A 72,089-nucleotide genomic window follows, 5' to 3' on the forward strand; every position below is an offset into this window, starting at 1 on the left:
GGTAGGTTCCCTAAATAAGAATAGTGGTACCCTTTATTGGTAGGTAGAGCACCTCATCAACCCTTAACTGGTAGATGTGATGTCTCAACCTACACTGTCTACGTAGTTCTAAAATGCAAGGATTTCTTCTAAGGATCATAACTTCTGATGGTAGGTAAGTCCCCATCCTTAGGTTCACTCGGTGTTGAATCCTACTCCCAACTGAAAGTCACTAAACTGTTATACTGGACAGAATTCACTGAGATTGCTGAGTTTTCCTAAGTTTAGTAACTGACTAAGTTCTATTAAGTTCTGTAATGGACTGAGATTACTACTGATCATGACATAACTAATACTATTCTGCAACTGACACTGGCTCTAGGTAAACAGTTAAATTATCGGGTATTAAATACCCCAGGACTCGATAGGATGAAAAGTAAAGAAAAGCATAATCTTGAATAACATAACAATGTTCACTTGGTTATAATACATTCATAGAGTCATTCCATCAAACACTTGTAATGCATTAACTTGTACATGAATGGGGAATACATGTTAGCATGCTATAATGGCATTATTTCATTCTCATAGATAATTTATCAAATACATGGGAAGCATACTTGGTTCATCAAATCATAAACACTTAGGGTTAACATGGCTACAACAATCAACTTGTAAATTGAAGGGTTTATCATGAATATCATGTGATTTAACACATACTAGAACCACTTCTTGAAACTTGTAATCTAAATTATGGATTAAACTCAAACAACATCATGAACATGAATTTAATCTAATTCAAACATGAAAATCATAAATCATAAATATTGTACATTAAAAAAGGATTCTTGGGCTCCATGGAAGGTAAGGATCCATGAACGAACATCTAACATACCTTAATTAATGAGTCCTTGGAGAAATTCTTGGGATTGACCTTGATTCTTGAGAGCTAGGGTTTGATTTCTTAAGAGAGAATTATCTTTTGATTTTGGGGAAAAAGTGAATAATGAAGTGTTTTACAGGTTTTTAAGGCTTAAATTACACATCTGGGCAGAATAAAATTATGGGAAAAGACTGTTTTAACCCTGGGAGCAACTTAAATTTTTCATGAAATTTTCTCGATTTGGACCCCTAACGCGTTGCGCCACAATCGCGCTAGGCCTCTGGAAAATAACAACTGGGAAATTACATGGTGGCACGATCCGGTGGTATCGCATTGCCACTTTGTTTATGAACTAGAAGTTCACCGTGACGCGATGGGATTGCCTTGGCACACTAGAAATTGACAATTGTAAACTAGGTCTGTGGCGCGATGCGCCAACATTGCAGAGCAACACTAAAAACTGACAATTTCTATTTTAACAAACTCTACGATGCGCACTAGCCTGAATGATGATGTTTAACGACTGAAACTTAAAATCGCCATAACTTCTTATCCGGTTGTCGGATTTAGGCAAATTTTATATCATTAGAAAGTTAATTGAATTTCCTACGTAATGGCAGGTCAAATCTGAAAATTATTGAGATTTTCAAAAATTTTATTTAGGATAACCCATGTACTGAGGGTTAATCTAAGCTAGGAAAATATAGGGTATTACAATATCTCCCCATTGGGAACATTCATCCTCGAATGTGGCTAGTTAAGATGAAAGAGTACGGACAAACTAATTTTATTTACTGAATTAGACATGCACAACTGAAACATGGTTACGTGACTGGTCTGATAGACTAAACTTGCATTCTGAACACGCATGTCTGATGTATGAGAACATATCTGAATGGATTAATAAATACATGACTGCATATGCATGAATGAGAACATGGGGACATGACTAAGTATGAATCATGATACATAAACTAAACTGATTCCTTAGATACGTGTCATGACAGGGGAATGGTCACACGGATGAGATTGGAACTTGAGGGTCAACTATGAGGAACCATTACTTCAACTAGATTTGCTACGTGAAGAGAAAATGGAAGGTTTAGATCATGATAGCTCAGGGATTATAGTGTATCTCCCCCTTGGGATACTATGTCCTTCGAGAATGCTGACTTGGCTGAGATACTAAAGAAAAAGTATGAAATGATGCACGAGACACCTACAAACTAAATTGTAACTGAATATCTGGGATCTAAAACTAAGGCAAAAATATATAAATGGGAGATCTGTAACATACCAGTGACCACATCAGGAGAACCTTCTTGATCTTGTCTGAACTAAAGTGCGTAGAACCTGTTTAGGTATTGCCTACTGGTGGCACTAGAAGTAGCACCTTGTTGATTCGAGTGACCTGACTGAGATAAAGGACGACTATACCGACCCTGAGAATTTGACTAAGGACAATCTCTGAATCTGTGGCCTAGCTTGCCACACCCAAAACAAATATCACTGCTAGCTCTACACACACTCTTATGATTCTTACCACACTCTTCATAAAATGGATTAGTACGACCATTGCTTACACTATCCTGTGTCATCGGTACACTGGCTGAGGATAGAGATGGGACTGAAAACTTTACACAAAATTAGGAACGGTTACCACCTTCTGACTTAGGCTAACTAAAACTAAAGCTATCTATTCTAGCCCACTTATTCTCTCTCTTTTTTTTCTTAAGCTTCTGCTCCTCAATCTGTTAAGATGTACCATAAGCCTAGATATGTCTATCTCTTTAATCAACATCGCTATTTTGCGCTCCTTAACCATACTATCTGACAACCCAGATATGAACTTGCTCATTCTGAACCTATTACCTATTATGACATGGGGAGCATACCTGGCTAACTGAGTAAACTTAAGGGAATACTCTTTTATGTTCATACTACCTTGTCTGATATTGATAAACTCTCACACTTAAGCTTCTCTTAGCTTTAAGAAAAGAATTTGTCTAGGAAAAAAGTAGCAAACTCTTCCCACCCTATGGGCTCTATATCTACATCCTTGTCTATCTTTTACTGGTTAAACCACGTATGGGCTACATCTTGTAGATAATAGGTGGCTAACTCAGCACTCTCACTGGAAGTCACTCCCATGATATTTGTGACTTTTTGAACCTGGTCGAGGAACTCCTATGGATCCTCTTCTGACTTAGATCCCATAAAGGAAGGAGGATTCATTCAGGTGAAGTACCGAATTTTGGTTGCAGTAGTATTGGCCACTGGGTTGGCCAAAATAGAAGTTGGATGTTCATTCTGAGATACTACTAAATTGGCTAGAGTAGTGAATGCAGCTCTGAATTTTGCGTGAGAGATATGTTCGTCCAGGGATTTTCCTGAATGGGCTGAGGGGATGACTGGTTTTTGTTTCTTCTTTCATTAGTCCTTTTGAAAGGCATGTTTTGTAAATGAAAGAAAGAAATGGTTAGACTCAGAGATTAACTTGACTCGCATCACATAAATACTGAAAGAAGGGAAATTTTTCCTAAAAACATCTCATGTCCTACTATTCATAAGTGTGACGTGCTACGCACCCATGCACAAGACTCTACGCGATGCAGCTTTTCATACTTCCTAGGACTCTACGGAACCTTAGGCTCTAATACTAAGTTTGTAACACCCCGAGTCTGCACCCTAGATGCTACACGGTGCTTGAGACCTTGAAGGACCACAAGCTAACCCATGAATGATATCTTCTGTGAGAACTAAATAATAATACTAAAATAAATGTGGAATAATAGGCTGAAATACCATAAAGTTCAAAACATCTAAAATACTAATAAAATATAACATCTGCAAAACTAAATACTGTCTGAAAATCTAGTCTGAAAAGCCTCTAACTGAATCTATTTGAAAGTGGAGTTGATGGGACAATCCCCTAACTAACTCTATCTACTAAAATACTGCTAAGCTAAAGTACTAAATAAAAGCATATCCTCAATAGATGAGGACTCACTGCTAAATCTACTACTGCTAGAAGAATTTGGCTAAGCACGATCAGTAACCTGAGCATCCGAACCTATGATATGAAATATCATAGCGCAAGAAAGGTGTATGCGATTAGTACGTGGGAATGTATTGGTATGCTAAATAAGGTAAGGCTAAATGCATGGGTTCATATGCATGAATAATAACTAACTGAATGATATGCAAGAGTTAGATTAGCATACATGGAGGATCTGTAACTATTGAACATACTGTGTATATTGGGACTGACTATACTGGAACTAAATCTGATATCTGATAATTAAATATACTAATAATCTGAATTACTGATAACTGAATAACTGTATCTAACAGTCCTAATTCTATAGAACTAAACTGAGTTCTATTCTAAAAAATGATATTGAAACTAAAATTGTGAGAGATAATTATCTAATCGATATACCCAAAATCTGAATAGATAACTGAACTGGGGTCCAATCTGTAACCCCAATTGAAAGGGTGTCAGTATCGTTCCATGGGTAAAGACAAGCTGAAGAGTAACCCTCTACTGGTAAGTTCCCTAAACAAGAATGATGGTACCCTTTACTGGCAGGTAGAGAACCTCATTCTTAACTGCCAGGTGTGATGTCTCCACTACTCTGGCTACGTAGTTCTGGAATACAAGGATTGCTTGTAAGAATCACACTCTCTGCTGGTAGGTGAACCCCTATCCTTGGGTTCACTCAGTGTTGAATCCTACTCCAATTGAAAGACACTGAACTGTTATACTAGACTAAATTAGACTAAATTCACTGAGATTACAGAGTTTTCCTAGGTTCTGTAACTGACTGAGTTCTACTGAGTCATTTAATGGACTAAGAGTACTACTGATCATGACATGATTGATACTATTCTGTAACTAAAACTGGTTCTAGGTAAACAGTTAAATTATCGGGTATTAAATACCCCTAGGACTCGATAGCATGAAAAGTAAAGAAAAGCATAATCTTGAATAACATGACAATGTTCACTTGGTCATAATGCATTCATAGAGACATTCCATCAAACACTTGTAATGCATTAACTTGTACATGAATGGGTAATACATGTTAGCATGCTATAATGGCATTATTTCATTCTCATAGACAATTTATCAAACACATAGGAAGCATAGTTGGTTCATTAAATCATAAACACTTAGTAACATGGCTACAACAATCAACTCGCAAATTGAAGTGTTTATCATGAATATCATATGATTCAATGCATAATAAAATCAATTCTTGGAACTTAAAATCTAAATCATGGATTAAAACTCAAACAGCATCATGAACATGAATTCAATCTAATTCAAACATGGAAATCAAAAATCATAAATCTTGTACATTGAAAAAGGATTCTTGGGCTCTATGGAAGGTAAGGATCCATGAATAAACATCTAACATACCTTAATTGATGAGTCCTTGGAGAAATTCTTGGGATTGACCGTGATTCTTGAGATCTAGGGTTTGATTTCTTGAGAGAGAATTATCTTTTGATTTTGGAGAAAAATGAATAATGAAGGGTTTTACACATTTTTAGGGCTTAAATCCCACATCTGGGTAGAATATAATCATGGAAAAAAACTGTTTTAACCCTGTGTGCAACTTAAATTTTTCATGAAATTTTCCCGATTTGGACCCATGATGCGATGTGCCACTCTCACTCTAGGCCACTAGAAAATGACAACTGGGAAATTTCAAGGTGGCGCGATGCGGTGGTATCGCGTTGCCACTTTATTTGTGAACTGGAAGTGCACCGCGATGTAGTGGAATCGTGTTTGCATACTAGAAATTGACAATTGTGAATTGGTTCTATGGCGCGATGCGCCAACATCATAGAGCAAGACTGAAAACTGACAATTTCTATTTTAACATACTCCACGATGCGCTACTGGCCTGAATGATGATGTTTAATGACTGAAACTTAAAATTTCCATAACTTTTTACCCGGTTGTCGGATTTAGGTGAATTTTATATCATTGAAAAGATAATTGAATTTCCTATGTAATGGAAGGCTCAAATCTAAAAATTACTGAGTATTTCAGAAAATTTATTTAGGATTACCCATGTACTGAGGGTTAATCTAGGCTAGGGAAATACGGGGTATTACATGCAGACTGTAGGTTTTATGCCTTAAAGATTGGTATTGTTGATAAGGTCTTCCTTTGTATGTCACCCATGAAGTACGTGATAAGGTTTGGAAATAGGGGCAAGATTAGCCCCAGGTATATTAGATCTTTTAAGATTCTTTAGACAGTTGGGGAAGTTACTTGTGAGCTGGCCTTACCTCCAAAAGTTTTAGTCATTCATCCAGTTTTGTATGTTTTTACGCTTTAACACTATATTTTATATGAGTCTCATGTAATTTATTGGGACTCGATTTAGTGGATGAAAGGCTGAGCTTTGTTGAGGAGTTAGTGTCCATTTTATCCAAAGGTGTAAGATGATTGCATTCTAGAGACATTCATATAGTTAAGGCTCAGTGGAGACACCATCTAATTAAGGAGGCTACTTGGGAGGTCGAGTCCAATATGTGAAATTGTTAACCTTACCTCTTTACTGATTCAGGTATTCTTGTCTTTAGTTCAAGGGCCTACTATATTTTTTTGGGGTGGATACTGTAATGACCTTGGTTTGTGAATTTTCCATTTCTATGTGATTGTACCATTTTTTCTATTTCTATATTTACTATATGTTGATGTTGAGGTTTGGGGATGGTTGACACGATTCCTGAGGTGATCGATAACAAGTTATGTGAGTTTATGATTTTTAGAGGCTTGAGAAGTCATATATTTGACTTTGGTGAACACTCAATATTCTGAGTATTAGATGGTAAAATGGACTGTGCAATCAAATCCAAAATGTCAAATTTGGGTTAGTATCAGGATTGGTTCTATTTTGGGATAGTTATATCTCATTTCGACCCCTCATTTAGAAAATAGTGAAATAGGATTCTATGGTTTAATTTTGTGAAAACAATCATTTTTCAAAATTCGACCACATCATTGAGTCGAGAACGTTGAAATTAGCCTAATAAAATATATGGTTTATCCCGGTAGGATCCCGATCAAATTTCAAGGGTTCACTCGAAGCTTGGCAGGCTTGCACCAAAATCTACATCAGTTGATATCTAGTGCAACCGCTTTAGTGGTTCAAGAATGCTTATGTGGTAGATACTTTAGTGTCCAGGCATCACTTAAGCGACTAGTTAACTACTTAATCGACAATCGTCGTATATAAACCTTTTTTTTCTCGATTTTTCCTTCATTCTTTGACTCTAAGCTTCGAGAAAGATATTTTTTTAGGGTTTCACAGTTGATATTCACGTGGGTAACTTTAAAAACAATCTCTTATGATTTTTGTACTATTTCTTTTGATCAACATATCGCGAAACTATCACACAATATCACATATCCATCAAGAATTGTAAACATAATACATACTAACTATCTCAATTTTAAGCTCTTAAAATATATATTAAATGATTCTATAGTCTATTATTGACTTCTAATCGCATGTCAAACACACATACTCTTTAAACATATCAAGTGCCTTTTCATATCAGATATAGAGAAAGTTGAATTTGCTAACTCATGTTCTTTGGATCTCGTATTTATTTATAGTTATTCTCAATTATACACACAAGCTTGTAAACAATGTAATTTTTTTTATATCATTCTACACTTGATAGTAAATTTTACATATGATCTTATGCAAGAAACGAATCATAATAATCACACAAAAAATATAGTTCTTAAAATAAGCAAGCATTTGAAGACCATCACAAGTATATTATCTACCCTAATATTTGTGAGAATCAGTTCACAAAAATCAGAAAGAATATAAATTCATAAATAAATAATAAGTAGGTTTAAAGAAAATACAATCCGAATTTAGTTGTCACTTTCTCCTTTGTTGAGTTGTTTGTTGCTTTGTATACTTTCATTTTACAAGAAGTAGACATATTTAGGACTATATATCAAGTTCAAATCAAGAGGAATTCAACTAAATTTTCATTCCTAAAATAGTTTGGCTTCCAACTCCATGTTGTTAAAATCCCTAGCGAAGAAATGATTGATAATTTTTCTTTTTTTGACGATTCACAACGAGACCCTCTTTTAGAAGAAAATTTTTCTTTCACGATCCTTGTAAAAACTAATACAAGTACACCTGTTAATTATGTTCCCACAAACTTCTTGTTCTCCACTGATAAGTACAACAACACAAACAAAGTCAAATTCATTTTCAATCACTCCTATGATAATATCATGCCTTTATGTGATGTTTGGTGATGGGATAAATTTCCTCTCTTATATGAACAACTATTGACATGTGATATACTATAAGTAACAGATTGTTTCTGTATATTTCCAATTCAGACCCAACTTCTATCGGCAACCAAACTTCTATTGATTTTCTTACCAACTTCCCCCACATTCAACTAGTATACTCACACCGTGGAGTACTATTTTTTCTGTTATTCCAGAGAGATAAAATCTAAAGAGTCTGCAAAGTCAACTTTAATTTGATAACCACAATGCCAGCCCTCAATTTGATTGATAATAAATATCATTTTTAGATTGTTAGGAAAATATGTATCAAGAACACAAAATGATATTTTTAGATTGTTAGGAAATGTAAAGATGAAGGTTTGACAATATGAATAACAACATAGGATTTGAGGCTTGAAACACACATGAAACACTTTTCTAAAAATGATATTTGCTCCCTCTCTTCTGTAATATTGTCATGGGATTGTATGCAAATAAGTTTATTGAAAATTACAAAAGCCTATGAATTTTTGCACCAAGAAAATAGTAAAGAAATTTTCTACTGAAAAGCAAGAACTTGAACTTGATCTTTTGGGAAAGAAAAGAACTCTTTGGAAAATATTTTAAGGAATGTACTCTATGGAAAGTTTCTCTGTAAACACTTTTCGTAAAAGATATGTTAGAAATCAGAAGAGGTTGAGTTTATAAAGAATTGATAGAAATTAAAAAATGAAAGGACACAAACTTTTATCTAAAAGACATCTTTTCAAAGATATGACTTGTAATTATTTATTTAATTTAAATAAAATATCCAACATCTACTGCTATTGGGAAGAGGAGGAAATGTGGTTCCATTGCTATTTAGAAAATGAATATTGGTGAATTTGGCATGTGAAGTACCACTAATGGCTCCGCTTATCAGGTAAATCATTTTTTTTAATTTTCAAGAATATGTATCATTTTCATTTGCTTCGTTAGTTTTTTCTTGTTCTTTAGGAATTGATAACTTACTAAATGTGTTTTCTAGGAAAAATTATAACATTCTTTCAATCAAGCCAGTGGTAAATTTTTTCTGAAGATCATCACTGAATTAACTCTGTTTTCATTTGAATTATTTTTTTCTTTATAATTATAATTTGTATGTGGTAGATGTTCAGTTCTTCAATTTGATTCTTTGATTTTTGGTTAAATTATTTTTTCCTTTATTATTATAGGTTGTAAGTTATGGACGTTCAATTCTTTAACTTGATGCTTTGATTTTTGATTAATACAAAGTTGTCATCTTCGTTTAAATACCTAATGAAGTATTAAGGTATAACACTGTGGACTAAAAATAGTAAAAATATCATTCTTTTATCAAAAGGAAAAAAATAAAAAAAGGAAGACCAAGTAATAACACAATAACATAATTTTTGTTGCTAAAATACCTATTTCTCCTTTATTTTTCTTCTCATATTTGCTTTTATCTTTCGATTTAGATTATTATTTAATACCACTGAGCCCTTTTGTTATGCCTTAGCCTCTTTTTTTTTTATAATAAGGATATTGTTACATTAATAAAAAGCTTAAGAAACATCACATAAAGTTCGGGGGTGCCCTTAAAATATTTTGGGTTATGGTTAAATCAGTAGTATCAATATTACAAGCAATAGTTTTTCTAGGAAAAGAAGTTCCTAAAATACCTTCTTCAATATCTTTTACAATAAACATTAAAGGAACCGCCAAAATTTTTGCTTATCAGAAATATCCTTGCCAGCCACATCCTTTTCCACTAAGTCATTTACTCTATTCTGTTCCCTAAATATGTGTCTGAGAATTAGAGCCCCCAACTTCTGCATTAATAACCTGCATTCACAAATTAAATTATCATAAAGTGCATGACCTGTTGTTTCGTATGAAAAGCCTTCTCTGAGTCTGTGTTAATTTTCAGTAGAGTGTGGTTTCTTTCCTTGGGAATTCTTAGGCCTTCTATGATAGCAAGGAGCTTAGCTTAACTAAAGAAAACATGAACACAAGTTCTAGTGAAGCCTAAGATCTAGTTTCCCATGTGATCCCTGAGCACACCCCCAATTCCACCTTTACCATGCTATTTTTAATAGCTCCATTAGTGTTTATCTTAAGACTGTCTAGCTCAAGTGGCTCTCATTGTAGGTAGATAGTTGTGTAGTTTTTCTTCTTTTTTGGACCTTTTTCTACCACAAAGTGGAATTTGATTGCTTGGGCTATGGAATGATATATATGAATTAGAGTTGTTATGCAATTAAAAATATTATCATTCCTAAGGAGACATGTGTTCCAGAGACAAAAAGGCATTAGAGTTAACTAATCAAAATCAATTCAAGTGTTGATTTTTTTACCTTTTAGGGAATCTCAAGTGGTGATCTAGTTATTTGCATTCATATAGGAGGATCCAATATGTTGGATAGTACTATTGATCCTGGCGACATCATGCCAAAAGCTAATAGCTTTAAGACATGTAAATAAGATGTGGGTGATATCATTTTCAACTGTAGCATGTATTATAGAGATGGAACATGGGAGTGAAATTGAGACCAGTGTAATGGAGGTACTACCCAGTAGGGAATCTATGATAATGGAGAAGCCAAATAGAATTCTTGATTTTATTTGGGGCATTGATTTTCCAAATCCACTGGAATTTCTTTGTACCTTCTCCATTATTCAAGTTATGGGATTTAGTATAGAGTGATAGGCACTCCTAAGTGAGAAAGTTCCATTACTTTTGTCTTTTCAAATGATCTTATATTTATAATTGCTACTAGAAATAAAGAAAAATTATAGATGACAGCTTAAAGCTCTTGAGGGAACTGGAATGAGAGAGTATTGAGGTTTCAGTGATTTTTTGTGTGAAGGTTGTTAAGCTTGATTTTATATTCATCCTTATTGAGAGGACCCTAAATGTGTTGTCCAATAGAATCATGATTTGGTGTTTATATATCCTCAAAAAAGATGACTCTACTACCTTTCTAGACTACCCACCTTTGGTTGGCTCTATAGGTTTCCCATCCCTCTCTAATGCACTTCAAAGTCCTAGAAATTATTCTATCCTTGGGCTCTTCTTAACCTTTGTAGTATTTATCAAACAAGAGTTTGGACCTTATCGTATGGGAGATATGGTATATTATCTAGGCTATGCTAACATGGAGAGCTTTTCTTTTAGGTTCAAACTTTTGGATACTAAGACCACCTTTGCTCATGGGATTGGTAGTAGTTTACCAATTGATGAGGCGTAACTTTTTTTCATTATTGTGTCCCAGATGAAATTTCTTTGAATTTTATCTAAGACACTGTTGATTTTTTGGATGAGCCTGATATATTGTATCACATAGAAAGTAATACTCCCAAGTGTGTCTTTAGCAAGAACATTTCGATCAATCATTTTAAGCTTGACTATCTTCCAACCAGCTAGTCTAGTTTGCATTCTATTAATAATGAATTAGAAATCACTATCAGTAGTCTTAGAGTGTAAGATAGGAAAATCTATATATTTGCGGAAGGTGTTGCTTGAGTGGATATTAAGAAAAGAATAATAGACATTACTTAGCTCATTTCTGCAGTTAATAGAGAATAGGGCTCTAGATTTGTTGACATTGATCTTTTGGCCAGACATTTGGCAGAATTTCCTAAGGGTAAAGTTTATGGTATGACATTTTTGGTGCTGGATTTTGAGAAAAGAATTAGGTCATCTGCAAAGAATGGGTGAGAGATCAAAGGCCCAAGATTTGAGATACTAATAGGTTTCCAAATTCTGCTGGCAACACTGATATTAATGGCTCTAGAAAGCCTTTTCATACATAAAATAAAGATATATGGCGAGATAGGATCTCCTTGCTTAATTTCTATAGAAAGATAGAAGGGGTCAGTTTTTTAGCCATTCACTAGCATTGAGATAGTGCTACTTGAGATACAAGACATGATGAGATTGGCAATGCTAACAATAAAGTGAAAATAGACAATTGACAAGACTGACAAGAAAGGAAAATAGACCAAGGTGTTATTGATGAAAGACCATTCTAGTGTATCAAAGGTTTTTTTAAGGTCTATTTTAAGGATCATTTTATATCCTACTTACCTTTTATTTTCTTGAAATGAGTGATAAATTCTTGGACAATGATTGCATTGTCAAAGGCTCTCCTATTAGAGAGGAAGCTTTATTGGTTTGGGCTAATTATGGAAGAAAGATAAGGTTTGATTTTATTCACAATGATCTTGGTAATCACTTATAGGCAGTGTTTAAAGGTCCTATGGGTCTAACGTTATTGAGAGTAAAGGAATTTATACATGTAAGGATCAAACAAAAGAGGGTACCATTTATTTTAGGATTAATTTTGCTCTTCTCAAAGGTTTCTTTATGAAACTTAAGTGTTTTGTCATTGACAATATCCCAGTATGTTTCAAAGAACAATGAGAGAAGTCTATTAGGACTAGAAGCTTTGAGGGTTTGAAGGAATTGATTGCAACCAAGACCTTAGAGTCTCTAAGAGAGACACTTAAGAGATTAATGTTTTCCTGAATAAGAGAGGAAAAAGGTCATCCGGGTGACTAGTAGTTACAGTAGAAAATATTTTTTAGTCGTGTAGAAATGGGAAAAGAAACTAGTGATGAAGATTTTAATGTCTATTTGATAATCGATTCAGTTTCCAACCTCATCTTTGATGGAGAGAACTTTGTTTCTTCTCATTTTATTAAGGGTGAAGGTATGGAAAAATTTGGTGTTTGAGCCTCCTCCATTTATCCAGGTGATTTTGGATCTTATTTTTTAGAAATCATTTTCAAACTTGAGAAAAGTGTCATGCTCTTGAAGGGTCTGAATTTTCAAATTTTGGAGGAAAGATCTATAGGGGTATTTTGGGGATTTTTGAATTCTACCAATTTTGTCAAGGATTTTTTTCATTTTTTGAAAAAAATTATCAAAAGTGACTTTATTCCAAGTAGAGGCATCACTTTGGAGGAAGTGGATCGTACCGACGAGGGTGTTAAGTGGGGTAAAGGGGGAGAGAAAACCTTCTTGAAAGTGGGGTGTCCACACCACATGGGCTCCATTTTGAGAGAAGTGGTGTCATTATGAGGACCCTTTTTGCACATTTTTACAAGCATTGGGTAGTGATCAGAGTGGGTACGTGGAAAGTGAGTGATGCTAGTATCCGGATACATAAGTATCCAAGAGTCATTAGCAAGACGTTTGTCCAATCTTTCAAGGATAAGGTTTTGCTTGTTTTATACCTCTTGTTGTTGGACCTAGTATACTTGATACCTTTAAAGCTTAAATCTATGATACTATATTGATTTAAACATTGTCAAAAGAGATTAACTCTATTATTATGAATACAGTTACCCCCAAACTTCTTCTTAGTTTGAATAATCTCCTCTTAGTTTTCTTACCTTCAGTAAGTTAGACATGAAAAAGAAAACATTGAGGGATATTTGAATTTTTCCCCTTTCTTTTTGGAAAAATGAGGCCAAGTATCGGGATTAGAAAAAGAAAAAAGAATAAAAAGTACAAGGAAGAAATAGAGGAATTAACATAAAATATTAATGGAAAGGAATAGCTGAAAAAGAAAAAGGGAAGAATAAATTAGGTATAAACACGTAATTAAGAGATCATGTTTTACTTAAATTTGTTTCTTTCTTTGCATGTCAATTTAAGAAATATACAAAAAATAATTTTGCCTATATATATATATCAAGTATCTTGGCATTTCTCAAAACTAGAAATCAATTTATCTTTGTAACGTCTCTTCCCGCCGCTACATATAAGTCTTTTGTTTAAAATTTCATGGTAAAATTCTTCTTGAATTTGAAGTTATAAATTTCAGGTTAGGATAATTTTGGTTTATAGTCTAAGTCAAAATACTCCATTCTTGACTCCTTTAAGCTCGGTAATTGAGGAGAATTATGTGACTGGAGCTGATTTTAGCTGCGAGATGGATTCTTGAGTGCCTAAACATTGTTAGACCATAATTTCAGCTCAATTCTCTTTTATTTTCCCCAGTTCACTTTCTTAAATTCTCGAGTTCTTATTAGGACTACTTTTGTTATTGTTGAGCTCGAATTTGGCTATATTTTTTGTGGCAACTAATGTGTGAGATTTTTAGTTTGATTTATGACCCAGATATTTTATACACAACATGGTTATTGTTTCCCTTATCCATTTAAATCATTATTTTGATAGTGTGGCAACTTCGGAGGCCTGTCGAAAGGGGTAAGCTCCAGTTTAGAGGATTCAGCGAGCGTTCAATGCCATGCAGGTAGGCTAAGTTTACCCTTCTTTAGATTGAGATTAAGTATTTGTTTACTATTATGCTATAATTGGGCATGTAATTTTATCCCAGGCATTAGTTTAGTATTTTTACGCCTTATTTTACTAGTTAGAGGCCTTTTTGGCAGATTTCAAGCACATTCTCCCCTAGTATAGTGTACTATCATCCTTTGAGTCTAGGATTAGTGATATTAGTACCTAGAGATGGGAATGAGAAGCCTTAGATTAGAATCAACTAGGTTTCAGCCAATGTTTGCTTATTGGGACCTCGATGGGATCCACTACCTTTTTTAGCTAGTATACTTGCCATTAAGTTCCTTTAGGCTTAGTTATACTTTTAGCTTTTAGTTTACGTTGTTACCTTGAGTTGGGTTTGACTTAGACTTGATATTTGGCCTATTTTAGCTTTTTTCTCCTAGGTAGAGTAGTAACTAATCTTGCACCACACCTACTCGACCTATATTTGATACCCTACTTGCCTTAGTGTACTTATCCGCCTGAGAATAATATTCTTGACTATGATTTAGAGATAGGCTTAAAACCCTCTAGTTTCTTCATGTTAGATTGTTATGCCTATATTTTTGTAAATGTATTCTAGTTCCTATTAAGTTCGGCATATGCTTTATTTTTATTATTGTTATGAGTTATTCTACGATACTGACATGGATTATAGTTGTGGTTTGGTTACTATTTATGAGCTCCAATATGGATTTAGTATTAGTTTATGGATGAAGTTGGCTACTAATGAGATCACTTGTTTTTGGACACAGTATGATTACTATGAGTATCAGTTCAAGTCCAGCATCTAATCATGATTATGGTTGTAGATGTTTTGGTGTTACAGTTGTTATTAGAAGTTTGGAAGTGGTATAGAGTTCTGTTGCATTTTATTTAAGTGGATCTTATTACTATCCACTATTTACAATTCAAACCAGGTGTTTGGTCTCTCATTATTATCCATCATTTTTGGTTCAAACTCGATACATGTCTGGATATTTCATCATAAATTTAGGTAAAACATTTTACTTGGGATAGATTTAGTTACTTGATAATTATGCTTTCTATTTTAGTCTCTTATTGTCTGTACCCACCGACTTATAGAAGTTTGATAGGGTTAATTGATTTCCTGTGTGTGCCTTCTAGGCTTATTGAGGCCCAGTTATGTTGCATTTAGTGCATTTCTTTTATTTTGGAGTTATTTATTTACTTTATTGCTCTTACCTAGTTGAATAGATATTTACATTTCTACCTCTATTATTATTGACTTGGCTTACACACTCACATTATATTTATGCGTTTATTACATTTGAGCTTAGTCGTCTAGTGATGTCTACTGAGTACCCATTGCTTTGGTACTTATACTGCACTTCTATATCTTTTTCTTGATGTAGATTCGAGTAAGAGCCACTGGCTTTAACGTTATTCTTAGGTCTTACTGCTTATCCAGAGATGGGGTAAGCTTTCTAGATTTGAGGTTGATCCTCCTCAATCTATTTCAGTTATAATCTTTTGTATTCTGAGACTACTGCATATATATATATGGGATATTGTCTAGTACTATTGTTTTTGGTTGCAGTGGCTCTAGTATCGGCCTTACCAGGTCTTGTGAGGATATTTTTTATTTATTTTGTCCTCTCCCTGTCTTGTATAGCATGTTATGTATACGTATAAATTTCCCTGATTCTACTTATATTGTTGTTATATTGATTTCATTCTTTTCTTCCTTAATTTCCGCTCGTAAGCCCATTACTTATTGTTCTGGGCTATGGCTTGGCTTACCTAACGACGGGATAACACAGGTACCATCACGGTCTGAGAAATTAGGTCGTGATAGTTTGGTATAAGAGCTATGTTTCACTAATATTGTTGGTACAAGATCCAATAATTAGTATAGTCCCGCAGATTGGTATTAAGAAGCCCAAATCCTATCTTCGGGAGGCTACAGAACATTCTTAGGAAGATCTCAAGTTTTTGGCTCACTTTTGTGTGCGTGGTACGGCAGCTAAGGATCAAAACCTTAAGTGGGATGCTAGATTTCCAATTAGAGATAGAGGACGACTCTAACATTGAGGGCAGGCTAGAACTATAGAACCATCTTGAGATCAAGATATAGAGCCATAGTAAGATACTATTATTGATCCTGAGCTAGAGATAGACCAGAGATTTCATTGTTATAGCAGCAGGTGGTCAGCCTAGGCCCCACCTATGTTTATACATCTTCAATCCTCCATGATGTGTTGTTTCAATTATTAGGGTTAATTGCCAGTCCAACGATCAATGTTGTGTATATATATAAATTTCCCTACTTCTATTTATATTACTATTGTGATCCTATAAAATAAACAAACTTATACACACACAGTACCACTAACACTTGCAGATAATTTCACACAAGTTTATCAGTTGTAAGCTTCCTTTATTCACAACTCGACATCCCAATAATAGAATCACTTCCTTGATCCTAATTGATATCATAATTCTCAAGCAAGCCTCTAAATTAACTTCTATAATTTGAATCTACTAATACCTACCATCGATCCACCAATATCCCACAACATAGCCTTTGAGAAAATTATACTCAGATTATACTTAAATCTATAATAACCAAGAAAATCAAGTCTAACTCAGTGATATAATCTAAATAAGTCACAACATAGGATATACACACCTGATTCATCACTAAAGAACTGTCTACCTATGTGACAATATGAATAGATACAACAACAAACTCATGAATCACACTAAGATCCATACGAAATAAGTAAGAACATAGGAGAATGTTGAACTACAAGCAAACACTCATAAGTATCCACACTTGGATACCTATTAGACTATGGGATATTCATCCCCAAGAATTCCATGAACCTATTTTGTCCCTCAACAGACATAGAAAAAAACTCACTAAATGTGGGGCAATGCCTAGCAATATCTTATCAACACTAGGATGATCTTTAGCATTGGTCAGTTGTGTATCTGGAGTTTGAATCCCCAAAGTAGTACAAAAAATAAAAAGAGGAGACATCCTCTCGAGGAAACCCAATACTCATATCAATCAATCCTCAAACATAGATATAGATATAATCAGAGGTGGTGTTTATGCCGATCTCAACCAATCTATCTCGATAGGCCCATCATCATTGGTAACTCTAAAACCTGAGGAGTTAATCTCAACCTGACCTTTAGTTGGTCCAGATGTTTTAATCTTACCTATGTCCTTTTCACATACCAAAGGCATGAGCTTTGAATCTCTAGCCAAGGAGAAATGAGTGCTCACCATTTATGAGAGAGTGAATGAGAGGTCTTTGTATTATAAAAATCTATGAACATACGAAGCATAATGAAGAAATTAATTTCTCTTAAAGTAATGTAGCCTCTCAAAGATTGATAATGAGAGTTTCTACATCAATCTGCAAGACTATACTATATTTGGCTTATACTAATGAAACCAATAAACCTGGGGTTTTAATACCAATTTGTCATAACTCGAAACTGAGTATGTGATGGAACCTATCACACCCTCTAGTACAAGTAACCCTATCCAACCCAAATTTAATATCAAAGTAAATCAGATGCGAAAGAAGAATAGAATAATCACAAAATAATTAAAAATGATATAATAATTCAAGATACATCCCGTGACTTATTGTCACTAGTACAAGCCTCTAATACAGAATAATGATTTATCCAAAATATCTTAAATGTAAATAATTTATGATTTGGTACTCAAACCCATACCAGCACGGGTTTTAGAAGAAAACAAAAAGGAAAGAAAAAGGCTGAGTATGAAATGCACATACTAAACAAGCATCGTCAACAATCGACCTTACTCTAAAGTGATGGCAAGAACCACCACCTAACTATCCAAGTCACCCAAACAATCTACAACTAGCAAATACACCACCTCATCCTAATGGGGTATCTCAACACAACAGTCATAAAAATATCATTAAATAAGGTAGGTAAATTAGTCAGGTTTAGTCAACACTAGTAATTTTATGATCAACAAGTAAAAGAAGCCATTTTTAGGTAGACTCACTAGCAGTATATAAGACTCAATCAATTCTGGTCAACCAATAATCCATGATACAATAGTGAGAGTGTATAATTATGTGTATATAATACTATTTGACACTGTGAAATATCCTTATTTATAATTATTATTTTTAATGAATGGTTAATTGGTAATTATAACCAATTGTTAATATTAATTAAGGAATTAAAAGGGGACAAGCCAAAATCCTTCTTCAATTTCATGCTAAAAATGTTACAATTAGAATACTAGGGCTATATATTGCACCCTTTATTCTTGGAATAGATCAGCAAGCAGTGTGGAAAAAAATATAGGTTGGAGAACGCAAAAGTGGGATTAAAGCTTCTCGGTTATTAAGGTATGAACTTTTCCATTGTTCTTTAGCATGGAAATTAAAATACACGTACTATAGTTCAGTGTTTGTACATGATATTACTGTAACAAGCTAGAATAGAAATAATTAGGGCTTATGATTGGTCTATAGTGAAGTGTTTTGCTATTACAGTAGTGATTATCCAAAGAAGTAGTAAATTGGGACTTATTTTTGGTTTCATTAGCATGAGAAAACATTAATTCTCAACTTTGAAGCCTATTGGTAGTAAGCCAAACTGAACCTTTGTTTGAGAATTTTCTTTTCCTCATCATCGGTATCATGTTTGGACAGTTGTATTGGAATATTATTGTTAATTCAATATGTACGGTGTGAGATACTAAGGTCTAGCTCTAAGTTTAAAAGTTAAGGATTATGAAACTTGGCCCAAAATAGCATAATTGATATTGTTATTTAAAATTTTGTGTAGATTGATCCCATTAGTCATCGTTTGGTTGATGTCCAACACATTGTAAAGTTGGGGAATTTGTCATTAGCGAGGTAAGTGAGACTTGAAACTTTGATTTTTTCTTTTCAAACTATTTTATAAAAGTAGATATATATTTTTATGTCTAGTCCATGTATTGGAACAAGTGTGCGGCTTAGTAGAACCGATGGTATTGACTAGTTGTGGACGTGTAAATTTTGAAGTTAAGTGAGAACTGCTTAGTGATAATATTTGAGGTGATGTTGGGGAATTGAACATATTTTCTTCACTGTCGTTATAGTCTCTAGGGGCATACATAGATGTTGTAATATGTTAGGGGAATACTCGTCGTAATATGTTAGGTTCTTGTACATGCTACCATATAAGACTTAGGGCACTTGTCTAGATACTAGGATGATCACCTTCACTGCTATTTATGACAAGTCATGAGAGTTGGTTTAGTTGAGATATAGAGTGTCTTTTTTGAACTTTCTTTTGGATCTTATTGACATTACCTTATGAGAGACATTATGTACATATTATTTGTGTATTTTGGTGTGTATTGTATTTTCTAACACTTTTTCTAGGGGTATTAAAGTATAGGTTGAGTATCTTAATAGGTTATATTTATATATAGCTCACTCCTTACTTGTATATGTGGAGACTCAGTTGTGGAGAGAGAGAATTGGGGTTTATGGTCTTTACATGTGGATTCTGTCACTGAGGTGAGCCTTCACATTATTCATTAAGGTTCTCATCTAGCTTTAGTTATTTTTAGATTATATTTCTTTTTGTTGGGTTTGCATGCTAAAGCCGAACTCATGTAACTCTATTTAGATGCTCTATGGTCTCAGTGTGGGATTTGGGGCTTGAGAGTTATTATCTAAGTATTATTGTTTTTCATAAAGCATATTATGATAATTGGGTAGATAATTACTTTAAGTTTAATAATTATTTCATGTATTTGAAGTTGCACATATTTTTATCTCAATGTTTGTAGACATTATGCATGTATGGAAAATTGGTTCTCCCGACTAGTGGTGTTAGCAGAAGCGAGTCATGCCTAGGGGTTATTTTGGGATGTGACAAAGTTTGTATCAGAGACTAGGTTTAGGTCCTGGGTCATGGGGCAGTGTTTAGTAGATTTTGTTCAGGAGTATGTAGGCACCCATACTTATGAAATTGAGGCTACGGAACATCAAGGAAGTTTTCTCTTTTCCATTCATTATTCGTGTGTTGTGTTGAATTAAGTCTAACCTTTAAATATTATTTCGCATATGGCTAAGATACGTAGTTCTTCTTTCGCTAGTCGATCTAATGCAACTATAGCATTTATCGACTTCATGAACAAGGTATTCAAGTCATACTTAGACTATTTCATGATTGTGTTCATTAATGACATTCTGATTTACTCTCAAAGTGAGGCAGAGCATGGACAATACTTACGAGTTATGCTGCAAACACTTAGAAAACAAAAGCTTTATGCTAAGTTCTCAGAGTGTGAATTTTGGTTAACATATTTTCTTTTTTAGGGCATGTGTTGTCAATAGATGGGATTCATATTGATCCAAAGAAGATTGAAGTCGTTTGAGATTGGTCTCAACATAGTACTATTATAGAGATACGTAGCTTCTTAGGTTTAGCTAATTATTGTGGGAGGTATGTAGAGGTCCTCTCGAAGATAGTTGCTCCATTGACCCGCTTGACTCAGAAAAATATGGGTTTTCAATGGTCAGATGAATGTGAAGAAAGTTTTCAGAAAATAAGGACAGTACTGATTTCGGCTCTAATTTTGACTTAACCTATGATAGAAAGTGGTTTTAATATTTATTGTGATGTTTTTCTAATTGGATTGGGTTGTGTTGTAATGTAGAATGGTAAAGTGGTGGAATATGTTTCTCGTTAGATAGAGGTCCATGAGAAAAATTATTCGTCTCTCAACTTGGAATTAGTCGCAATTGTATTTGCACTCAAGATTTGGCATCATTATCTCTATGGTGAGCCGTGTGAAATTTATATTGATCACAAAAGTTTGCAATACGTATTCAAGCAAAGAGATCCGAATCTGAGACAACAACGGTGGTCAGAGTTACTTAAATATTATGATCTCACTATCTTGTATCATCTTGGGAAGATAAATGTAGTGGCAGATGCTTTGTGTAGGAATTCTATGGGCAGCTTGGCGTGGTTTGTTGCCGAAAGATGACCTATGGTTATGGATAATCAATCCTTATCCAATCATGGAGTTCAAATTGATCATACAGTGTCTGGGAAGTTACTTGCAGGTATGGTGGTTCAATCATCTTTAGTGGGCAAGATAAGACTCACCAATATGATGATCCTTACTTTGTTAGGCTTTGAGATCGTGTACAAAATAGCAGTGTTAAGTTTTTCACTTGATGGTGAAGGTGTGTTATGTCATCACGGGAGATTGTGTGTTCCTATTATGGGTGATTTGAGGCAGCTAATTCTTGAAGAAGCTTATAATTCACGATACTCTATCCACCCTAGTGCTATGAAAATGTATCAAGATTTGTGTGGATTGTACTGGTGGAAAGGTATAAAGGTTGATATTTTGAAATATGTAACTAGTTATTTTAATTGTTTGTTATGTCATCATGGGAGATTATGTGTTCCTATTATGGGTGATTTGAGGCAGCTAATTCTTGAAGAGGCTTATAGCTCGCAATACTCTATCCACCTTGGTGCTATGAAAATATATCAAGATTTGTGCAGATTGTACTGGTGAAAAGGTATAAAGGTTGATATTTTGAAATATGTGACTAGTTATTTTAATTGTCAGTAGGTCAAATATGAATATCAAAAATCTGGTGGAGTGATGCAAAAATTGATTATCCCGGAGTGGAAGTTAGAAAGGATTACTGTGGATTTTGTTGTCAGGTTGCCAAATACCTTCAGGAAGCACGACTCAATTTGGGTAATAGTGGATATACTTACAAAATCTGCCCATTTCTTACCAGTTTGAGTTACTTATAGTGTGAAATATTTAGTGGAAATTTACCTTGGGGAGATAGTTCGACTTCATGGTGTACCTATTTTAATCATATCTGATCGAGGTTCATAGTTCAATGTTGAGTTCTGGAGATATTTTCAAAATTCATTAGGTTTGCACGTTGAGTTGAGTACAGCTTTTCATCTAGAGACCGACGGGCAGTGTGAGTGAGTTATTCAGATCTTGGAGGACATGATTAGAGTTTGTGCAATTGATTTTGGTGGCCATTGGGATGACCAGTTTCCTTTGGCATAGTTTTCTTATAATAACAACTACCAGTTGAGCATTCAAATGGCACCATATGAAGCTCTATATGTCCGTAAGTGTCGTTCACCCGTTTGATGGTTTGAGCTCAATGAAGCTTGGTTATTAGGTCTAAATTTGGTTCAACAAGCATTAGAGAAGGTTTCCGTGATACGGGACTGACTTAAGACATCAGAAAGCAGGCAGAATTCATATGCAGATAAGAGGGTCCATGATTTAGAGTTTGAAAAGGGGAAAAGTCTTTTTGAAATTTTCTCCCATGAAAGGAATTATGAGATTTGGCTAGAAAGGTAAGCTAAGTCCTAGATACATTGGTCCTTATGAGATTTTGGACCGACTTGAATTGGTGGTGTATAGGCTTACTTTACCTCCAAGATTATTTGCAGTTCATCCTATGTTTCACGTGTCAATGCTTAGACAATATGTTTGTGATGATAGTTATAAGATCCAACTAGAGGATGTAGAGCTTGATGAGAATCTGATTTATAAGGAAAGCCTGATAGCTATTCTTCATAGGCAAGTACAACAATTGAGATCAAAAAAGATTGTTTCAGTCAAAGTATTATGGCATAATCATCCAACCAAGGAGGCTACTTAGGAATTCGTAGAGGAGATGTAAGTTAGATTTCCTCACTTATTTGACACTTCAGGTATGATTCTAGACCATTCAAGGACAATGTTATTTTAAGTGAGGGAAAATGTAATAGCCTAAATTATTATTATTTTTAATGAAGGTTTAATTGGTAACTAGAACTAATTATTAATATTAAGTAAGGAACTAAAAGGGGACAATCCAAAAGTCTTTTTTGGCTTCACACTAATAGCATTACAAGTAGAATACTAGGGCTATATATTGATTTCTTTATTCTTGGAAGAGATCAGCAAGTAGCGTAGAAGAAAAAATATAGGTTAGAGAACACAAAGTGGTATTGAAGCTTCTCAGTTACTAAGGTATGAACTTTTCCATTGTTCTTTAGCATGGAAATTAAAATACATGTACAATAGTGTAGTGTTTGTTCATGATATTAGTGAAGCAAGCTAGAATAGAAATAATTGGGGCTAGTAATTGGTCTATAGTGAAGGGTTGTTCTATTACAGTAGTGATTATCCAAAGAAAAATTAAATTGGGACTTAGTTTTAGTTTCATTATCATGAGAAAATATCAATTCTCAACTTTTGGAGGCTATTGGCAGTAAGCAAAACTGAACCTTTGTTTGAGAATTTTCTTTTCCTCATCGTTGGTATCATGTTTGGATAATTGTATTGGAATATTATTGTTAATTCAATATGTACGATGTGAGATACTAAGGTCTAGCTCTAATTTTAAAAGTTAAGGATATTGAAACTTGGCTTGAAATAGCATAATTGATATTGTTATTTAAAATTTTGTTTAGATTGATCCCACTAGGCGTTGTTTAGTTGATGTCCTACACATTGCAAAGTTGGGGAATTTGTCTTTAGCGAGGTAAGTGAAACTTTAAACTTTGATGCTTGCTTTTCAGACCACTTTATAAAAATAGATATATATATTTCTGCCTAGTCCATATGTTGGAACAAGTGTGTGGCTTAATTGAATCAGTGGTATTGACTAGTTATGGATATGTATTTGTGAAGTTTAATAAGAACTGCTTAGTGATAATATGTGAGGTGATGTTGAGGCGTTGAACATATTTTATTCACTGTCATTATAGTCTCTAGAGGCATACATAGCTGTCGTAATATGTTAGAGGCATACTTATACTATCGTAATATATTAGGGGCTTGTACATGACATCGTAGAAGACTTTTGGGGCATTATATATGCTTTTGTGGACTTGTCGGGGTACTAGGCTGATCACCTTCACTGCCATTTATGACAAGTCGTGAGAGTTGGTTTAGTTGAGATACAGAGTGGCTTTTTTGAACTTCCTTTTGGAACTTACTAACATTACCTTATGAGAGACATTATGTACATATTATTTGTGTATTTTGTTATGCCTTGTATTTTCTAATACTTGTTCCAGGGGTATTAAAGTAGTGGGTCGAGGATCTTACTGGGTTATATTTATATGTAGCTCACTCCTTACTTGCATATCTGCAGAGACAGTTGCAAAGGGATAGACTTGTGGTTGACGGTCTTTACGTATGGATTCTATCACTGAGGTGAGCCATCGCATTGTTCATGGTGGTTATCATCTAGCTTTAGTTATTTTTATATTATATTTATTTTTGTTGATTTTTTATGCTCGAACGCTGAATTCATCCATGGTCTTAGTATGGAATTTGGGACTTCAGAGTTATTATCTAAGTATTGCTGTTTACATAAACCGTATTACAATAATTGGGTGGATAATTACTTTGTGTTTAATAATTATTTCATTTATTTGAAGTTGCTCATGTTTTACCTCAGTATTTGTAGACATTGTGAATGTATGAAAAATTGGTTCTCCCGGCAAGTTATGTTAGTGGGAGCCATTCATGCCTAGGGGTTATTTTAGGATGTGACAAACTACATGTCTTACTAACCAATCCATTGCGATACGCCATGTCTCATAATTATCTTAACTTCCAACTAGATCAATAATTAGTATGATATTATGTAATACAGTGAAATAAATGCAGGATACATAATATCACAAATCAGATTAAATTGCAGTAATTTAATAAAAAAGTAAGAATTTAAGAACAACATCAAACCATACCAAGGAATTCAATGCAAGTAAATGTAGTGATAATTGCGGGATGTTTCGTATACACCTTCCCTAACTCTTTAGGACGGGACCTATGAGAGGTTCTTAACCTATATTCTTTCATAATCTCAATCTCAAGTATCGTATACGCCTCCCAAGCCACCTCATTAGATAGGCCATATACTTTCACCATCACAATCACCTTAACGGCTAATGATCATGACCAAGGATTTATAAATTATTTCATTTTCTTTCAAAATTAGTGTTTCCTAGTGGCACCAAGTCTCATGAATATGTATGAAGGATATTGATAATTTAATGCTCACAATCAGTTAGTATAAGTATAATAATCAATTCTATATAGCTATATATGAGCTCTGAATCAACTCAATATCACACTAATTCATCATATAAGCCCTCTCATGATACCACCGAAATAACTAGTCATGTAATACATTAATAATATCATTCCTAACCCCTCACTCAAGCATCACTATAATTATAATGCAATTTAATGCTCAAACAAGGCCTATAATATCAAGTCAAACTCTTTATCGAGCGACAAATAAATTAATAAAACAATTTAATGGAAAAACAAAACTAATAATATTAGGCCAAGCCCCCACTCGGGTGACACAATAATAAATGATCTCTCAAGTTAATCACAGTGTTCACATAAGTCCCCATACGGGCTACACAGAAATAGTAAACAATCCACACAAAATTATAAAGAGTAACTTACTCAAACCTACCTTATTCCATATAATATCTAAAAAGAACTTATGCTAGCTAATAATATGCTCTAATAAGAGATACAAAACCCCAATAATTACATCAACTATTGCAAGTCTATTTATACTCTAAGTATTTTGTTAACCTTAATCATTCCATCAAATATTAATAATAACATATGTATTCCCTAAAAGGTCACTAATCCTCAATTATCATAATATAGGCCACTAAACATGATTCAAGATCTAAAATATATACCCACTATTAATTTGCTCTATATCTATAAATAATTCATCTACAATCTCTTCTAAATATAATAACAAGTGACTAGACTAACTAAGATAAATAATTATATAACTACAATCCATCAGATGTCTCTGATACCCTTGAAGATGCTTACCATTTCTATAACACCCCGTATTTTTGGGCTAGTCTATGAACCATCATTTCTACATGTAAAATCTATAATCCAAATGATTTTCATATGAATATAAATTTAATTATATTTATCCTCATGTTTGATGTGCTTTTGAGGTGAAAAATATTCATAAGAATCACTTAGAACAAAGTTGAGCTTAGAGCCTTTGATTCGTCCAAAGTTTGGTATTCGATTCTACAAGGGTCTACTTTAAATGTGTACAAATTTTTATATGCATAGAATTTTGCAGTTCAAGATCTATCAAATTTTATATAATTGAATTAGCTTTCCAACGATACCAATTTTGCCTTAATTCAATACCCAAGTAAAAAGTTATTGCATTTTTCATGAGAGGCAGTAAGCCGATGCGATTGGGACATAATGCGTTGGTTGTTAATGCGATTAGATATACGAAGTGATGGAAACCACATTATAGAACTGTTTCACATGCTATTTTAGTTCCTAAAAGGTATAGGGGCAGTTTGGTCACTTTCCCTCACCCAAATCCTCCCATAACACTTAATTTCAGCCCCCAAAACCATTAGATACATTATTTTTCATCATTTTCTCTCCAAGAAAACCCTATCCCCCTCAAGAACACCAAGAACTTCATCAAATCTTCTTTAAGAAAAGAAAGAACTCAAGTTTACAATTCACAAAAGCTTTCAAGATTGTGTTTATCCTTCAAGATTAAAGTTTTAAGGTATGTGGGAGTTCATCCATGGGTCCTTTTTCACCCATGGAGCCCAAAACCCTTTTATTTTAATTAAGGAATAGATTTTTTGATCATTATGTTATTTTAGATGTTCAAGAAAGATTGAATTTCATGTCTTCATTGTGTTTTTAATTAAGTTTAGCCCATTATGATTCCATGCATGATTTTGAATTCCTTATGCCATGAATTTGAGTTTTCCATGCTTTATTCAAGTGAATTCCATGATAGATCCTAAATTCATTATTTTTAGCAACATTCCCATATTTTAAATTTATGCTTTCCACATGTTTGATGAAATTCTCATATCATGTTCAATCAATTTCAAGATGAATCCCCAATTTATGAATTTTTCCATGTAACTCTATTGTTCACCCATGTTTAAGATATTTTTAGGTTCAAGCTATGATCTTTACATGTATGATTAAATTCCCATGTCCTATTTTAAGTGAATTTCATGTGAATTCCTAAATTCATGATTTTAGTTATGTAATCATGCTATGCTCCCATAGTTGAGATATTCCCATGTTCAAGTTCATGATCCCCATGTGTTTGATGGATTTTCTCATGTTAAAGTATTAATCCCCATGTGTATGATGAAATGCCCAAGTGATAGGTTTCTTTAAATAATGCTTACTTATAATGGTCTCAAATGCTCTCATGTATTCTTATTATTATTGCTATCAAGTCCTGGGGGTTATGAATACCCAAAATTTAGTTGTTTACCTAGTTCTTAGTATCTACAGAATGATTTTAATTATACCATAGGAAATATCATTCAATCAGTAATATGGTCAGTTGTGATTCCAATTAAGTTAGCTCAGTTCGGTTTTAGTCCTTGTATCAGTTTATAAGTTAATAATTACCTCAGAATCTATATGCATTATTATTTTTAAATGCCATGACCTAAGCTTATCAGTTATCAGTTAACTGTGCATGCACCAGTTAGTATTCCAGTGTCATTCAGTTGGGAGTAGGATTCAACACCGAGCAAATCATGGATGGGGGCATTCCTACCAGTTTAGGGTTTGACCCTTAGTAGAAATCCATGAGTTATAAAACTATATAGCAAGTGTATGTTTGAGATGTCTTCCTACCAGGTTAGGGTTGATACATATCTCATGAGTTTTCTGCCAATATAGGGTTACTTCTTAGTCCTTCGAGACACTAGTTTAGGAGATCCACATAGACAACATTAGTACCCATGGCACGATACTGACACCCTTCTAACTGGGGTTACAGGTTGGACCCCTATTAGTTCAGATTGGGGCATGTCAGTTAGATGATATCTCCCATAGTCTCAGTTACAATCTCAGTTCAGTATTCAGTTTAGAGTTCAGTTTCAGGTTTGCTTGACCATAGCATACAGTTATTAGTTATTTAGTTATTAGTATTTCAGTTTACAGACTATTTCAAAATCATGTCATACGCTTGGTCTTGCATTCTCAAATAATATAGTTTATATCCATTGATTTTCGGTCATCTCATATTTTTCAGTTAGTCCTTGTCTCATATGTATAGTACTCCACAGTTTCAGTTCAGTTATTTAGACTAATTATAGTCTAGTCTTACATAACCAGTATTCAGCTATCAGTCATCCAGTTAATCAGATAAGCTTAGTATATGTCATGTTGGGTTCTGTATGTTTAGGTATTCATGCTTAGAATAATTGTATATTCAGATCCTCAAGTTATGTCAGTCTCCATCACGTAGTTACAGACTTAGTATTCATACAGTATCCATGTTTTATCATATTCCATCTTTAGTTCCACTTATATCTTTAAAGTAAAGTTTTACATAAACTAAGGGTAGAGATTCACCATCTTATCAAAGTATGTTTTTTCACTCATGCTTTAAAATATTTTAGTTTTCAGTTTATTCCAGCCTATTAGTGAGTCTACTTACACTTAGCATGCATGTTTTAAGATTATGTATGAAATTAGTTTTACTTATTGCATTCACCCATGTATACTCAATACATTCCAGAAGTACCTATCTACATATACGTCTATGTGGCTACATTATTTCATAATATAGGTACTATTTATAGCCCGCACACCATGATTAGACAGTTGTAGTTTCCAGCCAGTAGGTGATGAGTTCTCTTATTTTGGGAACTCCAAATAGTTATAGTTCATGTACAGTTCATTTATTTTCATATGTATTGATTAGTGATAGTTGGAGGCATGTCCCAGTTATCTATAGTCAGTAGAGTAGAGGCTTCATAGATGTCAGTCAGAGTCAGTTATGTAATTTTAGTTTTTTCTTAGTTTTAATCAGATTGTAAACTTTATCGATATTATACTTATTCAGATTATTCCATGATTATGTTTTTGCACAGCAAAACTTATTATTTATTTTATTATAATTTAGTTACTTAATAGTATGCCGGTTCAGGAGTTAACTTAGGATCACTTGTGGTTCCAAACACCGTGTGGCTTTCAGGGTGTACTCTTGGGTCGTCATAATTTCATCTAAGTGGGACCTTTAATCCTCAATAATTCATAAAATACAAGTAGATAAGTTTGCAACACATACATATCTCAGAAAAAGTCAAGATACATCTCAATATATCTTTAATAAAGATCTACACACATAAATATTGTCTGAAGCATCAACCAAAAGTTTTGCTCTCTTAAATCATCATGAAATATGTCTAATGCAATTAAATATGACATCTACAAGTCAAAAGGAGTCCATCGATACCAATAATGATATATTTTGGTTTGGGATTAAGAATTATTCTAAAAATAGAGTTCAAAAGTATAATGGTAAAATTAGAATTTTATTTAAGAATCATATTCTCCATACTTTTAAGGTTCTAAATATGAAAACCTAAGAAAAATCGAGTTGAAATCAAACTTGAAATTGAAGAAAATCTAATTTTGTACTTTACCAGGTATAAACCCCAAAATCAATTATCAAATATTGTTTAAAATAAGAGATTTTGAAAAAAATTTCTCAAAATCCATTTACCCATGATTCAAGGATCGTAAATCTCAAAAATCAAGGAAAACTCACTTTAGATCAACCTTTAATTCAAAAAAAATTAGTTTCATAACTTTAAACTTCAAAACTCAACTTTATTGATCAAAATCATGAAAAATGAGATGGCCAATCTTGAAAAATAAACAAAATGAAGGTAGATACATATACCTATGATTATACGAAAAAAACGCATTGAGAAATGCCTAAAATAGAGCTTACTAACTTCCAAAAGTAAATTTTTAGTGAAAGAACGAAGTCTAAATTTTAAAAATCTTCAAGTGTGATTTTGTAATGACCTAAATTTTGATGAAATATGTGAAATATGTGTGTATTTGGGTGATTTGACTATTTTACCCCTCCCCATAGTTGAATTACGGTATTTTTAGGGTATGGAGGTGATTGGCACAGCTCTCGATGCATTTTGTTGCCATTTATATGATATAGTAATTTTTGGTGTCTTCAGAGCCTTATTATGGACTTCAGTGGTTATCTTTTGATCTGTGTGATGGATGACTAAATGGAATACACCAGCAGATTCAAAAAGTTGATATTAGAGTGGTAACGTGGTTTGTGTGGTTTTATGGGGTTTAAATCTAATTTTGATCCTCGGTTTGAAAAATTATAATTTTTATTTTAGGGGTCAACTTTGTGAAAATGATGTCTTTTTGAAAATATGATATCTCCATTGAGTCTAGAGCATCGAACTTAATAGGATAGCATAGTTCATTTGCATTCACAGTATTCAGAATGAATCCGGCTAGGACTTGGATTAAACCAAATCCCCAGCTGGTGCACCCATTTTTTGGTACAATCATGATCGCGAACTAGCTATCACGATCATGATTGGGTAGGCAAATAAGATGTCGCGATAGCGACACCTCTTCCGCAATAACTATACCTTTGTTAGATTGGGGTCCGTGATCGTAATGTTGGTCCACGATCGCGACCCTTGTGTATATAAAACACATATTTCATCATTTTTACTATTTTTTAGATTTAAAGCTTAGGGCTACATGGTTTTAAGCAACTTTCTCCATTTCTAAGCTTGGTTGGTGGGTTGGTTGGGTTACTGGAATGGGTATGATTTGCTTGGTATGAGTCATATCGGTGGATATGGATTTGCTTGGTCACTTTACTTAGTCTAAAACTTAGTGACTAAGGTTGAATCTAAGTGCAAGTGGCATACCACGATCCATAATCTAGGGTATGAGTCGTACCATGGACTCATATGGTGGGCAGTGTTCAATCCTCTTTAGATTTTATTCTGCTAGGGGTATGGATCATGGGTACTATTCATATAAATGGATACTATATAGTTTTAGGTCAGTCGTACCTTGGACAGTATTAAGTCCAAGGGAGATGGCCTTGGGTATGAGTAGTTGGTACCACTCGTATTAGAGTATACGACGGGTATGGATAGTCGTATCTCCTTAATGGGAATTTTATGCAGTTTAAGTGAGGGCAATCTGGACATTTCCTCACTTAACCTAATAAGACCCTGGGACTTTTAACTCACTTGGGAGGTTATTTGCCTATTATTCTATTCATTAACACTTAGAAAACACTATTTACTCCTTTCTAAAGTTCTTGGGCAAAGAAAGCTAAGGTTTAATCTTAAGGATTAATTTGAAGCTTGTGTTGGTGATTTCTCTTCATCATCTACTCAATTTAAGGCTTATTCTCTACCCTCATTGTTACCAACTAAAGGCATGGTTTTATACAATGTTTTCATGGTTTGATTATTGTATGATTTTGGATTTTTAAATATAATTTAGGGTTTTTGGTTATAAATGCTTAGTTATAGTTCTCCCATATTTTAATTATGCTTTTATATGATTTAATGGTTGTTTTGGATAGTTTGTTGCATAGGAATGGTTATTTGGTAATTGGCTTTGGTTTTGGAAATAATATGCCCCTAATATATTTGATAAAATGCCTATGAGAATGTTTTCACTAAATTGTTGGACTTTTAATGGAACTATTGTATGATATGGTTTGGAAATGGAACCCTAAATGGTTTAAATGGTTTGGAATATTTGAATGGAGTGATTTGGTTTTCATGGTTATGGTTATGGTTAATTGAACATCCTTATGGGGTAAAATGGAATCCCCCAAGTAAACATGTTAATGAACAACTTGTGGGGTACAAGGGACTCCCCCAACCAAACTTAATATTGGAACACTGTAGGGTACATGGGATCCCCCCAAGTTAACTTGGTAAATGGGTACAAGGGAATTCTTTTACCCAAAAAGGTTTGGCTAAGGACAATACTTGCAAGTTATAGTCAGTATGATGATACCACTATTAATAGCCTTGGTTAATAATAAATTTAATAATGGATTGGTTGGTTGGAATGAATTTAATTGGGCAATAAAGGCATAGTGTGATATCTAACCTTAAAGATGGGAGTCCAATGGATTAACACTGGAAACTTATGTTTTTCGACATGAGGGGTAGGTCATGGTGACCTTATATGATACTACGAGGTACACAGGAATCCTTTAAGTACACTTTACATATGTATCATGGAGGGTGAAAGGTACTTGGGAATCCTTTACTCTTATGGTATCTCCGGTTTGTGCAACTACACGTATCAAGGCTCGTTCAAAGGGTTACACTAGATCCATATAGCCTATGGGTGGTTAAGGACGGTTAAGCTACACATACCCAGGTTAAGGGTTTTAGATGTATGTTAAACCCAGTTCTCTTTCCCTGCATGGTTACATATATATGTATGGTTGTATACATATGGTTGGTTTACATGGTTTTACTGGATGGTATTATTTTATCCTTATCCTTAGTTCATACTAGAATTCACCCGCAAATCCATCATCTAGCGGTTGTATCCCTACGTGATGCAAAAACCAACCGTTCTACTCCTCTTGCTTAGTGATCGAACTTCAGGGGCGGCTATTGGATTGAAGTGATAAGATTTCATCTTTTCAGAAGGCTCTATTTCATGGATGTTATTTCAATTTTGGTTTATTTATGGATATTGGTTTTGGCTATGGCTGGGGACATATCCCAATCGAATTTTGGTATTTTTGTATTAGAGGCTTTTGTAGAACTTCTAAGGGCTGGAATAGAGGGGATTGGCATTAGTGTCAGCCTTAGTATTGGCATTGGTATTGGGACTAACACTGATTGACTGTATTGTTGGTTGTTCTATCCTCTTTTATTTTAGGATTATATAATTATTATGGAACTCATATGGTCATGATTTTGGTTATGATTTGGTTATGATTTGGTTTGGTATTATTTATTAGTTGGCATCGAATGGTTGGACTCATTTGGGTGGTCACAGATATAGACCTATCCTAGAGTTTTGGACTATGCAATGATTCTATCTTATAATATGTTCAGAATTCATCCAACTTAGGATATGTGTTGGCCAGTTAGGTTGGGTAACAGGGGTGGTCTCTAGTCCTGATTAGACTTAGGATACCCATTACGACAAGGCCCTGGCTTGAGTCATGTCATGTTGGTATCATATCTTTAGGTCCATAGTCAATTGGGAGTCCACAAAACCATGTCTAGTCGAGTCTCTTTTAAGGATGTGTAGCGCGCCACACTCATAAAGAAGAGACTATAAGGCATTTAGAAATGTTTCACTTTCTTGATATTTTATTCTCAAACTTGGAGTCCAAGTCTTGGAATTTTCTCTAATCCTTGTTTTTTCACTTTTAAGATCATGCCTTGATGATCTGAACACAAGAAAATTCTTGTTTCCCATCTGGAGACGATGTTGATAGGGTACACCCTACACCTGGATTTTACACTTGGTTCTAGGGTCCTATCCCTGATATTTCTGTAGTTCTACCGGTTGCTACTAGTCCTCTTCAGGGTGAGGTGACAAATGTGGAAATTTTGTCAATCGATTCATACTATTGCTCAGCTGATTGATGCTCCGGCTGAGCGGGATGCATCTGGTATTTTATCTGTTGAGGCCACAAGGGTTAGCCACTTTATGAAAATAAATCCTCCTACTTTAATAGGAATAAAGGTGGAGAAGGATCCTCAGGATTTCTTAGATAAAATAGAGAAAATCTTCAAGATGATACAGGCCACAAATATGGAAGGGGTGAATTTTGTAGCTTATCTGCTTAAGAATATTTTGTACCAATAGAACGAGGAGCGGGATAGGGATAAAAGTGATGTTAAGGAGTAATCCTTATCGGAAGCCTTTTTTAATGCTTTTTTGGATCACTTCTTTCCTTGGGAGCTGAGAGAAGCGAAGATGGAAGAGTTTGTGAATCTTAAGCAGGGAAAGATGACTATCAAGGAACATGCCTTGAAGTTTCATCAGTTGTCAATGTATGCTCCGTACTTGGTGTCAGATATGAGGGCAAGGATGAGAATTTTCACTTCTAGGCTATCTCAGGATCTAATCTTTAAAAGTAAGACTGCGTTGCTAATTAAGGATATAGATATTTTGAGGTTGGTGGTTTATGTCCAGTAGGTAGAGGTTGAAAAGAAGAAATAGGTGGATTTTAGGGAAAGATAGGGTAAGAAGTTCAGGTCTTTTGAACAAGGTGGTGGGCAACATCAAGGTGGTTGAGATGGCGGTAAGTGGCCAAAGAAGAAGTGGGGGAGTTATGGATCCTTTTTTTCTACTAGTGCTCCTTACCCAAGGAAGTCGGGTGATAGGTGTCAATAGGGTGGCGATAATTTCTGAGCATAGTGTGCCCAATCTCAAGCGAGTGGGGCTCAGTTAGCTTTTTCATTCCCTCCTTGTCAATTTTGTGGTTCTCTTTATCGGGGATTTTATGATGAAGGGAGAGGCAGGTGTTTTAAGTGTGGTTAGCCAGGCCATATGCTTAGAAATAATCCAGTTGGTAAGGGTACGTCGGGAGTGGTCAAAGCTCTGCTTGCTTTATCTTTTACTCATGCACCTAGTGGTGTTGCTTTTACATCTGCTCTTATTTCTAGTACCGACATTGGTCGGAATAGGTTATATTTTCTTGTGTCTCGATAGGAGTTTGAGGCATCACATGATGTCGTTATTGGTACATTATAACTCTTTTATCATGATGTGTATTGCTTGCTAGATCTGGGTTCTACTCTTTCTTATGTGACCCCATTTGTGGCTGTGTGTTTTGGTTTTAATCCTAATGTTATTTCGAATCTTTTTTTTATTTCTACCCTGGTAAGTGACTCGGTTATTACTAAAAGAGACTATAAGGGGATGTGGTATCTGTTGGCAGTAGGCAGACTTTGGTGGATTTGTTTGAACTGGATATAATGGATTTTGATATTATTCTGGGGATGGGTTGGTTCCACTCTTGTTAAGCATCCTTAGATTGTCAGACCTGTAAGGTTATTTTTAGGTTCCTTGGTGAATCAGTTATTAAGTGGGAGGATGGTTCCCTAGCTCCTAGAGGGAGGTTTATTTCTTATCTTAGAGCTCAGAGATTAATTTCCAAAGGGTGTCTTTATCACTTGGTCTGGGTTAAAGATACCAACTTTGTAGGTCCTTCTTTTCATTTGGTTCTGATGGTGAATGAATTTCCAGAGGTCTTTTCAGATGATCTTCCTAGAGTTCCTCCGAATAGGGAGATTGAGTTTAGTATTGATTTGGTTTCGAACACTTGTACAATATTTATCCCTCCTTGTAGAATGGCTCTGGCTGAGTAGAGAGAAATCAAGGAGCAATTTAAGAATTTTCTGGATAAGGGGTTTATTAATCCTAGTGTATCCCCATGGGGTGCACCAGTGTTATTCGTGTGCAAGAAGGATGGTTCCCTTCAGATTTTCATTGACTATCGATAGTTGAATAAGGTAATGATTAAGAACAAGTATCCTCTTCCAAGGATAGATGACTTGTTTGATCAGTTGCAAGGTGCCAAGTTCTTTTCTAAGATAGATCTTTGGTTTGTGAATCATCAGCTTAAGATTAGAGAGGTAAATTTCCCTAAGATAACTTCGTGTACTTGGTATGGGCACTTTGAATTCTTTGTAATGCTATTTGGTTTGACAAATTCCCCAGCGGCATTTATGGATTTGATGAACAGGGTTTTTAGGCATTTTTTCTGGATTCTTTTGTCATTGTGTTCATTGATGACATTCTGGTTTATTCCAATAGTAAGATGGATCATGCTAATCACTTCTATGAGGTGCAGCAGACCTTAAAGGAACAACAGTTGTATGCCAAGTTCTCTAAATATGAATTTTGGTTGAACGTTGTGACTTTTCTTGGTCATATTATTTCTAGTGAGGGAATTATGGTGGATTTACAAAAGGTGGTTATGGTTAAGAAGTGGCGTAGAGCCACGACTCCAACTAACATTTCAAGCTTCTTTGGTTTGGCTGGGTATTATAGGCGATCTGTGGAAAGTTTTTCGATGATAGTTTCTCCATTAACTAAGTTAACTCAGAAGAAAGTCAAGTTTTCTTGGTCGAATGTGTATGAAGGGAGTTTCAAGAAGCTTAAGGATAAGCTAACTTTAGCTTCGATTTTGACATTGCTTGAAGGTAATGAGGGGTTTGTGGTTTATTATAATGCATCTCGAGTGGGACTTGATTGTGTTTTGATATAGCATAGGAAAGTTATTGCCTATACTTCTAGGCAGTTAAAGGTGCATGAGAGGAACTATCCTACTCATGATTTGGAACTGTTGGCGGTGGTTTTTGCTTTAAAAATCTAGCGGTACTATTTATATGGAGGGAACATGGACATCTTTTCTTATTATAAGAGTCTATAGTATCTGTTCTCTCAAAAGAAGCTAAATCTCAGGCAGGGGAGATGGTTGGAGCTTTTCAAGGACTATGATATGAGTCTTCACTACCACCTAGGTAAGGCTAACGTGGTTGCTGATGCTCTTAGCAGGTTGTCCATGGGGAGTTTGGCTCATGTGAAGAAAAAAATAGGAATTGGTGAAGGATATTGACCGATTGGCTAATCTTAGAGTTCGCCTCTTAGACTCCAATGATGGTGGTGTAATGATTCATGAAGTGGTTAGGTCATCTCTTAGTGCAGAGATTAGGGAGAAGCAAGTGTTAGATCCTGTCTTGATGAAAATCAAGAGTGATATTGGTGTGAAAAAAGTTGATGTTTTTTTTAGATCAGTGGTGATGGTACTTTATGGTACCAAGAGAGGATGTGTGTTCCTGATGTCGTTGGTTTGTATAGAGGATCTTGGTTGAGGCACATGAATTTGCTATGTTGTCCATCCTGGTTCAATAAAAATATATCATGATCTGAAGAAGACGTATTGGTGGAGTGGTATAAAAAAGGATGTGGCTGATTTTGTGGCCAAATGCTTGGTGTGCTAACAAGTCAAACTCAAACACATGAGGCCTAGTGGGTTGCATCAAGAAATTAATTTGCCTAAATAGAAATAGTAGGTGGTTAATATGGATTTTGTTACCGGTCGTCCTCGATCTCGAAATTAGTTTGATTCAATATGGGTCATCGTGGATAGAATGACCAAGTCCGCTCACCTCTTACCAGTGTAGACTAATTTTTTGGCATAGGATTATGTGACGGTGTATCTTTATGAGACTATAAGGCCGCATGGGGTGCCTATTTTGATTATTTTTAATCGTGGTATGCATTTTTCATCTCACCTTTGGTGGTATTTTCAAAAAAAATTAGGGACTAAGGTTAGTCTGAGTACTGCTTTTCATTCTCAAATGGATTGGCAAACAGAAAGAACTATTTAGTCATAGGAGGATATGCTTCGTGTGTGTGTGATTGATTATGGTGGCAGTTGGGTTGAGCATCTACCTTTGGTGGAGTTTACTTATAACAATAGCTATCATTCTAGTATTGGTATGGTCCCTTTTGAGGCATTGTATGGTAGGAGGAGTAGATCTCCTATTGGTTGGTTTGAGCTTGGTGAGGTAGATATGTTCGGTCTGGATTTAGTTTATCTGGCTATGGAAAAAGTGAAGGTGATTTGGGATAGGCTTAAGGCTTCCTAAAGTCGATAAAAGTCCTAGGAAGATGTGATCCATAGAGACTTAGAGTTTAAGGTTGGGGATAAAGTGTTCCTAAAGGAATCTCCCATGAAAGGAGTAATGCAGTTTGGTGAGAAGAGAAAGCTCAGTCCCCAGTTTGATGGTCCTTATGCAATTTTACGGAGGGTTGATAATTGGCTTGTGGTTACCTTACCTTTTCATTTATTCGGGGACAAATGCTCTTAGTGGGGGAGACTATAACACCCTGGGTTTCTGGCCCTTAGAAAATTTCTTGGATTTTTAGTCTCTGGACAGGATACGACTAGGGAAATAACTCGAGCACAGGGTTATGAGTGGTATAGGTTAGTCGTATGCTAACCAATGTTAGTTGGTGGGTTGGTTGGGTTACTAGAAAGGGTATGATTTGTTTGGTACGAGTGGCATTGATGGATACAGATTTGTTTGGTTACTTTACTTAGTCTTAGAATTAGTGACTTAGGTTGGATCTGAGTACGAGTGGCTCACCATGAGCCGTAAGTTAGTGTATGAGTCATACCATGGACTCGTATAGTAGGCAGTGTTTAATCCTCTTTAGATTCTATTCTGCTAGGGGTACAGATCATGGGTACTAGTCGTATACATGGATACAATATGGTTTATGGTGAGTCGTACCTTGGACAATATTAGGTCCAAGGGAGATAGCCTTGGGCATGAGTGGTGGGTACCACTCATATTGGAGGATACGACTAGTATACATAGTCGTATCCCCAGAAAGAAATTTTATGTAGTTTAAGTAAGGGTAATCTGGGCATTTCCCTATTTAACCTAATAATGGCCCATGAATTTTAGCTCACTTGAAAGGTTATTTGGCCTATTATTCTATTCCTTAACACTTAGAAAACACTCTCTAATCCTCTCTAAAGTTCTTGGGCAAAGGAAGCTAGGGTTTTTTCTTAAGGATTAATTTAGGGCTTGTGTTAGTGAGTTCTCTCCATCATCTATTCAATTTAAGGCATGTTCTTTACCCCCATTGTTAGTTCCAACTAAAGGCATTGTTTTATACAATGTTTTTTATTATTTAATTATTGTATGATTTTGGGTTTTGAAATATTAGGGGTTTTGATTATAAATTCTTAGTTATGGTTTTCCCATGTTTTAACTATGCTTTTTTATATGCTTTAATGGGGGTTTTGGATAATTAGTTGCATGGGAATGGTTATTTGGTAATCGGCTTTGGTTTTGGAAATACTATGCCCCCAATATGTTTGATAAAATGCCTATAAGAATATTTTGCTACTTTGTTGGACTTTTAATGGAACTATTACATGATATGGTTTGGGAATGGAACCCTATATGGTTTAAATGGTTTGGAATAGATGAATGGAATAATTTGGTGGTCATGGTTATGGTTAATTGAACATCCTTGTAGGGTACAATGGAATCCCCTAAGTAAACATATTAATGAACAACTTGTAGGGTACATGGGTCTCCCCCAAGCAAACTTTCTGTTGGAACACTTGTAAGGTACGCAGGATTCCCCTATGTTAACTGGTAAATAGGTATACAGGAATCCCTTTACCCAAAAAGGTTTGGCTAATGACAATAATAGCAAGTTATAGTCGGTTTGATAATACCACTATTAATAGCCTTGGTTTATAATAAATGAAATTGGCTGGTTGGAAATGGTTTTAATTGGGCAATAAAGGCGGGGTGTGATAGCTAACCGTAAAGGTAGGAGTCCAACGGATGAACACTGGAAACTCATGTTTGCTGACATGAGGGGTAGGTAATGGTGATCTTATATGATACTATGAGATACACAGTAATCCTCTAAGTACACTGTACATATGTATCATAGAGAGTGAAAGGTACTTGGGAATCCCTTACTCTTATGGTATCTCTGGTTTGTTCGGCAACACATATCGAGGCCCGTTCAGGGGGTTACACTGGACCCATATAGCCTACAGGTGGTTAAGGACGGTTAAGCTACACATACCCAGGTTAATGGTTTCAAATACATTCTAAATCCAATTCCCTTTCCTAGATGGTTATATATATATATATATATACATACATATATGTATATATGTATGTATATATATATATATATATATATATATATGTATATATGTGTATATATGTGTGTGTGTGTATATATGTATATATATATGTATATATATGTGTGTATATATATATGTGTGTATATATATGTATGTATATATGTGTGTATATATATGTATATATATGTATATATATATGTATATATATATATATGTATGGTTTGTATGCCTATGGTTGGTTTACTTGGTTTTACTGGATGGCATTATTTTATCCTTATCTTAAGTTCGTGCTAGCATTCACCCGCTAACCTGTCTTTGGGATGTTGTATCCGCATGCGATGCAGGAACTGGTCGTTCTACTCCTCTTGCTTAGCGATCGAACTTTGGGATCGACTATTGGATTGAAGTGGTGAGCTTCCATCTTTTGGGATGGCCCTATTTCATGGATGTTATTTCCTACTTTAGTTTATTTATGGATATCGGTTTTGGCAATGATTGGGGTCATGTCCCAACCGTATTTTTGTATTTTTTTTGTTAGAGGCTTTTGTAGAACTACTATGGGTTGGAATGGGTAGGATCAGTATTGGTGCCAGCCTTAGAATTGGAATTGGTATTAGGGCTCACACCAGTTGATTGTATTGTTGGTTGTTCCATCCCCTTTTATTTTGGGATTATATAATTATTATGGAACTCATATGGTCATGGTTTTAGATTATGGTTTGGTTTGGTATTGGTTATTGGTTGGTATCGGATAGTTGGACTCGTTTGGATGGTCACGGATATAGACCTATCCCAGAGTCTTGGATTATGCAATGATGCTATCTTTTTATATGTTCGAAATTCATTCGACTCAAAGTATGCGTTTGTCGATTGGGTTGGGTAATGGGGTTGGTCTCCAATCCTGGTTGGACTTGGGATGCCCATTACGATAAGGCCCTAGTTTGGGTCGTGCCATTTTGGCCTTAAAGTCTTAAAATTGTATTTTCTTGAAATTAATCCCCAAATTCAACACCTTTTCACTTGAATAATGTTTCTAATCCTACAATTACTAGTTTTCCTCAATTTCATCTTTAAAATAACTTTGATTCCTTATGTTTAAATGGATTTCAAAAATTTTACCCGATAAAGTTTAAAAATAATTTTTCTTTTATTTGCACCTTGTTTTAACTCATTTTTGCTTGGGTTTTAGTTGTGGACTCCTAAAAATATGGTGAATGTGTTTTAGAAATAAAGTTACTATTTTTCCCTTCTTTTTCAAAAACCCATTTCGAAGGTCCGTTTTGACCCCGAATCAAAAATAGACAATATAGATATCATTGGCTTTCTTTTGATGTGTAGATTCTATATTTTTATGTTTTAGTTTATTTTTGGAACCGTCTGTGAGAAGTAAAGTGTGGGATTGAAGGATTTTGTTGCGGATTTTGGCCTTCGAGGTAGGTTAGGGCTTAACTCTTTCAAAATTGGGTTGGGTAGTTAATTTGTATACAAAATACATGTTTCGGGGATGGGAACTAATCATAAAATTGGCAATCTTAATGTGTTGTGCCCATGTAGGGGCCCATATGTGATATAATTATGTGGTAGTTTTGAAGTCTTATGTGTTATGTGTGACTGTGTGAGTCCCATGTGATAATGATAGCCTTGTACCCATGATGATAATTATATCTTGTTGATGAAAAAGGTGTGTTACCATTTGTGTATTGTGATGTATGCATCATTTATTGGCATATGAAATATGTAGAAATTCATGGATGGTTGAAAATAATGAGTGGATATTTGGCTCACGTGGTTGTGGATATACTCATTGTGGTTGGTTGTGAGAATTATATCCTCATGTCATACTCATTCATGAAATATTTATACCACCATGGACATATTAAGAAACACTGACAACACCTTTTTATGACAAAAAATGTGACATCTTATAAAACCCTTTCCTAGGGATGTGTTGGGCAGGAGCTATGATATATGGATTGTATGTAGATTGAAGAACCCCCAATGGGTCCTACATCAAAATCTTTAGCTTCATTGGTGTATACGGAGATTGTGCAATGCCTCGGAGGTTGTGAGACAACCTCGTGCATCATCATCATCATTATCATAATCATTCTCATTGTATTTATTTCATTATGCTTGTGATATGATTGTATTTCTATTTTAGATTGTCACTTACCTAATTGTTCTATCTTTCCTTACTTGAACTTTATAATCTTGTATATGTTGTCCTTCTTTGTTCTACTTGTCTGTGATATGATGTATATTGGTAAGGTAATTGCTCTATCTTTCCTTACTTGAACTTGATAATCTTGTATATGTTGTCCTTCTTTGTTCTACTTGTCTGTGATATGATGTATATTGGTGGTGCCTTTCTGGGGTTGTTGCAATATATGTGATATATTAGAACTGTTAGTGCAAGCATTGTGCACTATCGTTGTGGGACATTTCCTGATTGCAGGTGACGTGCCCTTAGTGTGTATTTTGTATGCTTTATTTTCTACTTTGCTCTATCGGACTATGATATCTACTAAGTACAAATGGACCGTACCCATCCCTACTATGCCCTTTCAGTGCAGATTCTAGTGTGGATACGTCTCACGTGGCTTGATTTCAAATGCCTTTAGAGTTGTTCAAGGTAGCGGTTGGACTTTCATGCGTCTGGGTCCGCTTCTATCTTTCTGTATTAGTTTATGTCTTTACTAGTATTCAAACAAAGGCATTGTTCCTGTTGATCATTTTAATGTATTTGATTCATGGATTGTATTGGTAGTTCTTACACTGTTGACATCAGGTTTTGGGGAGTTATGGTATGGTTTTTGGCTATGTTTATTTCCGCATTTATTATACTTTTGAATAGTTCGGCATCGTTCTAGAAGCCTTAACTTGGGATTTATGTCTCATTTCTCTTTAGTATCAATTTGTGTGATAGGCTTACTTATCAAGGTTCATCGCGACAAGTGTCATCATGACCCTTTGCATTTTGGGTCGTGACAGATTTCGTCACTAAAGCCCACTTTTCATTGCTAAAAGTCTATTTTTCCATCGCTAAAGGTGTGCACCAACAACTTTTGTTTTCACTAAAAAGGTCATAAATCCCTCATACAATAGTGAAATGTACCAATTCTTTTTCGTATGATTTCTAAATAATGATTCAAATATACTCGTTCAGTCAACACTCAATTTCATACACGTTTTCTCATTTAGATGTTTTATTGCTCATTAAAGAATTATTTTATGTTCCGCAATAAAACTCAATCTCGACTTATCAAAATTATACCAAACTTTTCAGATCAATCATATAATTCATGCATGACATTTCAATAGTTTTGAAATAATTTTTCAATCTTTAAAACTAATAATTAACCTTTTTATTGATTGATTTTACTGAAACAGGGCCAAAGTACCCAAAATATTTAAAATCGCATCTGAAACCTTCCGTACAAATTAAATATGCTAGTAGTTTAAAAACGATATTTTAGACTCAACGGTGTAGTTAGAATTTCAAGCAGAGGTTGTTTACAATAAATTAATTCACGAAACCCCTTTTAGGCTATTTTAACTACTTTCCTTCTAAATACTCAAAACGAAATCGAAAGCTCGAAATTCAAACTAACTACACTACCAACCCAAATTGGATGTTTTGGATCTACTAAAACTAAAAAAATCACCATCAGATGTTTGGATCACCAATATTGAGCAAGGTCAAACTAATTACTTTAAGGTTATTCAAAATCATAAACTCATATAAATAACTCCCAAATGCATTATAAATTGTGCAATCATTCTCGCAGCTGATAAACAATTTAAAGAAACAGTAGAGAAGATAAAAATAGTCAAAGCACAAAATATTCTTAAAGTCACAACAAGAGTTATTATAGCTTGCATCCATAAAATGGCCTGCATATAGATTCTAGTAACTGACCTAGCATTTTTCCGCATATTTAGTTTGCATTGGGCTTGCCGATGCAGAAAGGGGTTTGCGACGGCAATCCAGTCCAAAGAAACATTCCCATCTGTCAGTTAGCTTGATACCTCTTGGTGAATTATCATAAATTTTACTCCAAAACTCAAAGTATTTTCATTTAGTAGGTCTTTCACCATAAAACACTTCATATTCTAGGAGTTATGCTCGTTTAAAATTGACTCTGGTAAAATTTTATACTAAAACTCTATAGATCGAAATGCTTCTCAACCCAGCTTTGCGTTAAATATTTCTTATAACCATGATTCACATTAAAATGACCTATCATTTTAGGAAATTGATTATAATACTTATCTAAATTAGAAATTATTACTTTTGGGCCTCTACACATATAAAGATTTCAAATCTTAGCTTGAAATTTTTAGGGTATTACAATATCTATACATATTTGAGGAGTGGTTTGATGGTTGTGATGCATTGTTTTATATTATTAATTCATGTATTATTTAATTGCATTACGTAAGTGTTGTGACAAATGAAATAGCATGAGACTACTTGTGAGATGGTTAAGTGAAAGTGACTAGGTTTTTTATACTTGTGATATGTAGTAGGTCATAGGCGCTTCCTTTGTTGTGGTTGAACTTATTCTTAAAAGGGCAGTATAAATGTGTTGATAGGGTGAAGATTGGTATTGTTGTGCTATTTGATTTCTTAAGTAGTTATTTTGTGAATAGTGGTAGTTTTGTGCAACTACTTATTATATATTGATTGCTAGTTGATTTTATTTAATTTATGATTATGTGTAGCTTTTGATTTAAATTGGTCAATGATACCCACCATTACGTAGTTTTTATATGGATACTACATGTTCTTTTTATTGTTGAGTGCAGAAAGTGTTTCAACGATTGAGATGAGACCTCAAATTTAGTTCGTAACTAGCATTTTTTAGATCCAAGGGTGAGCACCTATATTAGGGAAAGTGTTGGGTCTTCTCATTGATCATGTCACTCCTTCGGACAATGACATTCCATATTTATTTATTTTTGGATATTCATTTTAAACATTGATTTTTAGCTTAGAATATTTTTATACTGTGACTTTTGGGTCCTTGGTCTAATGTAATATATAGATGTTTTCTAGATTACTTCCCAGTTATTATTTTTATTGGGGTTTACTATTCTTGGTTAGGAATTTTTAAAAATGGTCCAGTGTTTAGTTAAGGGTTTTGGGTTTGATGGTTCTCCCACCGGGAGGTTAGTGAAGGTGCCACTCATGACTATTTGGATTGTGATAAAGTTGGTATCAAATCCCTAGAATCGTCGACCTCGTCATATAAGAACGAGTCTAGTAGAGTCTTGTAGAATGGTCCGAAGATGTCTGTACTTTTCTCTGAGAGTCTACAGTACTTTAGAAAATCTCATTTTTCTTCTTTCTTTTACGTTAGTACTTTGTTCCAATTTGTACCTAGTAGTCCGAAATGGTATCTAATTTATTTCGCTCTTGTATCATAGATGGTTAGGACATGCACTGAGAGAGAAAAGCAGCAACACCCAAATCAGTCAATGAAGCTACAGTTTATGGTAGAGGGAGTGTAAGAGGAAAGGGGAGAGCAAGGGGTCATGGGGCAGCACCCGCCAGGGATAAAGTTCATGTCATCAGAGGTTCTATAATAATGACATCAAAATCGGTCATATCTAACTCTACTAGATCAACTGTGGTGATTTTTTAGGAAACTCTGATTGGGAAATTTTTGTACGACCATTTAGGAGTAACTAAGTTACCAATAAGAGTAGAGACTGATAAGGTTTCTGAAAGGGTTTCAAGACTAACACCAAAATCAAATACAATATAAGGAATTATAAAGGAAAGTATGGCTCTTGGATCTAACAAGACATAAACATAAATATGAAAGATAAACTCATAACATACTAGTGACTACATTAGAGGAACCCTCTTGATCCTATCGAGTCTACACAAAATATAACATGTTCTGGCACCACCCGCTGCCTGCACTAGATAAGGCATCCTTCTGAGTTGGGAAACCTACTGGAGCTATTGAAGAAGAAGCCTAAGTACGGCCACTGAGATCACTTCTCTTAGCTGATGGACAATCCCAAGGTCTTGGGCTTGACTTTCCTCAACCAAGATATCTATCCCTGCCTATCAAACATTCTCCGAGGTGGTTTTTCCATACTTCCTATAAGTTGGGATGGTACAACTATTAAAAGAACTATTTAGAGATTTAGAGCATGGCGCTCTACCTTTTTAACCCTGTTTAAGTGTGGGAGATGGAATACTTAGAGATGATGATGCTGGAGCTGGAAGCCTCTGCTAAAACTGAGTGTAATTTCCACTATCCGACCTCTTTTGAAAATATTCAAAGTTACTTGTCCTCTCTCTTTTAGTCTTCCTTTCCGTCTTCTTTATCTTTTCTTCCTCAATTTGTGAGCACGAGTCATAAGTCTGGAGATATCTATTTCTCCAGTTGGCATAATGGTCCTATACTTATTGACCACTAACTATAAAACACCTAAAACAAACTTACTCATGCAAGCCCTTGGCTCAACAACCATCTCAAGAGCATTTTTGAAAAGCTGAGTAAACTTAAGAGAATACTCTTTCACTAATATGTTGCCCTACTTCAAAATTATGAACTCCTCTACCTTAGGTTCCCTCAACTCACGGGGGAGAAATCTATTCATAAAAGTATTCACAAACTCATACCGATTAACTGGACCTGCATCCCTATGCCTACCCTCTTTCCACTATTTGCACCAAATCTGGCCACTCATTTCAACTAGTATACATCAAAATTTGCACTCTCAACTAGAGTAACTCCCATAATTCAAGTGGTCTTTTAAAAATCATCAATGAAGTCTTGTGGATCTTCATGCACACTTCGAACCACGAATCTTTGGAGGATTTATTAGAGTGAAGTTCCGGACTCTCATAGTAGTTGCATTCCTATTTAGGTTAGTTAGTGCAATGGCCTACTAATTAACTTAGTTGGTCATGGACTGATCAAGCACTTAGAAGGAATCCCTGAACTTGGGGTAAGTAACCTGCTCATTTATGGATTTGCTGGAGTTGGTGGGGGTTGCTTGTTACCGTTTCCATTCCTTATTCCGTTAGATCTTTTGGGAGGTATTTTTGTAAATGTAAAGCATAAATTGAATAAGATTAAATATATTTCACACTCTCTCACATCAAATAAACATGAAGAAAGTAACATATTCCTAAAATATTTTGTAGCCTCTCCCTCATAAGTATGGTGCATTTTACGTCCATGAATGAGACTCTACTTAACACGACTTTGAAATACCCTAGGACACTTTACACTTTATGCTCTAATACAAATTTTTTCACGATCATAGACTACACCCTGAATGTAACTTGGTATTTAGATCCATAAGTTACTCCAAGTTGATCCAGGTATAACACAAACATTAAAACACTGAATATAAAGGATGCATTAAGCGGAAGCTAAAAATAAAATTTAATATTAATATTGATTACATTCGATGAGAAATTTTTGGCGAGGAAGATGGATCTTATGAGTACCCCATAGGTCTCACCTCTAGAGTGAAAAAATACTTGGATAGGTGTATAGCAATAGGCATGGCCATTGCATAGCATCTGAATCCATTGTTTTGCATTACTTTTTAGATATGATTGGGTTAAGATAAATTTTAATAATTATTGTTATTGAACTGTTGGGACTTTTCTGCATATAATTTTAGATATAGTTTTATTTATTTGATATAGTTTTCCACATAAACTTGATCGACATGTGATGTCTACCTATTACAAATAGATCGTACTCGTTCCTAGTTTTCTGCATTCTTTCGATGCAAATCCTGATTTGAGTGCCCCCTCCTGTGATTAGAGATTGCGCATTTTAGATGCACATCGAAGTTGTGGTGAGCTCTTTGGTTTAGGGTTCTTCTAGGCTTCATTTATCTTAATTCTATTTTTCCTTACTTTGATAAAATTCTATACTTCATTGATATTTGATAGCTAGAGTCGTTCATGTATTTCTGATAGTTGAGTCTTGTATTTTAGTTACGATTTTGGATCAGACTTTCTTGTATGCTTTTGATGATGCATTGGGTTTTTATTACTATTACCTTTATGTTCCTATATTATTTTCCCTATTATTTCTTCTACGATTGATACTATGAATCATTGAGTCAAGGATTACCTACCATAGTTAGGTTGGGGTAGGTGTCATCACAACTCATGAAACTTTGGATCGTGACACAAGAAGAATAGAAATCCATCCATTGTTTTATGATGGTGTAAAACAAAGTTAAGCATACACAAGATAAATTTAGATCGCACGAATAGAAAGATTTCCTTAGAAAAATCAAAATTAGGTTCAAGAAGTACTAAAATTAAGAATCCAATCAGAAAATTGAAATCATAAAAGAGAAAGTATGTCTAATACCATGTACTTGTAATTTTCTATTCAAGATCACTCGGATACCTTGTAACTTATCTACTCAAGATGCTAGAATTAATATTTCAATAGGAGTAGCATAATATGTTTCATAGTTGGGACTTTGAGTGTTAGTTATACGTTGTCTCATACTTATTTCCACCACCAAGGCCAAAGTGGGAAATCTGAAAATTCCATTATTTTAAACTTAATATATAAGATATATTTTATACATATAAACTTACTCGGTAAGATTCAGTACACAACAACAATAACAACATATCCAATTTATTCCCACATAGTGGGGTCTGGAGAGGGTAGAGTGTATACATACCATACCACTACCTCAGGTGAAGTGGAGAGGTTGTTTTCGATAGACCCCCGGCTTAGGACCGATAATAGTATAGTAATCACAAAACATAAATGCGTATAGACTAGTACAGTATGCAAAATAAACTAAACCAATATCCATAAGATAATACTAAAAGCTATCTATCCAAAATCAGAGAAACCACTCAACACCACAAACAAGAAAATTCAAACACAAATAAAGAACGCTCACCTACTGTAACTAATGCACTCCCACCCCTAACCCTCTACCCTAGTCCACATCCTCCACACCTTCCTATCAAGGGTTGTGTTCTCCATAAGTTGTAACTGCTCCATATCATGACTAATCAACTCCCTCCAATATTTCTTCAGCCTACCTCTACCCCACCTAAAACAATCTATAACAAGTGTCTCACACCTCTGCACAGCAGTATCAGAGCCCCTCCTCATCACGTACTCAAACTAACATAACCGTACTTCTCACATCTTGTCCTCCACCAAAGCCACCCCCACTTTCTCTCGAATAATATTATTTCTCACCCTATCTTTCCTAATATGGCCACACATCCATCGCAATATCCTTATCTCCACCACCTTTAACTTTTGGATGTGGGAGTTCTTAACTGGCTAACACTCTTCTTCATACAACATAGTTGGTCGAACTTCCACTTTGTAGAACTTACCTTTAAGCTTAGGGTTACCTTCTTATCACATAAAACTCCCAAAACAAGCCTCTATTTCAACCACCCTACCCCAATACGACGTATGACATCCTCGTCAATCTCACCATTACCCTAAATCATAGACTCCATATACTTAAAACTCTCCCTCCTCTGAATGGCCTGAGAGTCCAACTTTACAACCACGTCAGCTTTCTACGACACATCACTAAACTTATACTCCAAGTACTCCATCTTGGTCCTGCTCAACCTAAATCCTTTAGACTTAAGGATCTGTCTCTAAATCTCTAACTTATCATAACTCCTCTTCAAGTCTCTTCAATCAGTACTACATCGCCAGTAAATAACATATACCAAGTCACCTTTCCTTAACTATGTCGTGTCAAAACATCCATCACCAAGGCAAATAAAAAAGGGTTAAGAGTCGATCCCTGGTGAAAATCTATCAAAATCAAAAAGTCCTCTGAATCACTACCTACCATCCTCACACAAGTCTTTGCGCCATCATACATGTCCTAAATCAACCTAATGTATACCACTAGCACCTCTCTATACTCCAAGCACCTCTACAGAATCTCCCTGGAAACTCTATTAAATGTCTTCTCAAGATCAATAAACACCATGTGCAAGTCTTTTTTTCTCTCCTAAAACTGCTCTACTAATCTCCTCACAAGATGAATAGCCTCTATAGTCAAGCGACCTAGAATGAAACCAAACTGATTCTCAGAGATAGTCATGATCCTTAACAGCCTTAACTCTACCACTCTTTCCTAAACTTCATAGTATAACTCAATGGCTTGATACCTCTATAATTGTTGCAACCTTAGATGTCTCCCTTGTTCTTAGATAATGGAATCATCGTACTCCACCTTCATGCTTTAGGCATTTTCGCTACCCTAAAAATGATTTTAAAGAACCTTATCAACCACTCCAAACCTGCCCCTCCAGTGCTCTTCCAAAAATCCACTAGAATCTCATCTAGCCTCATCGCCCTATCCCGACGCATCCTGCAAATAACCCCCTTGAACTCTTCAACCAGGATATGCCTACAATAACTATAATTCCAACACTTCTCATATTTATCCAAGTCCCCCAACATAAAACCTTTGTCCCTATCATTATTTAAAATTTTATAGAAATAGGACTGTCATCTCTTCCTAATGAAGGCATCCTCAACCAACACTGTATCATCCTCTTCCTTGATGAATTTCACTTGTTCAAGGTTATGGGACCTCTGCTCCCTAGCCTTGGAAAGCCTATACAACTTCTTATCCCTACCTTTATCCTCTAAATTCGCATACAAGCTCTCAAAAGATACTGTCTTAGTAGCTGCAACCACCAACTTAGCCTCTCTCCTTGCTACTTTATACTCCTCCATATTCATCTACCTCTCTTCATTATAATTTCTTTTAGCCAATTTGGCATAAGATAACTTCTTAGACTCCACCTTCCTCTTAACCTCTTTGATCCAACACCAGTCCCCTTTATGCTTACCAGATCGACCTCTCGAGACACCCAATACCTCCCTAGTGGTATCCCTAATGCAATATACCATATCAATGAATATGTATCATAATTTCAAGGAGATGTATTGGTGAAATGGTATGAAAAGGGATATAGCTTATTTTATGGCCAAATACATGATGTGTCAACACGTTAAGGTTGAGCGCATGAGGCTTAGTGGGTTATATCAAGAAATTAATTTTTCATAATGAAAATGAAAGGTAATCAGTGTGAATTTCATAACCAGTCTTCCTCGGTCTCGAAACTAATTTGATTCGATTTGCTTATTGTGGATAGAATGATGAAGTCTGCTCACTTCTTGCTAGTGAAGACTACCTTTCCAATGGAAGATTATGAGAAGTTGTATCTTCAAGAGATTTTTAGGCTATATTGGGTACCTATTTATATTATCTCTAATCGTGGTACTCAGTTTTCATATCATTTCTGGCGATCTTTTCAAAAAAGGTTGGGTACCTAGGTTAGTCTGAGTATAATTTTTCATCCCCAGTCAGATGGAAAAGTGGAGAGGATAATTCATACATTGGAGGATATTCTTTAGGCATATGTGATTGATTATGGTGGCAATTGGGTTGAGCATCTTCCTTTGGTAGAGTTTCCTTACAATAATAGCTATCATTCTAGTATTGGTATGGCCCCTTTCGAGGCATTGTATGGTAGTAGGTGTAGATCACCTATTGGGTGGTTTGAGCTTAGTGAGGCAAATATGTTGGTTTAGACTTGGTTTATCAGGCTATGGAAAAATTAAAGTGATTCAGGATAGGCTTAAGGTTGACTAAAGTCACCAAAAGTCCTATGAAGATGTAAGGCATAGAAACTTGGAGTTTAAGGTTGGGGAAAAGGTCTTCTTAAAGGTATCTCCCATGAAGGGAGTAATACAGTTTGGTAAAAGGGGAAAGCTCAGTCCCCGGTATATTATTCTTTATGTGGTTCTATGAAGGGCTAGTAATATAGCTTATGAATTAGAGTTACCTTCTAGTTTGAGCTTTGTTCATTTGATATTTCATGTTTCCATGTTAATGAAGTGCATTAGTGATCCTTTTTCGATTGTTCCTTTGGAAGGGTTGGGTATCTCGGACTCTTTATCTTATGAAGAGGTCCTGATTGAGATTTGGATAGGTAGGTTCATCGGTTATGAACCATGGATCTAGCTTTGGTTAAGGTTTTATGGAGGAACCATAGGGTGGAAGAAGCTACATGGAAAGCAGAGGAGGACATGAATTCCAAATATCCGCATCTATTTTCTGCTCCTAGGATTCATGTAGAAGGTATGTGTTCTTGAATAGATCTTTATTTTCTATGTTTGTTACAGGAAAGATTAATATATTTGCATCTGTTTTTCTTAAATTAGTTAAAGGTTGGATTGATATTTGATAATGGAAATAAATTGTGCTTGTGGTTACCCTACCTTGTCCATTATTTGGGGATAAATGTTCCTACTAGGGGAGATTGAAACACCTTGGTTTTTGGACCTTAGAAAATTTCCTGAATTTATGGTTTCTGGATAGGATACGACTAGGGGAAATGAGTCATACACTGGGATACAAGTAGTATGGTTTAGTCATATGCTGACCAGTGTTGGTTAGTGAGTTATATTTGGTTTTTATAATGGGTATGACTTGGGTGGTATAAGTCGTATTTATAGATAAAGGTTGTTTTATTACTTCATTTAATCTTTGGTTTGGTAACTTAAGCTGGTTCTAAGTATGAGTAGCTCACCAAGAGCCGTAAGCTAAGGTATGAGTCATACCATGGACTCGTATGGTGGTCAGTGTTTAATTCTGTTAGGATTCTATTCTGTCAAGGGTACAAATCATGGGTACTAGTTGTATACTTGGATACGACATGGTTTCGGGTGAGTCATACCTTGGAAAGTATTGGGTCCAAGGGAGATGGCCTTGGGTATGAGTGGTGGTTACTCCTCGTATTGAAGGGTACGACTGGTATGGACAGTGGTACCCACCTGACAGGATTTCTGGGAGTTTAAGTGAGGGCAACCTGGATATTTTCCCACTTAACCTAATAAGGCCCCACGACTTATATTCCTATTGGAAGTTATTTTCCCTATTATTCTATTCATTAACCTTAGAAGCTTCTCTTGAACACTCTACAATTCTCTCTAAATCTTTTGGGTAAAGGAAGGCTAGGGTTTCATCTTGAGGATTTATTCCAGGCTCTTGTTAGTGTTTTACCATCATCTTCTTTGTTTAAGGCATGTTATCTTCCCTAATTGTTAGTTCCAACTAAAGGCATAGTTTTATACAATGGTTTCATGGTTTGATTATTGCATGGTTTTGGGTTTTCAAATATGATTTGGGGGTTTTGGTTATAAATGCTTTGTTATAGTTTTCCTATGCTTTAATTATGCTTTAATGATGGTTTTGGATAATTGAATTACATGGGAATGGATTTTGGTTTTGGAAATACTATGCCCCCAATATGTTTGATAAAAAGTTTATAACAATGCTTTCATTATAATATTGAGTTTCCAATGGAACTTATGCATGGTTTAAACTGGGTAATGTAACCCTAAATAATATGAATGGTTTAAATGGTTTTGGAATGGTTTAGCTTAATAAACATACTTGTGGAGTACAAGGAAATCCCCAAGTTAATATGATAATGAATACTTGTGGGGTACATGGGAATCCCCCAAGTTAAGTGGATAACATAGTCTATGGGTACATGGGAATCCCTTGACCACTAAAAGGTTTGGCTAAGGACAATACTTACAAGTTGTAGTCAGTATGAGGATGCCACTACTAATAGATTTGGTTAATATTAATGGTTTGATTGGTTGGAAATAGTTTTAATTGGGCAATAATGGTGGGGTGTGATAGCTAATCGTGAAAGTGGGAGTTCACTAAATGAACACTGAAAACTCATGTTTGCCGACATGAGAGGTAGGGCATGGCGACCCTTTTATGATACTATGAGGTACGCGGGAATCCTCTAAGTACATGATAATTCTCAACTTACACATCAATTTAAGTGTAAGACAGTTGTTGTCAATATAATAACCCAACAATAGTAAGGGTCAAATCTACGACGAACAATGTGAGTGGCGAATAGGTAAGTTCGAAATGAAAGTACTTGCTAAATTCAAACTTAGGATACAAAGATGTAAAAATTGGGGGGTTTTAAACATATTCAAAGATATGATTAATTTTGGACTTCTAAACAACTAATTCAATACTAAGAGTAATTAAAGTATAATCAATTAAAATAGATTTTGGGACTATGTTTTCCTAGGGGCAAGTTATGCATGGGCACATGATAACTCGGTGCAAATTCTAGTCGTTGATGGTGTGGTAGGCTAGGTTTAAGGTCCTTGAAGCTAGTTCTTCAACAAAACCTCAAAGATGTCACTCATTGACTCATTCGAGTACCTAACAAGTGTGTCAATTAAAGACACCCAATACCTCAATTAGGCACCCCTATTTCTAGGATGGTACCCAAGGGATAGTCAACCTCATATTTACCCTTATGTTAAGATGGTGAAAATTAGCAAACTAAACGCAATAATTGTCTATTATTGCCTAGATTTCCACATTGCTCTTTGAAGAATGATGAGGGTTCCTAAAGTTCACCCAAACCCCTCTTTCAAGTATGATTTAGGCTTTCAAGAGCTTGGGGTTTTCACCTACAAACCCATTTTGGGTATTTAGGTCTTTCACCCATATATCTTAATCAATTTACTCAAGCAATAGTAGAACCCAACACAAATACATTAGCATATACACAAATGAATCACAACCCACACATAAATGCACCCTATTCTAACATAATCCTAAGAGAAAGAACTATCAACTCATAAATAAATAAAAATATACCAAAATCTCCATCAATTTGATTCATGAAAAATAAAGAGAATGCAAACCACACTTTAAATTCCAATGAATCCTCAATAGGATTTGCCAATCCTTCACTTTGGAGTTTCTCTAATTAATTCTTGCCTCAAATTAGCATCAATTCAAGCTCTAAGCTCCAAGTGATAAACCCTAAACTAAGGATAGGATAATATGTATGATAAAAGATGATGTGAAAAATAAACTAAAAACCTTTATTTAAGCCCTAATTCCACATTTGTCAGATATTATAAAAATACCCTTGAAACTTTTTCGTGCTACCGCGATTGCCATCTTTAGACCGAGATTGCGGTAGTCATGTCGCGATCGGACTTTGCTTTACTAGTTGACTAATTGCGATCATGGTAATTGAAGGTCAACTCCTAGTCCTGCAATTTTATCTTTTGTTCTTTTTGCTCACATTTCGTCTCTTTCAACTTCTCCATAGCTCATTTTTATCAAGTTTCCTTGCTCATCTTTTTATTTCACTTTTACCTACCCAAAAGAGCATTAAGTAAGAAAGTTAGAACAAATCAATGAAAAATCATGATAATTTTGGCATAAAAATGCTAGTAAGTTGTAAAATTGATGACATATCAGTACACTGTACATATGTATCATGAAGAGTGAAGGGTACATGGGAATCCCTGACTCTTATGGTATCTCTAGTTTATGCAGTTACACGCATCAGGGACTATTCAGGGGGTTCACTGGACCCACATAGCCCGTGGGTGGTTAAGAATAGTTAAGCTTCGCATACCCAGGTAAATGGTTTAAATGCATGCTAAACCTGGTTCTCTTTCCCGGTATGGTTATATATATATGTATGTATGTATGTATGGTTTTTTTTGCATATGGTTGGTTCACTTGATTTTACTGATTGGCATTATTTTATCCTTATCCTGAGTTTATGCTAGAGTTTATTCGCTAAACCCTCTTTGGGTGACTGCATCCCCATGCGATGTAGGAACCGACCATTTTACTCCTCCTACTTAGCATCGTATATTCAGGATCAACTACTGGATTGAAGAGTTAGCTTTTATTTTTCTGAAAAGCTCCATTTCATGGACATTATTTCATACTTTGATTATTCTTTGGATAGTGGTTTTGGCTATGGTTAGGGGCATGTCCTAACTAGATTCTTGTATTCTTTTGGTTAGAGGCTTTTGTGGAATTACTATGGGTTGGAATGGGCGTGATCGGTAGGAGTGCCAGCCTTAGCATTGGCATTGGTATTGGGGCTGATACCTGTTGACTGCATTGTGGTTGTTCCATCCTATTATGTTATGCTATGGAACTTGGTTTGGTTATTATTTGGTTATGGTTGGATTTATAATTTGGTTCTGCTATTGGTTGGTTTTGGATGGTTGGACTTGGTTGGGTCGATCTCGGTAATAGACCTATCCCCTGAGTTGGTAATTTGGTTACTTATGTTATGTTGTTATATGCTCGAAATTCAGCCAACTCAGGGTAGGTGGTTGGAGGTTGGGTCGGATAATGGGGGTGGTCTCCGGTCCTGGTCGGACTTGGGATGCCCATTACGATAATGCCCTAGGTCGGGTCGGATTAGTCTCCCACATACTATCCATATCCCCTTTACTCTCCCAAATCCCCTACTATTCAACTTCTCCCCCATTTCCAAAGCACTAGCTAAATTCAAGCTACCCCACTTAAGCCTGGATCGAGCCTCCACACTCCTCTTCTTTCAGCCCTTATTGATTACAAAGTCCATCCCCAACAACCTATATTAAGTCGAATGATTCTTACTAGGTATGACCTTAAAGTCTCTACAAATCACTCTATCACCCTTTCTAAGGAGAAAAAAGTCTATCTGGGTCTTGGCTACCAAACTACAAAAGGTAATAAGATATTCCTCCCTCTTTGAAAAGCTCAAATTTACCACCCATAACCCAAAAGCCCTAGAAAAATCCAAAAGAGAAACTTTACGTTCACTCTGATCCCCAAAACCAAAAATACCATGCACATCATCATATCCTCTTGATAAAGACCTAAAATGCCCATTTAAATACCTCCAATGAACAATATCTCTATGCTCGGAAGCCTCTAACCACCTCATCCAAAGCCTCCTAAAATCTCTCCTTCTCCTCCTCTTCCAACCCCGCTTACGGAGTATAGGCACTAGTAATGCTCAAAGAAGACCCCCCAATGACCAACCTAATCAAAATCAACCTATTATTCACCCGCTTCACCTCCACCACCTTCCCCTGAAGCTCTTTATCTACTAAGATACCTACCTCATTGCTATGTCTCAGTCTACCCGAGTACTATAACTTTTACCCGTCCACATCCCTCGCCTTAGAGCTTACCCATTTGGTTTATTGGACACAAGCTATACTAATCCTTCTCTTTCTATGAATCTTTCGAAGATCTATAGACTTACCTTGAGGAGTCCCTATGTTCTATGACCCAATTCTCAATTTGGACTCTCTTTTACCCCACCTAACCCTACTACCCCTAGCACCCAACCACAAACTCAATCCTAGAACTGCCCCTAACCTAATGCTAGCCCCCACCTTTGCCCTAGACCCTATTCTTAATCCCAACCCTAACTTAAAACATGACCCTAGCTTATCATCGACCACTACAGCCACTACTCAATGGAAGAAAGGACAAAAGAAAGCAAATAGGTAAGGCTAAGGAACAAAAATGGAAGGCTAAAAATAATAATGATATAAATCTACAAGGAGAAAATCAAGAAACAATTGCATATACCCACGACCACAATCACTATCCAGTTTGACAACCAATAATCAATAACAATAACTCTACTAATCGTAATACCTCTAATCAGCTTTAGCAAGTAACACAAACACAAGTAAAAATACCAACGTGGTAAAACAGAAACTGGAACCGATAATCTCACAAAAAATATCAAAATAATCAAGAAATCAAGAAAGAAATAGTTAAAAATAAATATCAAAAACATGGTGCATATAAAGTAGAAGAGATGAAATGAGTGCACCTGATCCTGTAAAAATAGAAAGTGATAGTGTTTTCTTTAACTTTTTTTGGATTCTGATAATTTGTTGGAGAAATTGGTCGCCAAAATATTGTTGCTTCCTTTCTTACCCACTTTTGATATCACCCCTAACTTGAACGTCGAAAAATGCGTTAGCCGCCGGTAAAACCTGTTACCATATTAGAGCTTCACCAAATCTAGTATACCACTGCTTTTTGGTCATCGTCGGACTAGAAATTCCAGTAGTGAAAGATTTTTATGTCTCATGGTAAAATATGGGGTGTTGGCAGAGAAGAAGGCGAGGAAAGAAGAAGTGAGAGAGAGAAATAGGTAGAATAGATCAGAGAGAATAATACCTTTTATTCTGCTGGCGAGAGCGTCAGATTCATCTTTCATTATTGGAGTTGTTGAAGAAACATTAAATAGAGATATTTAAAGAGAGAGACATCAGAGCCAATTTTGTTAATAAGCCGTAATCTGAAGACTGAATTGTCGGCAGAAAATAAGAGGTTTTTCTGGTGAGAAGTCAGAGAGACATTGGAGATAACTGATTAGTATATATATATATATATATTTAGATTGTTAATTCTTGAGTTGAGGGTCTAAATCAAAATGAAAGGAGCGTATCAAAATGCAACTTGAGAAAACCAAAGTATAAAATATAAAACCTACCTAATTACTTAGAATACTTTTAGAGTTTTATTGAAACCTATAGTTTTATTAAAGAAAATTTAATTATTAGTTTGGTATGATTTAGTTCAACTGGTTAAACCAATTTTAAGAAACCACTGACACCATGTCGCTCATACTTGACTAATACTAATGTAAGCATTTTCATTAGTCAAATCTCATCACAACATAAATGAAGTTGGTCAATGATTGTAACACCCTAAATTTTTGGTCCTTGAAAATTTCTGAAATTTTATCCTCACTGTCCTAACTATGACTCACCTAAGAGTCGTAGGGTGTCTTGACGGGTCATATGACCCTAATTGTAAGGTGTTTAGTAAATGGTACTTAAGTTGTTATCTTGAGTACGGCTTGGGGACATGAGTCATAAATACCCATGATGATTCATTGGATTCAAATCATAGCCTAAAAAGTGTGTGTGTGGCTAAGTTCTACTTTGAGTATGAATGGCTCACTACGCGTCACTTTGTGCAAATCGTAGGATGTCTAGAGTTTACCCCAATTAGTTTTTGTGTTGACTACGACTGGACTCCGCGAGTCATAGGGTCCCATTATGAGCCATAGTATATGAGTCATTAGGTCAAAGTGTGTGTGTCTGTGACACTGTCTTGATAATGACTCATAGAGACGATTCATAATGAGTCGTGGTAAGTCGTTATGAGACCCGTAATGGTGGACAATTAATTTTTCCATCTTTAAAATGAGGGTATTTTAGACATTCCCCTCATATCCCAATAATAACCCATGACTTATAAAAATACTTGGGTGCTATTTTCATTGATAATCCATTCCAAATATTCTTTTTTCTCTCTCAAGTCTCTCAAGCATCCATATCTAGGGTTTCCAAGAAGTAGGTCATCCAAGTGATCAAGGATTGGATTCTCTCCATAATCTTGGGTATTTCAGGTATGTTACTCTTCCCTAATTTCTAATTGGTTATAATCATATGCTTTAATGTGTTGTTCATATGCTATTGCTGATGATTTTGAAATGTGGGCTGAAGGTTTTAAATAATTGTTGTTGAACAAGGTTTCCCATGGTTTACCTATGACTATTGATGCTTTAATTATTGTTTTGAACTTGTGGGATTCAAGGGTGTGGTGAATAAATGAGGGGATTATGAATTCCCCCAATTTGTGGCTTTTGAAGTGGTAATGACCTCAACCTCATATTGGAAAATTGGTTTTGAACATGAAAAGTATGCATATTGAACTACTCTTGAACTATTACATAATGTGAAAAGTCAATAAAGCATAGTAATTTTTAATTGAACCTTATGGTGATGTGAAATTCCCCAAGCTAATGCATAATTGAACCAAGGGGGCTATGAATTTTTGCGAATAATGAAAGTGTTTTGGTATGTTGATGTTACCCTGGAAGTATATTTGGTATGATGATACCAATAATATATTCCTAAATGTGTATCATGGTTTGAATGGGAATGCGTGATAAATGATTTAATTAGGATTTAATAAGGGTTGTGTAGCTGAGTCATAAAAGTAAAGGTCTCGAAGGACCAATACTGGAAACTACAGTTGCTAATACGGGGGTCTAAATGACCAGATGGTTTGAGTGCCCCTTATTATTACCCTATGATTGGGAGGTTTGGGTCCCCCACACTATACTTGTGTCACATTGATATGTCGGGAGGTTCGAGTCTCCCATATAACCTATGTATACCTCTAGTTCATATGACCACACGCACTGGGGCCTACCAGCAGGGGAAGGTTAGGCCCATATAACCCTTGGGTGCCCTCATTGTTATAATGGTTGAGCTACGCAATCAAGGCTAAAGTTTTAAAGTACATGCTAAGCCTTGTTCCTTATCTCAGCAAGTGATATATATATATATGTATGTATATATGTATATGCATATAATTTTGTGTACTAGATTTGAATGATTTCAAACTGTTGATCACAGTATTTTTTTTATCCTTATTTCTGAGTTACATGGTAGTGCTCAACCCACTAACCATCTCCGGATGATGTATCCCCTCGTACTGCAGGCATCGGAGATACCTCTACTTTTTTTGTGCAGAGTTAGGTAGATCAGCTCATTTTGTTGGTTTATTATGGTGAAGTGGTGAGCTTTCATTCTCCCAAATACTTAGACATTTCATCCATCCTTATTATAGATTAGAATTGAAAGTTTTCATTATTATTAGCATTATCATTATTATTATCAGAGTTACCAAACAAGATTGGGTTTTGGTTCTTTTTGTATTGAGGCTTTGTTGGATTACTGTGGACTTAGGTAAGGTTGGTTGGATGTGTTTGGTTGATTTTTAGTTATCGCCTATAAACATATCTTTTATTTTTCAAACTTATCTTGTGCTATCTTATTATATATTTAGAATTCAGACATTATTGGGTTGTGTATGGTCTTTTGTTAGGTTCAGGGGATGGTCTCCGATCCACGGGGGATTAAAGATGCCCGTCATGGCTAGGACCTCGTTTGGGCCGTGACAAAGTTTGTATCACAACCTAGGTTTGGTTTTATTGGATGTCCACAAAGTCGTGTCAAGTAAAGTCTCTTTTATGGGTGTGTAGCGCACCACACTTATAAGGGAGAGTCTAAGAGGGATTTAGGAATGTTTTCCTTTTTTATTGTTCTATTTCGAGCTATAGAGTGTAAGGTTTTGAAATATCCTCTAATCCACGTATGTTTACTACTTTAGATCATGTCTCTCGGAAGATCTGATGCTCTTGGAAACTCTTCTGTCCCATCTGAGGACAATATGGATGGAGCTCGCCCTACTTAAGGATTTCAAACCTGATCTAGGGTTGTTGCTTCTGATTTCCCTAGTGGAGTTCCACCAGTTCCCCCTAGACCTCCTCGAACACCTCACACTAGCATGTATAATGCTGATATTCGCTAGTCGAATTATTTACTTACCCAATTGGTGGCCTCTCAAACTTAGTGTGTTACTTCTGTTGCTCTATCCTTTGAGGTCACTAGAGTTGGCCAATTTATGAGGTTGAGTCCTCCGTCTTTCACCGGTTCTAAAGTTGAGGAATATCCTCAAAATTTTATTAATGAGATGGAAAAATTATATGATGCATGCTATGAATGTGGGGTGTAGAGTTTACTGCTTATCAATTGATGAATGTGTTATATCAGTGGTATGAAATGGGATTAGTCTAGGGGTGATAATGCTGAGTACATTTTGTGGGACGACTTCTCTAGTTTTTGCCTGATCACTTCTTTCCTCAGGGGTTGAGGGAGACGAAGGCAAAGGAATTTGTGAACTTAAAATAAGGTAGGATAATAGTAAAGGAGTATGCCTTGAAGTTTCATCAGTTGTCGCATTATGCTCCAAAATTAGTGCTAGCATGAGGGCAAAAATGAGGAAGTTTGATTCCGGGTTCTCCCGTGAGTTAATTTTGGAGAGCAAGGTTGCCTTGTTAAATAAGGATATAATATCTCTAGACTTATGGTGCATATGCAATAAGTGAAAGATAAGAAGAAGAAGCAAGCGTAGATGAGTGAAAGGTAGAATAAGAAGTTTTGGCATTCAGATCAAGGTGGAGGTCAGCAGTAAAGAAATAGAGATGGTGGAAAATGGTCTAAGAAGAAGTAGGGCAATATTATTTCCTACTCTAAGGCTAGTGCTACTTATCAAAAGCCATCGGGTGATTGTAATTTTTAGAATAGTGTTAGTTCTAGGGTGCAGGGTGCCCAGCCACAGGTAAGAGGGGCTCATTTAACTCCATCATATCTTCTTTGTAGATTTTGCGGTTAGGTATATCATGGTATTTGTGAAATGGGGAGGCACAGGTGCTTTAAATGTGGTTAGATTGGTCAAATCTAAAGGTATTGTCTTTCTAGGGTTGCTTCTAGGGAAAATATGATCCTTGTTGCTACTTTGTCAGCTCCTGCACCAAAGGGTGCTACTTCTGCTTTTGGCTTCAACACTAGTCGAAACTATTTGTACGCTCTTGCCACTCGTTAGAATTCTAAGGCATCCCCCAATGTTGTTATTAATACTCTAAAACTTTTCTCTCATGATGTATATTGTCTACTTGATCCCCGGTCTACCCTCTCTTATGTGACCTCTTATGTGGCTATTTATTTTGATTTTGATCCTGAGTGTATTTCAGATCTATTTTATGTGTCCACCCCATTGGGTGACTCTATTATGGCTAAAAAGGTCTATAAGGGTTGTATAATGTTGGTTTTTAATAGAGAGACCTTGGTGGATCTAATAGAGTTGGACATATTAGACTTTGGTGTGATTTTAGGGATAGATTGGTTGCAATTGTGTTATATCGCTTAATTGTTAAGCAGTAAGGGTCAATTTCCACTTCCCTAATAAGCCGGTGGTTGAATGGGAAGGAAGTTCCCTAGTTCCTAAGGGGAGATTCACTTTATATCTTAGAAATGAAAAGTTAATTTCTAAGGGGTGTCTCTATCACTAAGTGAATGTTAAGGATTCTAGATTCGTAGGTCCTTCTTTGCATTCTATTCCTATGTTCTGTGAGTTTCCTGAGGGGTTCCCTAATGATCTTCTTGGTGTTCTCCCATTAAGGAAATTGATTTTGGGATTGATCTTCTTCTTGACACTTATCCTATTTCTATCCCTCCCAATAGAATGGCTTCAGCTGAGTTGAAAAAACTCAAGGAGTAGCTGAAAATCCTTTTAAATAAAGGTTTTATTCGCCCTAATGTTTCTCCTTGGGATGCTCTGATTTTCTTCATGCATAAGAAAGATAGGTCCCTTAGGATGAGTATAGATTACCGCCAATTGAATAAGGTAATGGTGAAGAATAAGTACCCACTTTCAAGGATCGATGATCTCTTTGATCAGCTTCAGGGTGCTAAGTGTTTCTCCAAGATTGATCTTTGATCGGGTTACCATCAGATAAAGATTAGGGAAATGGACATCCCTAAGACTGCTTTTCAAACCTTAAAAGATTTGAGTTCTTAATGATGTCCTTTGGTTTGACTAATGCCCTGACAGCATTTATGGACCTTATAATACGAGTATTCCATCAGTTCTTGGATTTGTTCATAATTATGTTTATAGATGATATTTTGGTATATTCCAAAAGTGAGCTTGATCATTCTAATCACCTCTGCCTTATGTTGCAAACCTTAAAAGATCAGCGGTTGTATGAAAAATTCACAAAGTGTGAGTTCTGGTTAAATGTTTCAACCTATTTGGGTCATGTTATTTCTAGTGAAAGGATCATGATGGACCAACAAAAAGTTATGGTGGTGAAAAAGTTACCTAGACCCACTACTCCAACCGACATTCAGAGTTTCTTGGGATTAGCCGATTATTATAGGAGGTTTGTGGAATATTTCTCTTCTATTGCTACCCCATTGACTAAGTTGACTCAAAAGAAGATAAAGTTCTTGTGGTCTAACGCTTGTGAGGGTAGTTTCAAGAGGTTAGAGGATAAGTTGACTTTGGCTCCGGTCTTGACACTACCTAAGGGAACTGATAATTTTGTTGTCAATTATGATGTATCTCGGGTGGGACAGGATTGCGTGTTGATGCAGCATGGCAAGGTGGTTTCATATTTCTAGGAGTTAAAGGTTCATGAGTAAAACTATCCGACTCTTGATTTGGAATTGTTAATTGTTGTGTTTGTATTAAAGATCTAGCGACACTATTTGTATGGCATCCATATAGATATTTATTTTGATCATAAGAGCTTGTAATACGTATTCACTCCAAAGGATCTAAATCTCAAGCAAAGGAGGTAGCTTGAGTTGCTAAAGGACTATGACATGAGTCTTCATTATCACCCAAGTAAAGCTAACGTGGTTGTTGATGCTCTTAACTAGTTATCCATGAGGATCTTATCTCATGTGGATAAGGAGAAGTGGGATTAAGTAAAGGACATTCATCATTTGGTTAATCTTGGAGTCCGTCTCATGAATTTCAAGGATGGTGGTGTGATTGTTCAAGAGGTGGTAAAATTATATCTCGGTGCAGAGGTGAAGAGGAAACAGGTTTTGGATTCTATTTGATGAGGATCAAGGATGAGGTGGGTTACCAGAAAGTGATGGCTTACGAGATTGAAGGCGATGGTATCTTGAGGTACCAAGGTAGATTATGTGTTCCTGATGTTGATGGGTTGTTCAAAAGAATTTTGGCTAAAGCTCATGAGTAGCGTTATATGATTCATCCTGGTTCGACAAAAATATATCATGATCTTAAGGAGATTTATTGGTGGAATAATATAAAGCAGGATGTGGCTAATTTTATGGCTAAATACATGGTGTGTCAGCAAGTGAAGGTGGAGCACTTAAGGACTGGTGGTTTGTCTCAAGAGATTAAGCTGTCGTGTAGAAATGGGAAATAATTAATACGGATTTGTTACCGGCCTTCCACGGTCTTACTAGCAATTTGATTCGATTTGGGTCATCGTGGATAGAATAACCAAGTCTGCGCACTTCTTGCCAGTAAGGACTAAGTTTTCTTCTGAAGATTTTGCCAAGTTGTTCATTGAGGAGATCGTGAAGTTTCATGGTGCTTTAGTTTCTATCATTTCCGATCGTGGTACCCAATTTAGATCTCACTTTTGGAGGTCATTCCAATGAGGTTTGGGGACTAATATAACAGTTAATACTATTTTTCACCCACAGATAGATGGGTAAGCAGAAAGGACAATTTATGCCTTAGAAGATATGCTTAGGGCTTGTGTATTTGATTTTGGTGGTAGTTGGGTTGATCACTTGCCTCTCATAGAGTTCGCATACAACAACAGTTATCACTCTAGCATTGGTATGGCTCCGTTTGAGGTTTTGTATGGTAGGAGATGTAGGTCTCCTATTGGGTGGTTTGAGGTTGCTGAAAATTAATTTTTTGGCCCTGATTTGGTTATCAAGACATAGAGAAAGTGAAGGTGATTTGGGATAGGCTTAACATCGCCCAAAGTCGTCAAAAGTCCTACGCGGATGTGAGATAGAAGGAGTTGGAGTTTAATGTTGGTCACTAGGTATTCTTAAAGGTGTCTCCTATAAAGGACATGATAAGGTTTGGGAAGAAAGAGAAGCTCAATCCCTATTATGTTAGTCCATATTTGGTTTTGAAGAGGGTTGGCAATGTTGCATATAAATTGGAATCTGATTTGAGCTTCATTCATCCAGTCTTCCATGTTTCGATGTTGAGGAAGTACATGGGTGATACTTCATTGGTTATTCCTTTAAAAGGTGTGGGCATTTTGAATTCCTTGTCTTATAAGGAAGTTTCAATAGAGATCTTGGGTCGACAAGTTCGTTGGTTATGGATGAAGCACGTGGCTTCAGTAAAGGTTCTTTGGAGGAACCAAAAGTTTGAGGAAGCTACTTAGGAAGTCGAGGAGGACATGAAGTCCAAGTATCCCTTCCTATTTCCTATTTTGGAAAATCATGCTTAAGGTATATGTGTGATCTAATCTTTGTTCTTTGTCTTTATTAAAGGTAAGTGTGGGAGTGTTTTGGTGTTTAATCATGCTTATGTATGCCTTGAACCATCATTCGAGGAGGAATGATCTTGGGGGGAGAATATAACACCTCAAATATTTGGTCCTTGAAAATTTCTAAAATTTTATCCGAACTACAACTCACCCTATGAGTCGTAGGGTGTCTTGATGGGTCATATGACCCTAGTCGTAAGTTGTCCAGTGAATGGTGCTTGAGTTGTTATCCTAAGTACAACTTAGGGACATGAGCCGTAAAGACCCATGATGAGTTGTTGGACTCAAATTAGAGCCTAAACAGTATGTGTGCGGCTAAGTTCTTCTTTGAGTACTAGTGGCTCACTACGAGTCATGAGAACTCACTACGAGTTATTTTTTGCAAATCGTAGGATGCCAGTGTTTACCCCAATTAGTTTCTTTGTTGACTACGACTAGACCCCATGAGTCATAGGGTCCCATTACTAGCCATAGTATATGAGTCGTAAGGTCAACATGTGTGTGCCTGGTGACACTGTCCTAACAACGACTCGTGGAAACGAGTTGTAATGAGTCATGACGAGTCGGTATGAGACCCGTAATGACTAACAAATTATTTTTCAAGCTATAAAATGGGGGTATTTTAGACATTTCCCTCTTATCCCAATAATAACACCTATAAACATACTTACGGCCCAATTTCATTGATAACCCACTCCAAACATTCTTTATTCTCTCTTAAGTCTCTTAAGCATTTATATTTAGGGTTTCCAAGAAGTAGGTCATCTAAGGGCTCAAGGGTTGAATTTTCTCCATAATCTTGGGTATTTCAGGCATGCTACTCTTCCTAATTGCAAATTGGTTAAAATCATATATTTTAAAGTGTTGTTCATATAGTATTGCTGATGGTTTTGAAACATGGGTTAAGGGTTTTGAAGGTTTGTTGTTGAACAAGGTTTCCCATGGTTTACCTATGACTATTTAGGCTCTAATTATGGTTTTGAACTTCTGGGATGCATGGGTATGGTGAATAAATGAGGGGATTGTGAATTCCTCCAACTTGTGCCTTTTGAAGTGAACGACCTCAACTCCATATTGCAAAATTGATTTTGAACATAAAAAGTATGCATATTGAACTACTCTTGAACTATTGCATAATGTGAAAAGTCAATGAAGCATAGTGATTTTTAATTGAACCTTAAGGGGTTGTGAAATTCCTTAAGCTAATGTATAATTAAACCAAGGGGCTAGGAATTTCTCCAAATAATGAAAGTGTTTCTGTATGTTGATGTTACCTTGCAAGCGTAGTTGGTATGACGATACCAACAATGTATGCCTAAATGTGTATCATGGTTCAATGAAAGGGAATGTGTAATAAATGATTCAATTGGGATTTAATGAGGGTTGTGCAGCTGAGTCGTGAAAGTAGAGGTCCTGAGGGACCAATACTGGAAACTGTGATTGTCAACGCGGGGGTCTAAATGACCGGATGGTTTGAGTCCCCCTTATTATTATCATATGATTGGAAGGTTCGAGTCCCCCACACTATATTACATGATTGGATGCTTGTGTCCCCTTGATATGTAGAGAGATTCAAGTCACCAATAGTACATATATATACCCTCTGGTTCGTGCGGCCATATACACTGGGGCCTTACCAGCTGGGAGAGAGTTGGGCCCGTACATCCTATGGATTTAAAGTGCAAGTCAAATCTTGTTCCCTATCCTGGCATGTGATATATATGTGTCTATATGTATTTAATTGTATGCATTGGATTTGAATGATTTCAAACTGTTGATCACGTCATTATGTTATTCGTATTCCTGAGTTATATGCTAGTACTCAACCCACTAACCATCTCCGAACGTTCTATCACCACCTGATCCAGGCACCGGAGATACCTCTCCTTTACTACACAGAGTTAGGTGGATCGACTCGGTTTGTCGGTTCGTTGTGGTGAAGTGGTGAGCTTCTATTCTTTGGAAGACTTAGACATTTCATTGATCCTTATCGTAGATTAAAATTGAGAGTTTTTATTATCATTAACATTATCGTTTTCATTGTCAGAGTCGGGGACATGTCTCGACCAAGACTGGTTTTTGGTTCTTTTTGGATGGAGGCTTTGTTGGATTACTATGGACATGGGTAAGGTTGGTTGGATGCATGTGCTTGGTCGGTTGTCAGTTATCAGCTATAGACATGTCTTTTATTCTTCGAACTTATCTTGTGCTATCTTGTTATATATTCAAAATTCAGCCATTGTTGGGCGATGTATGGTGTTTGGTTAGGTTCAAGGGATGGTCTATGGTTCAGGATGGATTGGAGACAATGATAATTGATACTTATTGGTACATGTTGTTTTTGTAGTCATACACATATTGCGTTACTTTTCAAGTGCAAGTCTAGATTCACGCACTAATGGAGTACGTCGAGTAGTCCAAGCCTATAGTTATTCATGCGAAGATTTCAGGCTGCCTAATTGATTCACAATATAGGATTCCTCTTTATCATTTCATTATGCCTTTATTATTTCTAGACAACTATATCTTACCAATTTCTATCTTGTAAACTCTTAGATACTCTTGTATTATGACACCAGGTACTTTGGGTGTATTTTGTTACTTTCCGCACTTTATGATTATGAGATTGTAGTTATGAATAAATTTTGTTTTCTCGCTTTAAATTTTCACTTAACTATTAAAAATGAATGAGCATTTGTTTATTAATTTAATTGTCATCGTGGCTAATTAATTTTTGAATCTTGATAAAACAAACTCCAAAATGAGTTGATGAAATTAAAATTTTGTATTCCTCAAAGTTTGTACTTCTCCTTTAATTTTTGTTTTGTACTTTTTTTTCATTTAAATTGATATTTATGAAATATACATATTTAAAAATTCGTTGTTAAGTTATTCATATTAGCAATTATACTAAAGTTTTAAACTATTAGTTTAATTAGTAATTACCTTATTTAAATTTGAAGTAAACTCTTCATTTTGCGACATTTCAAATCATTGTATTAATACTATAATATCCTATGCAAATTAATATATATATATATATATATATATATATATATATATATATATAATATATATATATATATAATATATATAAGTCAAATTATTCTATGTTTTGGAATTGATGTTTTTTTCCTTTAGAATACAATTTTAAATTATTTTATATCATTACTCTTGAAAAAATGAATCCTATAATTAGAATACATGAGTGAAAAAAATTATCCACACTTGATGTGTACACCCAAATAATAAACAAATAACATGTGTCATTTTATTTCACTATAATTATCAACACTTAAGTATAGTTCATTATTGTATATTTCCACATATATTTAATAGTATTTGCAAACCTATCTACTTAACATGATTATTTCTCAATTTTACCCCAAGATTTTTTTTTACGACCTGTAAAAATTATTATCTATAACTATGTTTAATTTTATAAAAATTAGCTAAACTTTACCCAAAAAATATCATACAAACAGAGGAAAAATTCAATAGTTTGCACTTTACTGGTTACCCCACTTAAAATCTTACTTATTTTTAACAACTTCATCATTTTTATATAATTTTTTTTAAGAATTAAACTTTCAGATGGCAATATAGTACTGTATTCCAGCAAAAAGTTACAATAAAGAAGCAGCATTAACACTTCAATTAAGAGGGTTCTTTGACAGTTCTGACAGGGTGAAAAGGTTGAAAGTGTAAGCCTATGTTGTGAGTGGATCCAAACTTAGCTAAGATATTAGCAACTTGATTGCCCCTCTACAGCAGTACTTGGTAGTGTAGTTCATCAAGCTCAGGTTGTTCAAAATACCCAAGTAGATTTGTCTTGGAGCATGTTATTGATGACTTGAGAGTCCAATTGAAAATCTAGTTCTGTCTGGATAAGAATTTAAATAGTTCTGCTCTTATCGATACTCTAAGTAAATATAAATAGTATAGCAAACACAATTTACTATTCTTTTTCCTTTAGTAAATTTGCGGTAAGCAAATATTTACAGCATAGAAATGTAGTATCACTTCGAACTATAATATAGGCAGCCCAATCAAAGTACGTAGTATTTTTTCATAACGCAATTGAAGTTTGTAACTTCGAATCACAAAATCATAAAAAGCAAGCACATACACAAATCACAACTAATGGCAAATAGAAATTGATAAGGTGATAATATAAACATAACGAAATCTCTCTATTCAAGAAATTGAAAAGCAACAAATTTAGCATCATGTTTCAGTGAAAATAGAGGAACAATAAATAATGCATCCAATCCATAAAAGTTGATGCATCCTTGTTCGTCTTCAAATTCAAGTAAATTTAAGAAAATTAAGAAAATGTTATCTCCTTTATACAATGAGGATTCTACAAACTAATCGATCATCAATACAAAAGATTTGAATTTTTAGAAAAAGTTATACCTTTTACACAATATGGATTTGATATACTAACCAATCATCCAAAGAAAATAATTAAACTTTTGGGTCTCGATTTGAAATATATCGACTGTTCCAAGGCATTAATTTTCTGATAAAATTGACCAATTTGATGACTGCACTATCCTTAACCTCACCATCCACATTCGATCAGTTTCCCATCTCTTCACTAAGATTAGCCACGCAAGATCTTTCTCAATCTATGGCTTGCAGCAATGGCTTCTAACATGTTATTACGCAGTTGCGAGTTATTTCACATACTTATCTGCAAAACTTGACTCTCTTGTTATACTTTATTTACCAAAAAGGATATAATGCAGTAGATGGGGTTGCTCCTTCCCTAATTAAAGGCCTTGAGTTCGAGTCTTGAGTATGAAAAAAATTCATGGTGGGAGAGCTTTCCTAGAATGAATCCTACACAACATAAATTTGAATTATTCAGGTTTAAGTGTGTATACCAAGTAATAGATGGTAAACACAAAAAAACACAATATACTATGTCAAGAATCATCAGCTAAGAGAGCATGGATCAATCTCAACATAAAGTGTCAACTGATGGAAGATTGAAGCTAGGTAATACTTAACTTAAATAGAAAAAATGTATTCTTATCGTTCAAAAGTAAAAGTTGTAGAAGCTAAAAATCAAAGAAAATTAGTTAACTAGATTTTCTTTATCAAATGTATCATAAAATTTGTATTTAATCATTCTTTACACAAAGAATTCACAATTTTAAATGAATGACTTCTACTAGATTTTTCAAATTATGTAGCAATGCAAATATCGCCATAGGCAATTGCATTTTAATCCTTCAATTATACTTTGGTCTCAATATCTACGCATTTGTAGATAATTGTTGTACAATATAAAATAAATAGAATAAGAAAATCTCACATTTACAATTGTAATTACACTATATTTATATGATTCTCTATCAAAAAGTATTAGTAAAATATTTGTGTTAGCACTCTGTAAAAAGATTAAAAGTGAAAATTTTGATTCATTCATATCCAAATTCAAAGCAACATGCTGAAAAAAATTCATGATAACTTTATATATATATATATATATATATATATATATATCAAGTTACAAAATAAAAGAGTAAAAGAAGACTAACTTGTAGGTTAATTTCCTGTAAAGGAGAAGTTGCTTGATGTAAAGTATATGTATTGTCTTACAACAACGTATTTATTGATGATGCAATTACTTGAGATTTTTTTTATAAGCACATAAAATTAATTAGCTTATTGCAAAAAAAATAAAACTATCAAAAGATCGTATAATACGTACTAGTTTTTCCACGAGTTGTTTAAGTGGTGATTTTTTTTTAATTTCTCCCAATGTCTTTCGATACGGTTTTTTTAACACCTGATGTCGCCAAAAGCTAACCTCGAAAGAAGTATTCTACGGTTGTTTCCAAATATAGTAACCCAACTAGGTTGGGGTAGATTCCACAGGAAAAACGTTGAATAGTTGCTTAACTTGCTGAAATTCCGAGCAGTGCGGAAAAGAAAATGGGGGAATTTGAAATCAATCATTAGCAATCAAAAGTGAATGCTTTCATGGTTTTAAGAAATAGAAGATGAACACTAGGACTGTGTTTCCCCTGGCTTCTCAACTCCCTAAATTTCTCGTGTTTCACCCACCTATTCTACTGCTCTACATGTAAAGTCGACAAGCTATGTATTATCAACGGTCTTGTAAACGTGTTGATAAATCTCAACCTTTATCTTGTGAGTCTTAGGGTGTCATCTTATTGCTCCTTGTCTATGACTTCAGTTCAACTTTCACCTTTTGAGTCTCAAGTTGATTAGATAAAATAATG

This window comes from Capsicum annuum, chromosome 3 (assembly GCF_002878395.1).
Source record: "Capsicum annuum cultivar UCD-10X-F1 chromosome 3, UCD10Xv1.1, whole genome shotgun sequence".
Classification (NCBI taxonomy): Eukaryota; Viridiplantae; Streptophyta; class Magnoliopsida; order Solanales; family Solanaceae; genus Capsicum; species Capsicum annuum.